Source organism: Anastrepha ludens, chromosome 6, assembly GCF_028408465.1.
Source record: "Anastrepha ludens isolate Willacy chromosome 6, idAnaLude1.1, whole genome shotgun sequence".
NCBI lineage: Eukaryota > Metazoa > Arthropoda > Insecta > Diptera > Tephritidae > Anastrepha > Anastrepha ludens.
In genome coordinates this window covers 3,569,875-3,641,963 of record NC_071502.1, presented here as the reverse complement: position 1 = coordinate 3,641,963, position 72,089 = coordinate 3,569,875, and the positions used below count along the sequence as shown (strand labels likewise).

General features: G+C 39.5%; 2 protein-coding genes across 2 annotated transcripts in view; one reads left to right on the top strand and one right to left on the bottom strand.

The window, feature by feature from the left end:
* LOC128866509 (alpha-tubulin N-acetyltransferase 1-like) overlaps window positions 1-726 on the top strand; it is a 1,522-nt gene extending 796 nt beyond the window's left edge. Inside the window, exon 1 of the mRNA XM_054107313.1 lies at window positions 1-726. This exon is cut by the window's left edge and continues 796 nt beyond it. Within this exon, the coding sequence (XP_053963288.1) occupies window positions 1-144 (144 nt within the window). The 3' untranslated portion in view covers window positions 145-726.
* A 41,324-nt stretch (window positions 727-42,050) lies between these two features.
* Window positions 42,051-64,931, bottom strand: LOC128868761 (uncharacterized). Its single transcript, XM_054111235.1, has 3 exons — window positions 60,794-64,931; window positions 59,735-60,445; window positions 42,051-42,268 (listed from the first exon to the last, which is right to left on the bottom strand). Exons 1-3 carry the CDS (start codon window positions 64,929-64,931, stop codon window positions 42,051-42,053), a joined length of 5,067 nt encoding a protein of 1,688 aa, XP_053967210.1.
* Window positions 64,932-72,089: the final 7,158 nt, after the last annotated feature.

Here is a 72,089-nt window from a genome sequence, read left to right as displayed (position 1 = left end):
AAACACTACGGCTTGGAACGCATTATACCACAGGCCAATCACTTTGTGCTCTATGATGGCTTCTTCGAGCACGAGAAAGGCAATGGAAAACCAAATGAAATGGCAAGGTCACACAAAATGCTCATGGCCAATAGATATCTATGAAGTTGGCTGAAAGTGTTTGTGTGAAATGCGTAGGTGAAATCGAAAAGCAAAATTGAAAAAAAATCGCTTCTGTGCGACGGACATAAAAAAACTAACTAACCAATCGTATACAATCTACATATATTTAGAGTAAAATTTTTCACAATGCTGGCTATTGTAAGATTTTGTACAACAAATTTTGAAGAGAACCAATAACGAAGTGATCTGCAAAATGAAACAAATGTGAATAGAAGAATTGATTTTTGATGAGGCTCGAAGTGTAAATGCATGCACACATACATACATACATACATCTCCCATTTTTTGATCTTTTAGCACTTGTGTATATTTATATGTAGATTTAGTCAATATTTAAAATTGTGCGAACACCTGATATGTATGTGTGCGTGTATGTGTGCTTGTATGTCCATACGTATTTAACTAGCCACATACATGCGAATATGTACAAACAATAATTAAAAAACAATGTGAGAGTTTACAGCGTCTGTGCTTTCTTTTTCTATAAAAGACTCTTTGTTTTGTTAGTCGTTTGACTGAATTCGAGCGAAAAAGTTCAATAAAAAATGTTCTATTCCAACTTTCCTTAAAAACTTTTTACGTAGCCGGGAAAAGTGTTAACAACATTTTTAGTAAAGTCAGAGCGAAACAATAGTCAATAACAATAAAGACATAAAAATTTATTGAGCTGTTGAAACAAGGAAGCAAAAAATAGAAAAGAAAACTTAACAAAACTCAATTGTATTTACCTTTTGCCAGCCCAACCAGTCTAACATTGACCGGTGCTAGCCTCATAGTTTCATTGCTAAAGAGTGCTCCCAAGATACCAAGAGATCAATCTCGACTTCCGAAAGAGAGCACAACACAGTCGAAAGAGTCCAATGCACAGTTTCAACACACACATACATATGCACACACACAACCTGTGCTTTTACTCGCATTGACTCGACTGTGGCGGCTACTAGCTGTGTTTTTTGTTTAATAATAATTTGTCACAGATTGAAATTGTCCGTTGGAACAAGTTTTTGTACAAGCAAATATGAGTTTGCTTGCAACAATCCTGTCTTGCACTGAGCAGCGGCTGAGCGGCGTTTGTGCTTTACAAATATGAACGCTTTGGTTGGGAAGTCACGTGGTGAGTTATGTAAAACGAAGAGGGAGGTTTGTATGGATGTATGTATGTATGTAAGTTAGGTTGCAAGTTATTTTAGCCAGTCGCAGTGAGTGCAGTCAATTAGTGGGATAAGTAAATTTGGCTTTAATTTGTTAGTACAAAAAAAATTGTTGATTAATGGTAGTTCGTTTACACATTTTTCGAAATAAATATTTGTTCTCCTGGAGGAATGCTTTGGATTAAGCCAGATCCGAACAACAGTTCTTGGCAACAGCAACCCCTCTGACCATCTGAAAGCAGCAAACTCAGATAGTATTAACGCTTTGCTAAACTTTCAAATCTTAGCTAAACTAAATGTACAAATTTATTGTTACCTTTCATCCGACATATCACCAAGTTGTGCATACTTAATGCCGAAGGCCTTAGTAACGAGCGCTCTATTTAAATTTGAGTGTGTCGGTTCTCTATAATTATTACTCTTACAAATAAATAAATAAAATAAAAAATAAATCAATATTTATTACAAAAGGAGGACTCAGTTTTAAAAGTTTGGGTAAGTTGTGAGAAGTTCCATTTTTGGAACAAATCAAGACGCACACCACAAATAAAGGGTTTTTCAATAAGGGCGGGTAGATGTTGAAATGGAATAAAATGGCGTTTGCTGTGTGGCACGTAGCGCCGTCCTGCTGGTCTAGGTCCATATGGTTCAATATGGGCCATAAGAAATTGGAAGGGCCACCACGTCTACCGAAAAATGGGCGCAATGCGCGCAATGTTTGCGTTAATGAACACTCATTTTGATAATAAAGTTTTATCATTTGAACGTGCTGTTCAAACGTGTAACTTGCCATGATGCCTTAAACAACTGAATAATAAACAAAAGATTTGACAGATGTTACCAAAGCAAAATGGCTGCCACAGGGCGCAAAAATCTACCCGCGCCAATTGAAAAACCCTTTAGAAGGAGGAACTCGGCCAAACACTTAACTGAAGTGTATGCGCCAATTGTTTTTTTTATTGAGTAGTGGGTTTTAACACCTTTGAAATGGGTAAAAATGTATTTCTTTTTTCGAAAACGGTATTTAAAAAAATGCAAAATTGGTAAGTGCAAGTTGTTTCGTAGTTCAAAAACTGTTGGTTTGTGGTTATTTTGACTTTGACAGCAAAAACAACATTTATACTATGTCAGAAAATTAGTTTCTGGGAGACATTTAAAAATTTGACCTCTTTTCGGTCGAAAAAAATTGGGGAATTTTACAAACTTTCGAAAATCCTTATTTAAGGTTTGCTAAAAAAACGAAATTATTTTCTTTATACAATGTACATATATTTCTTATACTATAAATCACATTTTTGCTAAATAAAAACAATTTGTTTTGTGAACTTTATTAACTTCTTGAAAACATTTGTGTTTGTTGATCAAAACATATTTGGGGCCACAAAATGGACCTTTGTAAAAGTTTTGATAAAAGTAATCTATTTATGGTAAGGTATTCTTTTTTCTATTCAGTTTCTGCATTTTCAGTAAACTTTCTAGTGAGGGAGAAACCCAGCCAATCACCCAGTGAGTCAAATGTGCGCCAATTACAAACCATATGTATTCGCTGAACAATTATTTGAAACTATTTCTTGATTTTGCATTTTGGTTTTCTAAAAATGCTCAATGTTTTATTATTTTTACAGTACCGAGTGACGATGGAAATATACCGTTTTGATAAGAGAGACAAATGAGTCATCAAATGAAACTGGTGATTATTATTACAGGTATCCCTCGGGCAAAAGTCCAAGGATTAGCGTGCCATGGTAGATTGTCTTAAATAATATGTATTCGAGCTTTAAATAAATAAATAAAGACCTTATTACTTCAAGGTCGAACATCTGAAGCCTTGTAAAAAATGTGCAACCTCCCTCAACATTCTTGTAAGTAAGTTCAAGTAATCTCGAATTGCTGGTGCCGCATCAAATACTCTCAAACAAGGTGCTTTGGGCGCCATTTACGTGACGACGCTTATGGATTACATTTACTATTTGCTCCGAATACTTTAAGGGTCGCATTTTTCGTCGCATTCGAAGCGCGGTGGAGAGACATGCTCGAACCGCTTTTCGCTCTCAGTGAATTTGACAGACTTAGCTGATTTGTTGACGTAATAATTGGGTATCTGTTTTCATTTTTCTCATCAGTAACGAGGGAATTACTTAAATCCAGCATTATGTAAAACCTATAGAGAGTACTAAAGAGGTCTTTAATGTTCAATTGATGGGCTTTCTAAAGCACTTAGGCAGACTTATCCATTGCATTGCAAGGCTGACACGAGGACTTTTTTGCGTCTTTTCTTACGTGTTTTTGACGTTTAAGCGGACAATTTTCTTTGATCATTCACTTGAATATTGGGGTACTTGAATAAAAATACGAAAATAAGAATACAATCAAGGCGAAATGTCACAAAAACCCTCGAGTTCGCTAACCATGCGTTGACTTCTATGCAATTTTTGTCACCAAGCTCGACATGCATGACTTTCCCCCCTGGGTAAAAAGTTATTGTGTAAATTGGCTAATTTGACAGAATCTCTGTGTGTGACGTCACACTTATGCAGTTTATTCGTGTGGTGTTTGTGTAATTTCTTTTTCTTCTTGCATTCTTATTCCCATTTTAAAATTATCTCACCCACTTACGCCAGTGTGATGTCACGCTTCCATGATGGGCGCAATCTGTGCTGATCGCCTTCTCAGATTAGGAATGTCTAATCGAACGGCGGCCGCCGTAGCCAAATGGGTTGGCGCGTAACTGCCATTCGGAATTCGAAGAGAACGTAGATTCGAGATTCGGTGAAACACCAAAATGAAGAAAAAGTCTTTTCCAATAGCGGTCGCCACTCGGCAGGCAATGGCGAACGTCCGAATGTATTTCTGCTATAAAAAAGCTCCTAATAAAAAATATCTGCCGTGCGGAGTCAGCTTAAAACTGTAGGCCCCTCCATTTGTTAAAAACAAACATCAAGACGCACCTCACAAATAGGAGGAGGAGCTCGGCCAAACACACAAAAAGGGTGTAAGCGCCAATTATATATACATATATAATCGATGCTAACTTTGTTAGCCCTAACCCCACTTACTAAAAGTCAGCTCAGTTCATTGGCTGACTCCGTTTTCATTTCCACAATAGAAAATCATACATTTCCTCATTAAAATTCCAAGCTAATTTTACTGTGTTCAAACTATTCCGTTCGCTTACACTTTAAGTACGGCCTGATCAACTTCCGAGAATCCGCGCTATGCTACAGTTGTAAAATACAAATAAATACGTGCATACATACATATGCACTATTAATCTCTGAGCCCGACATAACTCCCACTTACAAAGAGCACCCAATAACTTATCTCTTCACACTCACCGCATGCCATTTAATCGCTCTTTTTAGCCCTTTTCTTTACTCGCATACTCGTAGACTGCATCTCTTACGTATCTCTTCAAAAGTTTAATGTGTCCTCACAATTTGTGTATATTTTTTTATTGCTACCTTAATAAAAATGATTGCCTCCTCTCGCCTCTCGCCTGTCGATGCAACTGCTGATTACTCAAAAGTGTTTTTCGAGGCGTTTATAAATGAGTGCGACTGCTGTGACAATCGAGTGAGCCACAGAGCAAACCGGCAACAAACAAACAAACAAACAGCCGAACAGACAATCAACCAGTCAGCCAACTAACCAACTTCGAACTGTGTCCACTGCATAAGTATATAAAAGGTGTATTTTTTATGATGTCTGATGAGTGTGTATGGGATGTAATAAAATTTTCATTTTTGTCTAATGATGAGGTGTTCCTGTAATCTTGTATGCTATACCCTGGCTGATACTCGTACTAATGAAAGATTATAAATTACAGCAATATTGCCCATCTTCTCAAATGAGATCGCGTACCTACAACCAAATCCACATTCATAACTTTTATTATATGCGCAGTTTTTAAGGTCCATAAAATTTTAGTAATCAGAACCCCAAATTGAGATTTCGAGTTGAACCTTGGACGTGCTGATAACATTTTCAAGATCGAGCTGCTGAGAGAGATAATTAAAGTGAAATAAATAATCTGTGAGTTATTACATTTTAATACGCCCAACATTACTGTCTAAGCCTTTAGGAAAGGTACCGCGCCCTTTACAATGCGAATACAGTATGGAACAATCAAAATAGAATGGTTTATATGTATGTACCGACAGATTTTAATTATGTTTAGTAAATTTTTTATATAAACATGGATCAAATGTGGATAAAGTTTTAAGTCTTCCGAATGTAGACTTAGTTTACTTTAATAACTTTGCTGCTAAATTATTTTATTATTTTCTTTTTCAAGTAGAAATCTAAAATATACACAAACAACCTCCAGGGTCTTGCAACTGTAGTATTGGAAATAAATACCTGAAAACTGTTTCCCATTGCTCTGTTTCTTAGCCCAAATAATGAGAAAGCGCCGTGGATGCTTGTTCGACAATTGACGGCACACTGCACTTCCAATCTCCGAATGAAAAAACGTAATAAACTATATTTTGAAACGTGAATCAATCAGCGCATTTAAAAAATTATGATTTGAAACCATACGCCTATAATGTCTGGCTCATTTAATGGGGAAGATGTCTCTATCTAACTGAGTGATGTCTTCGTAAAGAGCACCGCCACCCAGCCGGCGCGATGTAAGGCAAAGTACGAAGATCATCGAATTTTGGTATGCCTAGAGCAGCTGATATGTAAAAAGCGCAAGTTCTGCGCCAAGTTTGCTCTCGGCGTTCACTCTGCTAGACGATTTTCTTACATGAGCAAATCATCGCCTGACATCGAGCAAATTCTTTTTATGGAAGGAAAGGCGTGACGCGACACTTCTGCAAAAATCATCGCTATTTTGAAGTCGCTTGAAACTTGGAAAAATTGAATTTTTATAGAGAAATCAGTGGGCTATAAAACTGTAAGCCCAGAAAATGCATACTCCGAATTCCGGTTAACAAGGGGACCGTTACGTCGCTGAAGAAGTGATGTTGGGATGCCCTTAATCTCGCGAACGATATTTTCTTTTAGTGCTGAGACTACTTTTGAGGTACCCCCGCAGAAAAACGTCCACACAAGAAAGATCGGGCGCCCTGAGTGACCAGGATATGCCACCGAAACTGTTTATCAGTTTGTAGGGAAGAATTTAAGTAGCAACGCTATCGTCTCTTTGGTGCGGCGTGGCGCTACCTTGAGAAACCACGGGTGTGTACTGTAGGAATGATGTTTTCTCTCTTTCATTATTGGCAAAACATAATCGATCAGCATGCGTTGATAAAGACATCGTCCACCGAAATTGCTTGGCCTCGACGATTTAAAAAAAAATATGGTACAATTATTCCACTGCTTGGACGCAAGAGATCTTTGAGGTTGAAATGTCAGTCATTGGGCACACTAATAAAACTAAAACTCCAAAGCTTGACACACCGAACCATCTCTTTGGAACTGTGAAGTCGCTGAAGTTCCATTTAAATTAAAATAGGGTTCAGCACTCCAAAAATTAGTGTTTACCGCACGAAATCGCACCAACATTGTCTCGCAAAAATTTGTATGCAAATTGTAAACGTTAGTCTTAAGCTCTTGCGTGATTTGAATTTTGAAGAGGTGAAGTCTAAGATGCCTACTCAATATTTCATGCACAATAGTTTTTGGGCACGGACTGACGCGGATTATCGTGCGAACTTGTAGCGACGAGTTCAATATTTTCATTTGTTCTCGTTGTTCGGCTGGACCTCGGCCGTGGGTTGTTGTTGCCCGGAACCTTCGCACCCATCAACGAATCAAATCTTTACTTCACGTCAACTTCGAATATTGTAATGTGAACTAAATTTACGACGAGCAGTTGCACACAAATGAAGGGAGATGGCGGAAGTGTTGTGTGAGTGACTCAGTCCAAACCCAATTAGCATAAAAGATGAAATTTTGATACACTACTTTAGAACCACTACTTTTTATTAGTCTAACCATCTTGATTTGTCTATGAATCTGCCTATGCCCTCTATTTTCTCTTCTGCAATTTCTTTCAAGTTAACCACCAAGAATTCCGCCAGCATTCTATGTCGCAGAGCACCCATACTTTGGCACTCACACAGATAGTGAAAGACTGCTTCCTTAGGCTTCTCTTGATTGGAGCTTCTGCATCTACTGGTGTACAGCCACTCCATTTTCCAAAGGTCACTGGCCGGTTAACAACTCGTACAATTCTGGATTTGTTGAAATTGGGCCACGTTTGTTCAGTTAATTTGCAAGTATTTGAGTTAGTTCATCTATCCATGATCTGCTTTTGAAATAGCGAGAAGATCTCCCTTTTGCGTACAGGAGAGGACGGCCTATTTCTATCGCTTCGGGTGCTCTCTGTCTTGCCAGTTATGAATGTCCTTGAAATACGCTTCGATTGCGAAAGCACGTTGTTCACTCGTCCACTGCGACATCGTAATTAAATAACCCGCAATGAAGAAGCTAACGGCGTCCCTCACGTGCTAAGCGGTTAGGGAGAAACTTCAAATTTAAAATCTAATTCTGCCCCCAGGCATGCAAGACATTACGCCGTAACCAATCAAAACAGCGGTTGCTGCTCGGCAATCAAATGTAAAAAGCTTTTTGCCATCGTAAACATCTGCAAGTCGAATATGATAAAAATAGCCAAACTCTCCATTTTTATAGAGAAATTATCTGAGCTTGACCCTTTGTACAAACCTCAATAAACTAATGCTGCTGGGTCACACAATAGTTTCTGAAAAGTTTGTGTTTATTTTACAAAATAGTTTAATTTGTGATTTAACGAAAGCGATGTGATTTGCCTGCGAGCAACGGAAATTGACGATTAAAAAAAATAGTGGTAATAATATGACTTTTACCATATTACACGGATGAAGATGCTACACAAAAATAAAAACCTAATAATAATAATTTTACTAAACTTCAATTTCGTTCAATGCAGTAGCGATTAGTGCCAAGATATTGTATAAAATATAGTCTGAGCGAGTGACATATGTACATACAGGGTTCATATATGTATGTGTGAATATTGGACGAATATGTGTAATTTGATTTAATAACAACTTATTACGAAAGAAGTGCACATATACACACATACAGTACTGAGCACAAACTATGCAACTCTTTTCTATAGGAACCCATTTGCTTTTAACTTTGTTTCCATCCACATATTATATTTAGGTAATTTTTTTTTTTGCTCTGGTAATATTGAGTACTCTATTCTGATAATCTACTGTAGTTAATTTTACATTGGCGCCTTATTTCAAGGGCTTTTTAAAGGGCCTAAACAAATTTAATAAATTATTTGCAAAATTTATATTGTAAATCTTCCGATAGTGTGATTAATTTTGCGCAGAGATAGCTAGACCCGTGAGAATTGTCCAGATTCTTTGACAAATCTGAAAATATCCTCTAGTTTGAGAGAACGAATTTTACTAATTCTCATGGTATCGGAACCCTAAATTCATAGCCGCCTTGCTCTAGCAAAGGCAGGACACTCACAGGGCAAATGCTCAGTGTCAAAGTGAGCTACAATTTACTGCATATTTCAGGCAGCTTACGGATTCCTCTGACGAAAAATTCGAGTTCGTTTGACTTGATCCATTCATTGAGCCAGTTTGCGCTGTTCTCATAAGAAGTAAATCTCTCTCCAATAAGGGCTGATTGCACTAATCGGTGCAATGTCTGGGGAATACGGCAGATGAGGCATGATTTCCCAATTCAGAACCTCTAAATATTTCTGTACCAATTTAGCAACGTGTGGCCTGGCGTCGTCCTGCAGCAAAATCAGTTTGTCATGTCTGGGACGGTAGCCCGGCCACTTTTCTTTGAGAGCTCGATTCAAGCGCATTAGCTGCAGTCGATAACGATCGCCAGTGATGGTTTCAGATGGTTTAAGGAGTTCATAATAGATGACACTCTTCTGATCTCTGCAGTTGCACAACACAACCATTGAATCATGAAGATTTTTTTCGCTGCCGATGGACCACCAAGCACGATAGGCAAATCGGGTGCTTAATAATTCCAATGGTGGTCATATGTTGACCCCATGGGTTGTGTAATGTAATAATACAAACCATCAACCGAACGTCTTTCCTTTCAAGTTTTAGTAGAAAGTTTGACAGTTTTCTGTTCGGACTTGTCACAAAGCACTTAGCAGTTCTGCAGCGCTCTAGACTGGTCCATCGCTCTTTATGTAAATTACGTAGATAATCACTGAGCCAATTCATGATTCCTGTAGAATTGATTCCGATTATTGAGTCTGGTCTCTGTGGGCTAACCGCTGATCCAAAGGTGGCCAACTCATCGGCAATTTTATTTCTTTGAGCACCGCGGTGTCCTGGGACCCATATAAGTACAAGTTTATTCAGCTTCTTCTTACATTCTTTAGCAATCGTCGAGGTTTGAGTTACGTTCTTCAGGGCCTTCAGTGCAGCTTGACTATCACTAAAGACTCCAATCTGTTTCCCTCTCCATTTTCTCTCGTTTATCCATTCGGCTACTTTCAGAATGGCAAAATGTCCGCTTGGAAAACAGTTGCCATTCCTCTCAAAGCGTAATCCTATTTATTACTATCGTTTAAATAAATACCATCCGGCTCCAGAAGCTATTTCATTCTTGGACCCATCGGTAAAGAAAATATCCGTCAACTTTCTTTGAATGCGCCCTGGATAACTCCATTGCGTGGCATAATATTGTCCTTAGGTGCCAAAAACAGTGGACACTTTTTTATTAATATATTTTTACACCATCTTGTGTGTATGTTGCAGAGGCACATACATTGGATATTTTAGAAAAAATTTGCATCTATAGCACAGCTGAAACAAATTATTTACGCTTTGCACAATACTGTACTTACATACGTACGAAATACGCTAAGCTCATCCATTCAACTCATCAGTTTGGCCCATACCAACTACTCAAATTCAAATCCTCAAACTCTAAACCCAAACAGTAGGTGGTTGGCTTTCCGAAGGTACCTAATTAATGTTTGCTAATGAAACTAATATAAGCCAGATTAATTAATATCTTGTTTACAAGAAATGAATGTCTAAAAATGATAAATTAAAACACATTCGTGTAGCAAGAATAATTACTGCTGGTGTTGTTGTTGCAGCCTGCTGTTGCTCTAAGTGTTGTTGAGCAGAAAAAGGCAAGCAGAGGCCAGCAATGAAAAATACCGAAAGATTTGAGAGTTGTGTGGTACGAGCAGAACCTGCTGTACAGTAAGTAATAGTATTCCATCATCCGTCACATTTTCACATACGACGTCCGATTGTGTGGCTGTGCATAGACACATATGTACGCATGGGAAATCTGTATGTATGTATGATACAAAAACAAAACTATTAAAGCAGCAAAACATAAGAAATGGAATGAATGGTGCAGCACAGAAAAAAATTAAATAAAATAAAAACAAGAAAACCAAAAACCAACTACAAAACTTTAAGTATGTTAACTTAAATTGCTTAGCTTGTGCTGCCCAGTTTCTTTGGCCATTGGCCATTTGCTCGTTCAATAAACTGGGATCTACTGCATTCAGCTCCATTCCGTTCTGGTCGGTTCAGCTCCGTTCCAGCCATGCCTTCAAGGTTAATCAAACGTAGCAAAAAGCCATAATGCGCCCATTTCATTCTTCGCTCACTTTCTTTCGTTCATGCTTTCGTTCGACGCCTTTCAAGTCAATTCTATTTCTAACTAACTGTGGCTGTCAGTGCGTTGGCTCTTCTTCTTCTACTTTCTGCCACTCATCAGCCATATGGAAGGGATATTTAAAAAGGCATGCTTGTTCTTACTGATTTGATGATGATTATGAAAAATGGTGTTTGCTTCGAATTTTGACAGCATTTCTTTTTACTATTACTTAGTATGTAGAACTGTAACGAAAGTACTCATTATGGCCACTTACTGAATTCACTCTCACTACAACAACTAAGTGCATACATGGAAAATGGTGCGCATTCGTACAAGTGGTTTCTCGCCACATGAATAACGGGTTTTATCCGAATGCAGCCATTTAAAGAAGACATTAGCAATTAGTTCCACCCGAAATTGCAGAATTTAAGATAATTTTCTCTGTTAATCACAGATTTTCTAAAAATTTTCGGTCCCTGAAAAGCGATAATTATTAAACATTAGGAGTATATCAAATCATTATTGATTGCTTATTGGAGAACCGAAGTGTTCTAATTGCTTCCCAGAGAAAATTGTTGGAGAAAATACAAAAACGGTTCTTGCTCAAATTTATATATGTAAGCTATATTCATATGTATATGTATGTAAGTGTTGGTTACTCGGAGACCTCAAATGTCCAAAATGACTGAAAATTAGTACTCAACTCAAACCAAATGTATTTATTTAGTTATAAATGAAATAAAACTATAAATAACTAATAGGACTATGAATAAGTTCGTGCGGTTTTTTTCGAAATTTGAAACTTTATTGACGTAAAATGGTTACAAATTTAATATTCAAAATATTGTCCATCGCTTACTACTACTTTTTCCCATCTTTCTGGCAATTCACGGATTCCCTTTGTGAAAAATTCGGTCGGTTTTGCCGCAATCCACGAATCGATCCATTTTTTGACTTCATCGTAATTACGGAAGTGCTGGTCAGCCAGGCCATGTTGCATCGATCGGAAGAGATAGTAATCGGATGGCGCAAGGTCTGGACTATACGGCGGGTGGGGTAGGACATCCCATTTGAGCGTTTCTAAGTATGTTTTGACCACTTGTGCAACATGTGGCCGAGCATTGTCATGTTGCAAAATAACTTTGTCGTGTCTATCGGCGTATTGCGGCCGTTTTTCTCGCAGTGCTCGGCTCAAACGCATCAATTGTCGTCGGTAGACATCCCCCGTAATCGTTTCATTCGGTTTCAGTAGCTCATAATACACAACACCCAGCTGGTCCCACCAGATACACAGCATAACCTTCAGGCCATGAATATTCTGCGCCGACGTCGATGTTGAAGCATGGCCAGGGTATCCATACGTTGCCCGACGTTTTGGATTGTCGTAATGGACCCACTTTTCATCGCCAGTCACAATTCGATGCAAAAAACCCTTTCTTTTGTGCCGTTGAAGCAGTTGTTCGCATGCCATAAAACGGCGTTCAACGTCTCTTGGCTTCAATTCATACGGCACCCAATGGCCTACCTTTCGGATCATTCCCATGGCTTTTAAACGTTTGGAAATGGTTGATTGATCAACTCCCAAAGTTTTTGCAACCTCTTCTTGCGTTTGAGCCGGATCTTGATCGAGCAATTCCTCCAATTCGGTATCCATGAACTTTGGCGGCGCACCCTCGCGTTCTTCGTCTTCCAAGCCAAAATCACCACTTTTAAAGCGTGCAAACCACTTCTGGCACGTTCGCTCAGATAGAGCATGCTCACCATAAACTTCCACCAAGATACGATGACTTTCGGCTGCTTTTTTCTTCATATTAAAATAATGAAGAAGAATTCCCCGCAAAAACACATTATTTGGCACGAAATTCGACATTTTCAAGTGTGGTAAAAATATTGTTGTTTACGCTTCAAATAAAAAACTTATACTGACGTTTGTGCCTTACGACAGTAGCTCTCCAATGAATGTTTGGAAATGTGGATCGATGGAATAATAATCAAGTTACGCCATCTGTTGTAAAACCGCACGAACTTATTCATAGTCCTATTATATTACGAGCGGCCGCCGTAGCCGAATGGAATTGCGTAGGTTCGAATCTCACGGCATGAAATACCAAAATGATAGAAAAGTTTTTTCTAATCGCGGACCTACACTTTTAAGCCGACTTCGAACTGCAGATATTTTTTTATGAGGAGCTTTTTAATGGCAGAAATACACTCGGGGGCTTGCCATTGGCTGCCCAGGAGCGACCGCTATTAGAAAAAACTTTTCCTTCATTTTAGTGTTTCACGGATATTCGAACCTACGTTCTCCAAATGATAGTCACGTGCAACATCAAGACGCCCACCACAAGTAGAGGAGAAACATGGTCAAATACCTAACAGAAGTGTACGCGCCAATTATTTATTTGTTATTTCTTTAACTAGAAAATATTGTAGAAGATCGATTTTGTCGCTGTTTTTTGTCGTTTGTTTAATGGTATCAAGGGGGAAATTGATCGTTCCTCTCTTTTAGAAAATATTAACTTTTCGGTCCCTACTAGGTTTTTACGTATCTGTTCCAAATTATGCCTGAAATGCCCCCATTGCTCGCTCTCTTCACGAACTCAGTGCAATCTCAAATTCTATTGCACTTAATTTTTCCGTATCTAAACTATGCTTTTCTGCTAAATTAAACTTAGACAGCTTGTAATTTAAATAAACTTTTTGATAAAGGTATTTTTGTAGTAAGTAGTCAGTAAGAATAATTATTTATTGGTTTCAGAATAAATATATAAATAAAGATATGTTGAGATGTCTTCTCGTCCTTCAAACGTAGTCCGCATTCTGTCTCAGTAGCAAACCCATAACCCATCCGGTGTGTAAAGAAGTCGATTATTTCTAGATATTTCTTTCCAAAGCAGCTATTGAGTCGGAAAATCGGTATCTTAGCCGTATCGTATAGCCGTAGCTGGCTAAGAAAGCTGCTTTTCAACAGTTGTGAAGTGGCTTTAGTTACAGCTGGTCAAGTTCACATTGATCTTATCATTGAAAGATTGGATAAAACACTGTGAGAATATTAATAAGTTTAAAGAAAAAATATTTTTATACTGTAAAACACTGAAAATGTAATATTCATTTGACATTAAATTCACTCTGAATTAGGTCTTAAAGAACGTTATAATAACAAAAAACAAAGACAAATTGACCTCTGCAGTTTACATAGTCGAAGCATAACGGTCAGACAACCGTACTATTAAGCCACCATATCAATTTTGACTTCAGACCCTCTCTTCTGCCTTTGCAGGACTTCCTGCCTCATATGGCTTTACTCAGATTTCTGATGAAATGGGAATGCCAACTGAGTGTCTTATATTCAAGCACTCGAGATTAGTCAGATGATGGTCCAGTTCATATCTCCTAATACCAGTGATATTAGATATTCAGGAATGTTTAAAATCAGTGCCGATATGAAATAGTAAAAACAAAGGTGGGAACAAAGCACGATGAGGTCGAAGAGAAAAACTCAAATAAATCGATTTTAAATCAGCACTATCGCCTGACCTACGTTTTTTCCAGTTGCTTGCTTGCCACAACTCTGTGAATTTCAACCAGGATAATGAAATTAGGAAACTGAAAACCATAGCCGCATGCACGAAATTGATAGTCTGATATCTGGCTACTCTATCTCAAGTATGGTATGTACATGTGTGTGAACATAGTTCCACAATTCACCTATATGTAGGTATGTACTTATGCATGCACCTATATGAGTGTGTGTATGTATGTGTGTAGTAGACAAATCACTTCGGCCGTCCCTCAAATAATAACAAGTCCTCTTTGACTATTTTTAACTGCAAAGGAGTTCTTTATAATTACACATATTAAAATAGTATCAATTATGACATACTCACGTATACATACACACATCCTCATGTATGTATTTAGCGCAACTGCAAATAGCTCTTCGGGAAAAAAAACGAAATATTTCTTAACTATGCTGCTATCGCTGCCATATGGACAGATATTGCGAGTAGATCGATTTCAAAGAAATAATCACATATTCCGATATGAATGCACACACACACACACACACACATATGCGCATGCATACGTGCAAATACCATACATGCAGCACTCATGCATTCAAACACATAGACAAATGCATGTAAGCGCAAGCCAAATTTGGATGCATACAGACGGTTTAGAACGCTCTCCCATGTAGCAAATTATAAATAAGATTTTATATAATTTTTACTTGCCGTCAAGTTCATATGAATACATTTATGTACATATGTATGAATAAATAGCGCAAATAGTGTACGCAGCTCCCTTGAAGACATCTCCAGTTATTTATTTTTAGTTTTTTTGGTTTTTGTTTTTTGTTTTTTTAGCAATACATTTTTAATTATGTTTGTTTAGTTGTCTGTCTGTCTCATTTCGTCTGCCGCTCTCTGCCAAATAAATAAACGAATACCATTCATCTGGGCGCACGCAGCTTTATTGTGCTGTGGGTCTAAGCGCGTTCATATTCGTGAGTAAAGTCAGCCTCATGCGATTTGTGTTGAACGTTTGACTCTGCTGCCGTTTCTTCTCAAGAAAAACAAAACCCAAAAAATTCCACCTTAAGTGCTTTTAATTATCCAAAAGAATCCAGGTATCTGAGTTTGGAATCCTTGTTTGTCATCATCGTCATACTTGGGTGAATGTGAAACATTGCAGGGTACTCGCTGTCATAAGACGCCTAGTGTTGTTGTACATATGTCGCTGTCTCCGTTTCTGTTTCTCTTTCTGTTTTTATTTCTGTTTCTGCCACTGCTGTTGTTTATGTTTTTTGTTGTAGTTGTTTGTGTACATCCACCAAACATTGTTAGCGTATGTGTAATATGTCGCGTCTGCGTGTGCGAAATTGTTGACTGTCATGGCTATTCTCCAGCTCACATCAGTGGCCGCCAGCCGGCAGCCGCCAATCGCCAAATCGTCAAGCGTCGAACACTGAACGCCGACGCGCGCCTTGGCTCTACCACTTGCCACTTGCCTCTTGCAGGCTGCTCCCAGCCGCATAGCAAAACGTGCTCATACTATTCATAAAACATACATAAAATCATATGTTCACTTGTGTGAGTGAGCACATGTGAATGTGTGTGTGCTACTGCTGCTTACAAAAATGGTGCATATAAAAATGGTTGGGCGAATGAGTGTTTGCGGCAAAGTCCACATCTGCCCTTTTGCCACCGGGTGGAACTGATGACGTATTGTGGCGCGAGACCCTTTACCCTTGCCACAATTGCTACGAAGGCGGATTTCTTTCATCTTATTACCATTTTTGCCACATTTTCATTGCTGTTTGTTCAATATCTTCTGGTGCTGTTTGCTTGTATAGGTGCAATGTGTAAAAGTAGCAAACTTTGTTAAAATACGTTGAAGTGTCTTTAAAGGTTAAAGTGCAAGGGAAAAGGTCGGAAAAGTCTGCAACTGATGGGTGATTATCGAAGACTTTTGTTGCTCTTAGTTTTAATCTTCTTTTTCTCGGTGCTGATTTGGATCACTCATACCTAGTTTTAGCATTTCACAAAGCTCTCACAATAATCCATTCAATACTGCAACTCCTTAATGCATTTGATTGCTCAAATTTTGGGAGTGACCTTGTTAGTGTTTTCAAGAGTTGTGAAGAAGTGCGGTCGAAGATTTGTCCTCAGAAATTAACCATCTACCGTCCAAACGTATGACGCAGAAGCTTTGACGATGACAACACCTGAGGAGGCGCCCCTTGGGGTGTTTGAGAGAAAGATTCTGCGGAAGGTTTTTGAATCTTTATACGTTGGTGACAGCGATTATCGCAGGTGATGGAACAATGATCGGTATGAGTTTTGAAGAAACAAGGACATAGTGTAGCGAATAAAGATCTCCGTCCGAATGGATGCAAACACTCTGTCTCTGAAGGTATTCGATGAAGTACCAGCTGATATTAGCAGAGGAAGAAGAAGATCGCCTTTGCTTTGGAAAGATCAGGAGGAGAAGGATTTGGCTTCACTTGGTGTGTTCAAGAGGAAGAAGAAGTTAGAGTGGTTGGAGTTATTAACGAAACTCTGTTTTTTTGTTTGGCATTAGGTATGGAATACAATGAACCGAGTCGTATGGAGCGCGATTGTGAAAAATGCACCCACCCCGAGCTGTAATTGCTATGATGATAACAAATTATGGTTTTTTAGCACCATTGACGTTATACAGTCAAATTTGGCAAGCATCGACCCATTCCGTTGTAAAAGTTTGCTTGAAAGAATAAACTCTACACTTTGTTCCTCTGCTTCACAGTCATCGCTGCTATTGGTTAACTTTAGCTGGCAGGCCGAGGCATTGACTCACATGGACCGGCGTATTACTACCAGAAACATTTACAAGGGTTAAACTCTAATTTCATTACCCAGGAAGAATGTCAAAGACCTTTGGCGAGCTGGAGCATTTTCGGTTCTTTTTGATAGCCGAATTCAAGCTTTGAAGCAGTCACTCACCGACTAGCCTGAATATAAGTCAACCGAACGCTGAACACAATTTCAGCGCGCTCTTTCGATATTTATTGGCTCATAGGCTGGTACTGGATATTGCTTCAGAGTAGTGCACATTTTCCAAAATCGGCTAAAAAGTTTCTGAGCTAGTCAATATTAAAAACTGGATATCTTCCTTTATGTAATATTTGCTGCACTAATTATCCCCCGTGAAGCCCAGTTTGAGTGCGTGTGCTTTCAAGAGACAGTGTCCCGTCCGCAGTCTTGCTAGGCGCAGTGGACCCTCTTTGTAAAAGATAGCAGGCATTTATTGGATTTATTGCTCGTCTGCTAGTGGGCCGATAAAGCGTTCATTTGATCACTCTATTACTTGTACGGGGATAGGCTGCTTTAAAAGCCGTTTAAAGCCTTAAAGCCAACTAACTACAAAAGCGTTAAAGTCATTTAGGGCGCTCATATTCGCGGCCGCCGTAGCTACCACTGCTGCGTAACTACTATTCGAAATCTCGAGCATGAAACACCAAATGATAGAAAACGTTTTTTCCAATAGCGGCCACCCCACGGCAGACAATGGAAAACCTCCGGGCGTATTTCTGCCATGACAAAGCTCTCCATAAAACCCCATTTGCAGTACGGAGGCGGTATAAAACTGGAGGACCCTCCATTTGACAAAATCCATTAAGACGCACACTATACATTAGAAGAGGAGCTCGACGAAACATTCAACAAAGGATGTTCGCACCAATTATGTTTATAACTATAAAGGCGATTAGCCTTTTCGTTTGCTTTCGAGACATTTTCTGCCCTCTGGTTGGGTCATGATTTTCGCCTTTCAGCCTTATAAGAACTAAAATAGTTGGATAGTTGGATCGGATTGGAAGTAACAGCAACAAGATCACTGATCACATTCCGCTTTCATGGATTAACAGCTGCAAAAGCTTCTTGTAAATAGCCCGCCCATAAACAAAATATACCAGTGTTACACTTTTGACGCTTTCGGTGAAACGGTGGTGGATACGAGAGCGGGCGCTATTGATAAAATCACCGGATTCCTTTTATTAAATCATCCACACAAATCTTCAATATGCAAATGAAGTGGTGCACTTATATACGACAAGGAGCAGCAGTTGCCGTTGCTTTTGCAACCATTTGTTATTGTTGCAGCCAGTGATCGGCCAACGTGGAAGATAAAGAGTACAACGCGTACGGTTAGAACGCTTGTCTTACAAGCTTTTCAAGGCGAAGCAGTTGTAGTAGAAAGCCTTAAAAATCCGCCTGCCTGCTTGCCAACCTGCCGCTTTTGCAAAGCGCCTCCAGCAGCAATGACCAACTATGACGAAGACGACAAACGACAAACGATGAGCGACGAAGGTAAATAGTGTGCATACCGGAGGATGTTACTTGTACGAGATGATTCACAGGGCATCGATGTGATGGCTTCAGCGGTGCTGTTGGTGGCGGCATCGGCTCGTTTAACTGACCGATCGCACTCGTTTACCACCGTAACTGATGCGACCACAACGCGCAAAATGCTGCGCAAGCGCATCGAAACGTATCGGCAACGTTTGGGTACGCGTGCAAGCGCATGTAAGAGCGTGCGTTTGTGTATGTGTGAATAATGTTGCAATGCGCCTTACAATGCTCGAGCGTCGATATCAATGGAGCTTATACTGTTCGTAATACACCTGTACCGGGTAAACTGCAGCAACTGCAGCCGTGTAGTGGTCTTGCATGGATGTATGTGTGGCTCGCCGTTGAATGCGTTGAAGCGCTTCCAAGGCGATACGACCTCGACAGTGGACACAAATTCTTAGAAACTTATCACGAATGTTGTCGGCTTGTTGCCAGCGGTCAATTATGACATATTTTGATGGTAGCCAATACATTGCGGTGCGGCAGGAATTTCTCAACAACAAATACGCCAGCCAGCCAACCAACTGAGCAGACGATCATTGGACCGTGCAACTAGTAAAGCGAAACCTTACACTAAGTGCAACAGCAACAGCAGCAGCAGAAGCAGCAGTTGGACAGCGACACATCAAAGTGAACAACCAGTCAGCGATTCAAGCAGCCGCGTTCTCGCCAGATTTGTCAGCCATTGCCACCGATGATTAACTATACATCATAAAGCAGTTGGTTCGTTCGTTTGTGCGATCGCCCGCACGATCGTTTTAATCGTATGTGGGCATCAAAAATATTTTTATGAATATGCCTATACATTCATATTTTAAACAACACTAAGACAAGTAAACAAGTTGAGCAGCAACCAGAAATTAGCCAAACGACATGTTTTCCCAAATCGGCTTTACTCATTTACAACTGATCTTCAAGAGATCAATGTTGCTCACTTGTGCTAGGAACTTGTAAGTCAATATCAGAAAATCAGATTTACACTGAAAATCAACAACGAATGCTTTGTTGGGCCATATGCATAATTTTTGTGTGGATTTTCAGCTCCGATTTCACAGCAACTTCCAATTATTTTGTAAATATTTTATGTTTTTAATCTTCGAAACTTGTAACTTTTGCGGGGCCAATTAATTGGATTACCAAATAAATAGTTTGCCTTGCTCTTTTGAATTTTTATTGTAACCCTGTTAATTTTTAAACGGTAAACTTTGTATTGTGTATTTATTAACCCTTTGTTGCCCAAAGAAGATTTAAATGCCAATAAGCTGAGGTGCCATCGCCACGATTCAATCCCTACTTTTACCTATTTTACAACAATATTTCACTTCATTTTTTTACCTATTCTATTTCTATGAATGCAACTTAGACGTACACATCCTGTTCGTCGATTTCAAACAAGTCTTTGATAGTATCCTCCGAGACAAAATCCCAGAAGCGCTCTCCAACTTGGGTATCAGCGATAAACTTATTCAGCTTGTCATGGCAACACTAACTAACACCACTGGAAAAGTAGTTGTACAACAAGCAGTGTCAAAGCCCTTCGAAATCTCCTATGGCGTAAAACAAGGCGACGCGCTTTCCACATCTTTATTTAATCTCCTTCTTCACTATGCGATAAAAAACGAAGTGAAGTTTGGAAACCTTTTAGTCGCTCAGGAATAACAATCGCGTACGCGGATGATATCGCAATAGTGGCAAGGAACAAAAGATATATCATTGAAACCTTCTGTAATATTGAATTTCGTGCAAAATCAGTAGGCCTTAGAATAAATGAAGGCAAAACTAAATATCTGAAGGTCTCCCGCAGCGAAGAAAGACGAAGTCCTGAAAACATCCAAATCGGGGCATTAACCTTTGAAGGTGGTCAACACTTCAAATATTTGGGAGTGTTAATAAAAAATGATAACAGTAGTTACGACACAATATATATTTATATAATTGGCGTGTATACCCTTTTTGGATGTTTGGCCGAGCTCCTCCTCGTATTTGTGGTGTGCGCCTAGATGTTGTTCCACAAATGGAGGGATCTATAGTTTCAAGCCGACTCCGAACAGCAGATATTTTTATGAGGAGCTTTTTCATGACAGAAATACACTCGGAGGTTTGCCATTGCCTGCCATTGGGGCGACCGCTATTAGAAAAATGTTTTTCTTAATTTGGTGTTTTCACCGAGATTCGAACCGACGTTCTCTCTGTGAATTCTGAATGGTAGTCGCGACACAAACAAGACAGAATAATGGCAGCAAACAAAGCATATTACGCCCACACAAAATTGCTGAAGTCCAAACTGCACACACGTGAATGTAAACTCCGCCTCTACCAGTCAATAATACTAGCGGTGCTGTCCTACGGGCGCGAGTGCTGGACATTAGGGCACACTGTGCGCATGGAAGACAGCCGCCCACAAAAATCTTTTTTATCAACGAATTGTCTAATGACCCCAGCTCGAGGACGTCCAAGGTTAACCTGGCTTGGCTTGGCCGACCTGAAAAAGCTACGAATTAGGAGCTGGAGATCTGTTGCTATGAACCGTGCAGATTGGAAGAGGATTGTGGATGAAGCTAAAGCTCACCCTGAGCTGTAATCGCTACTTGATGTTGATGATGATTCTATTTCCACTTCTCACTTTATTTCCACCTATTCTACACAATAATTGAACTTCACTGAGTGAATGCTCCTTTTAGGTGGACGCTAGCTCCATTTAATGATTATTCTTCTTTCTTAGGCATTGCTTTTCTTACTCTAAGTTTACTCTTAAGAAGTCAAGACTCTCGTCATAAGGTCTTTTTTTTTTTCTATGTATCTTTAGTCTATAAGCATCCTGTTTGTTGATTAATACGATAATAAATAAATAAATATTAGACTTCAAGATGCGTTTTCGTGCAACACTTCAAGTAATTGGTTTTTGAAAAATTGTGGATCAACATTTTGGATTCAATATTGGTATGAAATATAATAACTTTTTCCTGATTTATGCTAAAAGTATCTCAGCGCGCTCACTTTGTGCCTGCTGATACAAAAACGTGCGGCATATAAAAAATAATGTCCATAGTCATAAACTTCAAAATAAGCAAGAGAGCAGGTGAGTTACAACGATAAGAAATAAGTATTGTATATATTTATACAATTTCCACACAATTTTCCAACAAAGCACTTTATTGACCTCTGGCAACTGTGCTTGTCAACACGGCTTGACGCTCAATGTGTTAATACTATGAATGAAATGCACTTTTCGGATGAGAAGAACAGCACTTCGTATGTAACTACATTTTTTGTTTGCCAGCTGTTTGTCAGCCGACTGAATCGGTATTGTTGAAAAGCTTAAAACCGATTTCAGTCTCCCGGTCTCAGCAATTCGGTTTTCTGTGAGACTGTACCAACAAGGTAACCAGCTTAAAGCTAAATCGGCATACTCGACTCTCTCATCTCATTCAAAGCAAAGTTATAACTTCGGGAGTAGTCAAAAAGTTCGCTGTATAGAGAAGTGGTGTAGGTAAATGCGAAATTAATTTTCCTTTTCGATATTTTCACCTCTAAGCCCCATACACTTTGCAGATCTTTCAAAAAGGGCTAAAAAAGTTTTTCTAAGCCTTTATAATAAACAGAAATAGCCGATTTTAACCATCATTAGCAGTAAATTTTTTCTCTTGAAGTTTTTTTATTTAAAAAAATAAGTAATAATTTAAACGGGTACTCGTAAAATGTTTCAAGGCTACACGCGGTTTCATGTGTCGTTCAAAATGACACAAAATTACTCTTGAGAATGAATAATGCGACCAATGTCAATGCAAATTCACAACCGCTGTTCATTTTTTAGTGCTTTCGTTTTTAACGGTTCTTTTAGTCTTTCTAGAAGTATAGCAAAGCATTCTTCTAGAACACTGACACTTTTCTTCATAATCGCCTAATAAGATGCCTTCTGCCGATTATGACAATTGAATTTCTCATATGGTATTGAATCCGTTTTGTGGCTCTGCATATACCTTCTCATCGACTCAGCTTCATAGTGAAGAGCCCAAGCTTTGCCTCCAGGAACATTACAGTTCATAGACTTAATTCTTTTAACCCTACTCAGATTGAAAAATTCGTGTGAAGACTCGACGCACTGTTGCTTTTGAAGTCGTTCGAAAACTCTCGGCGCCCATCTTGGGCTGATCTTAAATATATCAAGCTGGTAATTTGCAAATTTCTTCACTAACATATGAGAATGGCGCCTCCTCGCTGATAGTCTTCAATTGATTCTCTATTTCACTTTAGTAGACTATATTCCATGCCACTTACAGTATAAATTATTTGTTGTTCTGCGATAAAAATGGAGTAAGCAGATGACACCTTCTCCATCATTAACTGCATGAAACTTATTTTTCTCCACGGTTGATGTTTCCTCATCGATTGGCTTTTTGGGAGCCGATTTAACTGAGGCTTTTAAGTTAAAAAAATATAATTTCTCCTTCAATCCTTCAATTTCGTACCTCGACAACTACACATCGCATATCTTCTCTGGAATACCAACCGAGCTTCTCAAGTAATTTTTTTGTTTCTTTTTTCTAATGCATCCAGTTGCGAAGTTGCGGCTTTTCGAAGCCGACGTAAAACCGATGGTTCTATATGGTTGTGAGTCATAGAACCTGAGCACGTGCGACTTGCATACGTTCAACAATTTTTTTCGCTGTCTACGCAAAATCATGCATATATTTTGGGGTAAACTATAATATAATTATCACCACCAACCTAGGGGATATTACTAAAAAAATACCCCTCCTCCTGGAAGTACGATCGAATAGAAGTGGATCGTCCATACACTGCGTAAACCTCTGGATTTCGATTGGAATCCCCACGGGAATCACAGAGGCGGGAAACCAGCCAACACACGGGGGCGACAGGTGGGTGCAGATGCGTAGAAAGCAAGCAGTCTCCACGAAGAACAAATACAATTTCTAACTTCAAATAAGTAAATCAAATTATAATCTGTTTGTCAATGTTTGTCTGTTGGCCAATGCTTCACCTAGAAATCACAGAAAACTACATACAACTCTTTTCTAACGAAATCTTTAAATAGTCTACAGATACGAGTATACACATATGTAGTCAAACGAGCCTACCGATAAGTCCTCTTTTTAACTCATCCCATATTTTCCTGCCTACTACATAAACACATAAACAGTTTCTGTTTCAATAGAACTCATAATTTTTCTAAACTAATCCATATAATTTCTTCAAAAATATGCCGTAGAATTTATCTGCTGACTAGTCCTAGAAGGCTTGTCTGCATCCCCCACTACTATAGATCCATCCAGCCATTTATTTCCATTTATGGTCCTGTGACTAGGAGTGACGCTGAGAAAAGACAAGAGCATTGATTGAAGCACTGCACACACTGCTTGTGTTAGTTGCTGGTTATGAAATTACTAAAAACGCCGTCTGATTGTCAGAAAATATTGTCGGCCCAATATTACTAAGTTTCCTATTTCTAAGGTCTTCTGGAGAATCAAATAAGTTTACTGCTAAATAAATCAAAAGGCATTTTGAATAGCCTTTCCATATGGGACCACATTACTACCCACGCATATACACACATATGTACGTATACAGGGTCCGGCACTCGAAGTGTAACCAATTAAAAAGGAAAATGAGTTTGGAAAATCACTTTTATTCAGTTGAAAGTAAAAAATTTGTGAAAACAATACAAAATTAAGAATCAATTTAATGGCCCTAAGACGATCCAGAAACGAATCGCAAGTTGTCCAAATGTGACTTACAGGTACAGGCCCCCTCGCGGACAATGGCTTTTTTGAGCACCTCGAGACTGGTGAATCTTTTAATTCCGAGTCCTGCTGAAACGACCATGGTCTGCCATCGAAATTGTATCTGCCCACGACGCCATATTTTGCATTTACCTTGACTTCAGGCTAGATGAAAGCGATTTGAGAGCGTCTATCTACGGTTACAGCGGCCCAAACCATTACCGGTGGCGGGTGCTGTCTCTTGGTGGCCAATCAGTGACGGTCGGTCAAATAAACCCTATCGTTTTAGGAATTTACGAATTACTCAATTTGAAAAATATTCTCGTCAGAAAACACAATGTTCGGAAATTGACCGCTTTCGGCCAAGCGAAGCAACTCCTTCACTTTCTCAAGTCTGACTTATTGCTACTTCAGTGTGAGATCATGCGTCTTTTGGATCTTTTAAGGCTTGACTTTGAGATCATTTTTCAGTATGCGGAGAATGCTATGGTCAAATATCTTGAGTTCTTTCGCCATTTGATTGGCACTTCGTTGGGGATTTCGCTCAAGTCGCTTCTTCAAACAAAAACTTTATTTACTTTAAGGAGCTCGAGCTCACGAACAGCCAAATATTGGGTAGTCGAAAAAGTCTTTTCGTATTTTATCAATAGATGTCGTTGGAGTCATCTATCTCCAGAAGTTGAAAAAAAGTTATAGCTGTTCAAAAATGAGTGAAAATAATGAAGAAATTCGCAATATTTTGAAATTTTTGTATAAAAAAGGGAAGAATGCCACGCAAGCCACCAATGAAATTTGTGAAGTTTACGGATACGATGCTGTATCAGTTCGTGTAGCACGACAATGGTTCGCTCGCTTCCGTTCTGGAAATTTCGATGTGAAAGATGCACCTCGCTCCGGTCGACCTATCGTTGAAAAAGTCGATGAAATTATGGAAAAGATTGACCAGGACCGTCACATAAGCTACCATGACATCGCCAAGGCACTAAACATTCATCTTCAAACGGTTTTGAACCATTTAAAAAAGGCTGGTTAGAAAAAGAAGCTCGATGTTTGGGTACCACATGAATTGTCTGTGAAAAATTTTATGTACCGAATTAACATCTGCGATTCTTTGCCGAAACGAAATGAAATCGAACCATTTCTGAAGCGAATGGTAACAGGAGACGAAAAGTGGATCAAATACGACTATAATGTGCGGAAAAGATCATGGTTCAAGGGTGGTGAAGCTCAACAAATGGTCGCAAAGCCAGGTTTGACGCCTCGAAATGTTATGCTGTGTGTTTGGTGGGATTGGAAAGGAATCATCCACTATGAGCTGCTCCAGCCTGCTCGAACGATTGATTCTACACTTTACTGTCAACAACTGATGAGATTGAAGCAAGCAATCGAAAAAAACGGCCAGAACTGATCAGCAGAAAGGGAGTAAAGTTGGCTTCAAGAGAAGCATGTGAAAATTACTTGTCGCAGTTTTTCGCCGAGAAACCACAAAAGTTTTAGACTGATGGAATAATGTCTCTAGAATAAAAATTGCAAAAGGTGGTCGACCAAAATGTGACATATTTGGTTTAATAAAGTTCATTATAAATATAAAAAAAATGAGTTGAAGTTTGATTAGAAATACGAAAAGACTTTTTCGACTACCAATATAATGCAATCACACTATTACGTTTGAAACCCATTACTGATTTTCTTTTTCCGCGTTTACTCTCGGGAAAACGCTTCCGCGCGCTTGTAAACAATATTCTGGACTGTCATTGAGCCAACTAACAGACAGCTGATGCCCGTGCATCAGCTGAACGAGCGGTCTGAAATTGGTTGCACTTCGATTGCCGGACCCTGTATATATGTACATATTATTTATAAAAGCTTTTCACCTTGCATATCTTTGGAGAAAAAACATCATTAAAAAGCAACGCATAATTTAACGATTTAACGCAATTACGACGAGTATTTCGGCCTTAATAAGGAAACAATAACATACGTAGAAAAATATAATTATAAATACTACGTAGGTATGTATGTACATATGTATGTATGTACACGTACAGACATTCGCGTATTGTCCAGCACTTCATTCACAATAAGCCACCATCAGCGAATGGTGGACGCTTGGGCGATCGAAAGCTACTTCAATCTAAAGTGATTTCGAACCGAAATTTTTTAGGAAAGAAATACATTTTTTCACAATTTACTCTATTTATTTGTTTGTTAGCGAAATGTAAACAACGCAATCATGGCAACAAGTACATACTTACCGCGTACGCATAGATGAAGAAGAAGTAGGAGCAGAAGAACTCGCCTGCAAGCCCAAATACGTATGGATGTATGTCCGTACAAATGGATGTGCGTAGACCCATATATGTCCATATGCACATATTTTTTCAGCACCGTTTGCTTTGGGTATGTGTGTATATGTATGTGCATACTCATATTTAAACAATATTGACACAAGTCACAAGTGCCTAGTCAGCGTGATTTGCGGGAAATACTTTACTGGTCTGGTTTAATGAATTTGTTTAACCCCGGTCAATTTCACGTGAAAAGAGTTACAACAAATCAGTGAAGTACAGTGAACAGTGCTTGCAGACAATTCATAGGCAAAACAACAAAAAAGAAAGAAATATTGTAACACCTATAAATTGGCTCAAAAAATCGTTGGTTTTTCTTACCATATAAATTTGTAAAGATAGAACCCATTGAATATTGGTGCAAATCCACTACATATATACATATATACATATATACATATATATATACAATATAAATTTTAAAAATATTTCAACAAATCTGTTTTCTAAACAATACCTGCACTGTAAACTGTAGAGCTGTATTCCTCGATATGTCTCTAGCACTCAACCGAGTATGGCAGAATGGCTTACTTTATAAAGTAAAGAATATTTTCCCGATTAACTATTATATTTTAATTAAATCATGCCTCAAAAACCAATTCTTCTTTGTTAATCAAAGAGAAGAACAGTCTGTACATAAAAATTTCAAACTGTGCCACAGTTAGGCAGCTTCAAAAATAAAATTAATTAATTTAATTTATTTTCAACTGAAACGACGCTAAATTTGTTAGTTGCTTGAAACTAGTGATTACTGTATGCCGCAAATGCAGTTAAGAGGAAATAAAACCGCAGACAAACAATTTGAACTTCTTTCATTCTTTCATGCAAAGACAGTACAAGACGCTACAGATTTCGTGAGCTCTGTGACGGTTAGTCGCTAAAACACTCGCTTGCACACATTTGTTTTGACTAAGGCAAGCTACCCTGTGGGGAAATGGCTGGACTCTCACCTGCTGCCCTATAACCGAATTTTGCTACAAACAAAAAATTAAGCAGTCCAAATTTTGTTTGTGTTGCAGTTATTGCATAAAAATTAATTTATAAAAAAGCCTTTTTGGTTTTCATTAAAAATTGGTACTTATAGAGGCTGTATGAGCACATATGATGATGAGATGGTGAGAAACTATAGAGAAAGTGCAAATAAATTCATCTTTGAGAGCTTGCGACATGTTTTTAAATATTATTTTTTGGTCATACTGATAGCGCTCGTTTATTCAATCGATTTCCGTATAATAGTGCACTATTTGAACAATAATTTCCTAAGTTTTGATTGCAAAATTTTGAAAACTGAGAAAACTCGAAAAAAAAATTATTTTGCTGTGCACTTCAGAACTCGCAACAGAATCGCCTGAAATAAAAAAAATCAAAGTGCATTTGTAAAGGCCGGATGTAGCCTTGTGAGGAAATTTTTTTTTTTTTCGATCTCCTATTTTTCGTAGCACTTGGAAACCAAAAAACCGATTTTTGCTAAAAAAAATTGTTATTGTTACTATAAGATTAATAACACAAAAGCTCCTGAGAACACCTGCCGAACTATATGAAGAAGTAATGCACACAATTTCAACACGATTGGTCCTGTACACTGACTTCAAACAAAAAAAGTTTAAGCAGGACGCTTTAAAGACGTGTAGGTATGGAAATCTAGACGGACGCTCAAATAATCATAACTTCGTTAACTTCGCTACGATCGACTTGTAATTTGACACAACATTCCCGAGATATTATCCCTTGATTAAAGTAAAGTGTGGTATTGGTGTCCTAAAGGACACATCATTTAAGCGGGCACTTTCTAAGTACATACCACCAATCCTTAAGAATTTTTTTTCTCTTGAGCGGACAACCCGCGCATAACATTTTAACCCTCCCATTAATTTGGGGAAAAATAAAAATATTATTTTTGCCAACAATTTTTGCGTAAATGGTTTAAAACTGTTTTATGGTGGATCTTTAGCTCCTGGGTAATGCTACGACTACTAAAACGCCGCCCAACTTCGATTATTTCTGTGAATTTATCGACATTTTCGACGACGGGCCTGTCTGTGCGAGGTGCATCTTTAACGTCAAAAATCCCTGAACAGAATCGTCAAAACCAAAATTTCACATAATTAGCTGTTACTACAGCGCCATAAACACCATTCACAATTTCAACGGCCTGGCTTGCGTTTGCGCCTTTACCCAAGAGAAGCTGTAAAATATACCGAATTTTCTCTTTGTTGACTTCCATTGTTAACACCCTGTAACTCACAACTGAATATATATACACAAGGTATAGTTCAAAATAAACAAGACTGAGCTAAAATAGAAACGAAAGGAGATTTGTTCTAACAACTTCGAGTTTATTTATTCAAAATAGTCCCCTCTGGCCTCGATACACTGTTGCGCGATCTAAAAGCATCAGGTCATTGACCGGAATGTCCTTCAGGATGTCGGTGCAAGCCTTTTGGATGGCCTCTACGGACGCAAAACATTTTTCTTTCATGGCCAAATGCACCCCTTTTGGGTGTTTGGCCGAGCTCCTCCTCCTACAGGTATTTGCCTACAGTTTCAAGCCGACTCCGAACGCCAGATATTTTCTATGAAGAGCTTTTTCATGGCAGAAATACTCTCGGAGGGTTGCCATTACCTGCCGAGGGGCTACCGCTATTAGAAAAAACTTTTTCTTCATATTGATCTTTCAACGAAACTCGAACCTACGTTCTTTCTGAATTCCGAATGGTAGTCACGCACCAACCCATTCGACTACGGCGGTTCCTCAACTGAATGGATCAAACAAAAATCAGCAAAAAAATTTTTTAGTGTGAAATCGTCCCCTTAGTATTAAAATAGCCTATAAATTTTTTGATGTTTTGAGAAAATGAATTTCAAACTTTTTGTCGAAAGTAGCTCTCACTCAAATCTCGTTATGTCTGTAAATATTTATTATTTTTTGACTGACGTTTTGACCCACTTTGTGGAAATACAATTTGATAAAATTTTGACCACATATAAAATCGACGATGGAGAATCCAAAAATTCAATAAAAAAATAATAGCCTATGAGCACATAGGCTATTGTTATACTAAGGGGACGAAATGTCACCTTAACAATGAGCATAAACTTTAATTGATACTTTACGAGATATCGTAAAGCCAACTACCGAGATTTCCTTTTTCCCAAGCTAATATTTGACCATGATTCAATTATACAAGGTTAAGTAAAGTTTGACAACTGATTTCGGATGCTACTTAATCCATTGATGCAATTTGGAAGTAAGGGGAAAAAGGGCATAAGTTTATCCCCTTTCTGAAAATGTAGTAAAAAATTGAAAAAGGTCGTTGTAAGCCATAGAATAATTTTATGTTATTTTATAAGTGGTACTTAATTATTTATATTTTTAACTTAACTATTCCCATGGATTTTTGTCATATGTAGGTATATATATTTTGACCATGCATCGGATTGGAATCTATATGTGCCACTTGAAAACCTACACTGAAGTAATAAATAAAACAACTTGAGAATAGTGGAAACTCTTAACGAGGAAAAACCACTTTTATTTCGTCACGTCCGCTAATCATAGATTTAATTTTTAATGAGATTACCTGCAAAGTTACAAGTATAAAATCTGTGTTAAAAAAAGATAAATTTATATACTCGCAGAAACACAAGTAGACGCCCAAAGCATTGCATACTTTACTTATAATTATCTTATCGAATGCTCATTGTTCTCTTCTTTTGTTTATTGCACCGGTTAAGATGCTTTATTCGATACTTATTCATATTTCGATCACACATGGTTTGCCCACCCAGCGACAGACGGAAAGGTTTTCGTGTTCGCAGATGTTCCACATTTGCTGAAACTGTTAAGAAATCATTTCATCGACACCGGGTATTTATACAAAGGCACGCTCTTAACGGCAAGACCTATCGCTCAGATTCTTGCGTATACGTCATTGTCCGATGCTCGAATAACGCACAAGCTGACGGAGCTGCATCTAACCGTGCCTCATTCAGGCCGCCAGAAGGTGAAGTTAGCAGCACAGTTGTTTTCGCACACCACAGCAAGTGCAATCCGAAGGTGTTATGCGTTGGGGCTCGATATGTATCAGCCCATGGAAACAGCAGAGTTCATTGATACGGTGAATGATTGGTTCGATATTTTCAATACAAAGTTTTCGAATTTTCAAACTGCTGCTGCAAGCCCTATGGGATGGACTTGGGCCAGCAGGATGAAATTATAAGTAAGATGGACGCCTTGAACGATGAAACACGCGCTTATGGACGAATTTCAATGTTGCCTTTTCAAAGAGGCATAGAACTAAGCAACAAGTCCCTCAAGGACTTATATCGTCATGTTCAGGAAAAGTACTGCTTTCAGTACATTCTGACTTTTCGATTAAATCAGGATGTACTGGAGCATATTTTCGGGGCGATGCGTGCGGGTTGTATGACAATCCTAGTCCTATGGAATTTAAATATAGATTACGAAGATATTTATTAGGTGAATGAATGCATATATTACTCATTTCTGAATAACTTAACGCTTTCTATTAACAGCACGAAATACTTCAATATTAGTTGATCGTGGTAATGTTGAGGGCGACGAAACTAACTGGGTCCGTTTCTTTTACAGTAACTAGGAATTTATTTTATTATTTTGCTATCTTATGAAAAAAGCATTTACAATTGCCGACTCAATTTATGGATCTACGTATTTCAGTGCACAATTTGCTAGTATAGGTACATATATTGTGAGTGCTGCTAAGGGATAAAATACCCTTTTATACTTAATGATACACTGTTGGTCTGAAATATATCTATTAGGGAGTACCACCTGGAACTCCGATGCTAGGATACACTCGTTGCATGTGAATACTACATTTATCATAGCGAATATTTTTTTTATTGTATCACAGCAATGTTCCAAACAGTCCATATTGTCCCATGATCCCTAAAGTCTCTGAAGCTCAAGCAGGTGGACCATCGCATAAATACAGCGAGTAATGTTCTTAGGGCTGAACTCGATAGGACCACCTTCACAGCAATGTTCCAAACAGTCCATATTGTCCCATGATCCCTAAAGTCTCTGAAGCTCAAGCAGGTGGACCATCGCATAAATACAGCGAGTAATGTTCTTAGGGCTGAACTCGATAGGACCACCTTCATGAAGATTGTCTTACCGAAGCATAATTGTTCAAAGGAATGGATCGTGTGAGTATATCAACAATAGCCCCAAATGCCCCCCAGCTTAAGTTCCACTTCAGCTTTTAGGATCTAGAGAGCAACTGTTAAAACAGTTCGTCAATAGTAAAAAGAAATTTGAAGTTTGGTCTAAGTGGGACGTCAATGAACATTTTAGACTGCCGAAGATTTTCAAATGAATGAGTTTCTTCACCAAAGTACTTCTTTTTAATATTTCTTTATTTTTTACGTTCTTTCATGGCACCCACATAATTGGAATATTGTAGTGGTTGTACTCGCCAGCTCGTTCAGTCTGTATATGTCCTCGCACTTTATTTTGAAGGTTTCCCATATATCCGAGATGACCTTGATAACTGCTGTCTATCCGACTATTTCAGAAGCACGACCACCATCGACCCAAATAATTAAAAACGTTATTAATTTGAAAATTAATTCAATTTTATCGTAATATGATACTTACTCAAATGTTTACAGTTTGAATGTTTACGATTTTCAACGAATAATGAATAAGGCGAAGCGTCAAAATGGAAACGGTGTTGCCGACATAATAATTTGCACCAAAAGTTTAATTTTTACTACAATTTAAAAGTTTTTTCATAAGTCATGTACGTATATTTGTAAAGAAGCAACATGTTTTCAAATAAGGGAGCCGATTTGTCAAGAGAAAGCGAGAAAGCTGCTTACTTACCTAACCTTGTATAATTGAATCATGATATTTGACAGTAAAAATCTTCAGTGACAATTGGAAAATACAATATAATTAATATTTATTTGCTTTTTGTAATACCAATTTGATTAATATCAGTTTAATACAAATATTTCTTTCCTCTCGCGCAGAGGAAGGAAGCGGTGTGTTGTATTTTAAAAACATTTTTTTTTACAATAGGAAAGCAGTTCAAACCACCAATGCTCCATTATCGTCTTTTAAGTACAAAATTACTGCGGCTGCTAAAGGTCCGCCATGAGAGTCTACATATAATATTAATTTCCATCTAAAAAACGAAGTTATTAACCAAAGTTTCACAGATTGATTTCGTTCAATCGAAAACCTCCTCGAGTTCGAGAAATAATATATAAATTTTAAGTTTTCGTAAGCTAAACGTCGCATTTTCGTCTTAATGGACACTAAAGCGGGAATAAAATAACCAAAGAACATCTTTTATTCTCTTTGAAGGAAGTGGGTGGGTTCTGCGATACGTTGCATCACTCTTGCATATTCTTCCAAATATTCAATTTATTCCTCATGAAAAGTAGAAATTGCCAGCTTGTAGCAAGTTTACCTAACCTTTTATGACTTATACAGGGTGGGCCATATAGCGTTTGCTTTTTGAACCACCTATTTTTTTGAGAATGGTAACACAAATGACATGTCAAATGTGTTCATAATTTACTTAAAGGTTTGACTTTTACGAAATGGGACGCTATACGCTTGAACAAACAGTGGTGAGACTTCTTCTTCTTCCGCGGTTACAGTAAATGGCGAGCGTTAATTGGCCGCCTCGGAGCTGTGATTTAAGCCCGTTGGACTATTTTTTGTGGGGAGTTGTTAAGGGCAGATGCTATGCGAACGATCCAGAAACGATTGATTCTTTAAAACACGAAATCTAAGTTGCCATTCATGAAATTGGAGCCCAAGCAATCGAAAATGTGCTTAAAAATTGGGTTGATCGAATGGCCTACTGTAAAGCCAGTCATGGCAGTCATTTGAACGATATTATTTTTCATTCATAAATGACAGTGTTCAATCTTCAAAATAAAAAAAAAGTTTGAAAAAATATTGATTAATTTTTTTTTATAGCCGATTCAAAAAGCAAATTTTACATGGTCCACCCTATAGAATTCGGAGAGCGCCAAATAAATGTGTCTGCTGTTAACACCAAGCAGCACCATCGTAATTTATTTCGCTAGATTGGCTTAAAAGCGAGTCATAAGGTACATATAAGTACACCGCATTTGCTACAACAATGAAATCGAAGGAATTCTGCAAAGACAAACTGTAATACGTTTTATCAAAGCCCAAAAGCTTTTATTTTAACACCCATTGGGGGAAGAAGAAGAGGACGCCCACGAAAAAGATGGCTAGATGACTTCGAATTAGATCTAAGGAAATGAACGTACGAAACTGGAGAGATCGAGCCATAGGTAGAATAAAGTGGAGAAGAATTATTGATGAAGCTATGGCCCACCACGTGCTGTGAAGCTACGAAGCAGAAGAAGAAGAGTGGCATGGCATTGTTTAATTACACCGTCTATACACCAACAAGCATTTTTATAAACAAAGTGGTCGACTAATACGAGTATACCTATACATATATATATAATTGACGTGTACACCCTTTTTGGGTGTTTCGCCTCCTATGTGTGGCGTGCGTCTTGATGTTGTTCCACAAATGGAGGGGCCTACAGTTTCAAGCCGAACGGCAGATACTTTTTACGAGGAGCTTTTTCATGGCAGAAATACACTCGGAGGTTTGCCATTGCCTATCGACTAATATCGGGCATTAAATATAAATTCAAATGTATTTAGTTAAAGATCATATTTCACTGAAAATGTATTGATAGTGAAAAAAAGTTGCATTTTCACTAATATTTAGTAATACCTAATTTTTTCTCACTATCACTAAAAGTTAAAACTGAATAGACAATGGTAGTGAAATTTAGTGGTGGTGCAAAAATGTGCAACCCTGGTATTTAGTACCATTTTCTTACAACCAAAGCTGGTCGAAGTTCCAAACTTACTGGGAGCGCATCAGTTGACAAGCAATTGATTTCCTACTGGGTATTTACATACTTTTATGTACCTACAAGTAGGACCAACATTGCAGTCAGTCTCCGCCACACTTTTACGACTGTTGGCTGCATTTCTTTCTCTATATTTTATTTTTTGCATCATCATCAACATAAACAACAATACTAGATACAGTATACACCTTCCTATCAGCGACTTTAATGTGTTCAAGTGTTTCAAATGTACATTTATAGGTATGTTGGTGTGCTGGTATGTCGGGGTAGATTTCGTTTTGAAATATGAAAGAAAAAGAGAACAACACAAGGAAGTGTTGCAACTTGGTTGTCGGGGCATATTGGTCCAACTATAACTTGAGTGGTCTAATGAAATATGCGCTTGGGTGGTACAGGCGGAAGAATAAATGCAAGCCGCTGGAGAAACGCATGTGTGCAGTTAAAGGCTAGTATTGGCGCGCTTGGTGTACCAACACAAGTCGGAGGGTCTAGCATTTCCTTGCGGTTTCGAATTTGGCTGTGGATGAATGAGAAAATGACTGTGGTGCCGCTTTTAGAGTGCCAATTGAGTATGGCCGCGTTACAAATTAACAAATTCATCTCATTAGAATTGATGACAAAATCCAACATCTGCTGTGATTCATCTCTTCGACTTCCACAGTGCGCGATCAGCCGGCCGGTTCATTTGCCAGCGCTACATCACCAAGGTTATGGGGTTTTAGCAATTGGAAACAAATCCGCAACGTTTCCGTCATTAATCAGCGATAAAAGCTTCTAATGCATTTCGAGCTGTCAATGTTTTGTGTTTTACTATGCGGCGAAAGACTACGCTCGGCTTAGCTGTGCCGCTGAGGACGGCTTGCTTAGCTTTTGCTTAGTTGGGTCTGGGTCTGGCATTTTTTATCGTTATTTGATTCCGAGAATTTACGACACTCAAGCGGCATTCGCGTTTCGCCAATCCTAAAAAAGTTATTAAAATTCAGAATATGGCTAAGGTGATAAAATGACAGCACAACACCCACATACGGACAGACAAACAGACAAACAGCCAAACATACATATACGAGGACGCATACAAGGTAGAGGACGCAGCGTCATACAAGCCGACACAAGAGAGCCAAGTATGTGGCATAGCGACGCACGCATGCGCGAATTTCTCAAAACGCTGCACTAGGAAAATAACAAAAACAACAGAAACACAAGCAAGTAGAGTGGCAATAATAACAACAACAAACATGCATAACAAACCACTAAGCAAGGCTTAAAGCAGATTAAAAGAATTGGCAATTTTTACGACGACATTCGCGCGATACTCGTTGAATGAACGGAACAGCTTCGCAAGCAAAAAAAAAAAAAACAAACATCAACAACATTATACAACAAAAAATACAACACAAGCATACATAAAATCAGAATGAAAGCAAAAAACGCATGCAAATGCAAACAAGTCTAAAAGAATTCTGTCGCTCGCCACCCGCCGCTCGTCCCAACTTGTGTGTGCAGCCATAGCCCCAAAGCCCCAATGTGGTTATGAAGTGATTGAGGTTTGGCGTCGTCGTCGGATATGTGGCCGGTCGGTCGGTTGGTCGGTAGCAGGCAGCCTTGCCTGTTTGCCAATCGAAACGATTTCAGAGTGGGAAATACTTTATTTTGATATAAATTAATGGATTAAGTCGCATCAAGATGCATCGAATGGGGCACAGCTTGGCGAAGCATTCCCAAAAACTAAAACTAAAAAACAGCGACCGAGAGAAAATTAACAAGACGACGCAAATCAGGTCCCGCCAGCGACATCACTACTGTGGAATTTATATTATGAGTTTCTTTTTTTAGTTTTTTGCTTAGTTGTTTTGGTGCTTTCGAAAAAATCAAAAACATTTACGGTTGAATTAAGCAATAAATGGATTGTGAATGAGAAAAAATGACAATATCCAGTGGCGCGCCAGCCAAAGACTAGTGTGAATCATCGTCGGCTATATTGGCTTTTGTTAATTTGTTCATTCCTTTTTCATTTTATGGCGAAGTTTCATTAATAAACATCATATTAATCCGTTTAAGTGATATGAAAATTTTTTATTTCAAAAATTTCTTAATAAACATCTTAAATTGTATCTGGATGATATGACCTTGTGTTTATAAGTCAAGGGCAAGGACACTCTGATATCAAAATAGGAGAGATGTGAACTTTATGGAGTCATGCACAAATTTAACTGATTTTGAAGTAATATTAATTTCCATAATTTCCACAGCGTCAATGTTCTCTATTTGGAGATACCAACTCTCTGGGATATATTATTAATTATTAAAACCCAGTGAAGCTATCACAAGGGATCAGTATCGAATACAATTAATGCGTTTGTACCGAGCACTGAAGGAAAATTGCTACAGTATCAAAATAGACCCGTCAAAGTTATTCCCCAGCATGATAACACTCGATCTCATGCTGCAAAAGGTGTGAAGTCGTACTTAAAAACATTGAAGTAGGAGGTCTTACCTTACACGCAAAGTTATTAGCACCTACATCCTTTGTTGAGAATTTCCTCAGATTTTTGGTATGCATCTTGATGTTTTTCGACAAATGGAGGGACCACCTCCGAAGGGCAGATGGTGCTTTTATTTGAGCTTTTTCATGGCAGAAATATGAGTACACTCGGAGTTTTGCCATTGCATGCTGAGGGGTGATCGCTATTAGCAGAAACATCTTCTATCATTTGTCATTTCATACACATAATAAGTTTCAAACCTAGGCCCTACCGAATAATAGTGACGCAGAAGCCATTCGGCTACATACAAGGTGTGTTCAAAAAGTATCGCGAATTTTGTGTTTTTTTTCAAAAATTATTTATTTATTCATTAATATCTATTTTGTCCCCTTCAAAGTAATCCTCATGAGATGTTATGCACGTGTGTCAATGTTTTCTCCAATCTTCGAAGCTCTTCAAAAAAACATTTTTTTTATCTTGTTCAGCTCCTCCTTCGATGCCGTCTTTATCTCGTCAATCGTACCGTAGCGTCGTCCTTTCATGGGCCTCTTCAGTTTCGGGAACAAGAAAAAGTCACGGGGGCCAGATATGGGGAATACGGTGGCTGTGGCATCATTAGTGTGTTGTTTTTGGCGAAAAAGTCGCGCACAAGCAACGACGTGTGAGCAGGGGCGTTATCGTGATGCAAGAGCCAATTTTTGTTCTTTCACAAATCCGGGCCTTTCTGGCGCATAACTTGCAGGTAATATTCCTTATTGACCGTTTTACCTTGTGGCAAGAACTCATGATGCACAACGCCCCTGCAATCGAAAAAAACCGAAAGCAAAACTTTTACATGCGACCGAACTTGGCGCGCTTTTTTCGGTCTTGGTTCGTGCGGCAGCTTCCATTGAGTCGATTGAGCTTTGATTTCCACGTCATAACCATAAACTCACGATTCGCCACCAGTTATGACCCTGTGAAGCAAATTTGGGTCGTCGCGAACAGAGTCCAACATCTCATTAGCAATGTTCAAGCGATGCTGCTTTTGGTCGAAATTAAGCAGTTTTGGTACGACTTTTGCGGCGACCCGTCTCGTGCCGAAATCCTTGAAAAAAATCGAATGGCACGAGCCAATCGGTAAGTCTAGATCCTCAGCAGCTTCTCTAACGGTGATTCGGCGATTGGTCACTACCATTTTCATCACTTCATCAATTTTTTCGTCGTTGCCTTCTGAGAACATTTTGTAACACCGATAAACGTTGCTTTGGTCCAAAGTAGCTTCTCCGTATGACACAGTCAACATTCGTAATGCATCCGTGCACTTAATTTCGTTTTTCACACAAAATTTGATAAAGGTTCTTTGATCCATCTTTTTGAATAGGTAAAAATCGAAGACGAGCCGAAACACGTGCAAGCAAAGCAACTGTCAACAATTAACTGAACATTCAAAATGGCCGAACTCGTCGGCATGAGTGAGAGACATAAGTACCAACATCTCGCCACAAAAAAATCGAAATTTGAATATACGTAAAGTGCGAAAATTCAAAATTCGCGATACTTTTTGAACACACCTCGTATGCAGTAAAAAATTCGCAGTGACTCCTTATAAATCTCGACGAAATCACCACGGTCCTGGTTTTGTTTTAATTTGTAGTTAATAGTAAAACCAACGATTATTCTGCTCCGTTCCATTGGTTCCGTTTTGTTTTTGTCCCACTCCATGGCAGCAAGAAAAGTAAAAATATTCAGCAATAGAAAGAATTTATAATGCAAGAACCAAAATTATTTCTTAACGGCTGAAATGAGAGATAAATTTTGGCTTATGCACCCATATGTTTCCTTTAATTCAGAATTTGTTTTACATGGTTTCAAAACCAGAAAGTACTTCAGGCTACTCGAGATGGAACATTAAGGTCAACCCGCCAGACGAAATTGGTAAGCCATAAATAATATTTCCAGTATCTTGCCGCTACCAACAAGAGTGGAGAGATTAATGAGTTTTAAATGGCTGTTATGAGAAGATGGGTAGAGGCGCTCTATTCTATAGAGAACCCCAACAAGAATTGCTTAAGTCAAAAAGTGGAAAAAGTCTTTGAATAGATACCATCCTAGCTACGTACAATTGAAAAGTCAGGCTCTAGACAATGGAACCGTATTCCAGAATCGATCTTATTAATGTTGTAAAAAACGTTTTAGAGGTCCACTGCATTATTCAGGCAATCGCTTTACAAATGCCAGATCAGCTCGAGTTATGTTAACTGTAACGATAGCTGAATATTAAATTTAACTTTGACTTTCATTAGAATGCCCAAGCTGCATACTTTTTCCAAGCGTGTTTTCTACGAAGCCAGGTTCCTACTCATCGAATATTTTATGGCAGTAGAAATAACGTTTTTATAAAGCGAAAACAGAATTGGCTCAAGATGTCTGCTCTGGGGAAGCACTTAACATCAATTATGTTGGAGCAATAGTTTTTAAAAGCAATTCGTTGTGTGAGACCAGACTGGAAGCCAAGAAGATCTAGTTGACGAACTTATGCAATGCGTCATTGAGGTCGGTAACAGGTGGGCACATTGTCTAATGTGAGTTGTTGATGTTTATTTATTTTACATTCGCTTATTAACTTTGGATAAATAAAATATTCCCAAAAAAATACTCTGTCTATGTTATCTTCGGTTGATTTAAAGAGTTTGTTTTAAAAAATCACACGCGAGTAGAGGACGTTACCTTAATCTGGGTCCAGTGACACTGGAACGTTGAAGGAAACGATAAAGCAGGCGAAGGCATACAACTGTAAATCCAGTTATTTTATAATGCAACATCAAGACGTAGAGCACAAATTGGAGGAGAAGCTTAGGCAAACATCTAACAAAGGATGTGTAATATATGATATATAAAAATACGTATACCTATAAATTTATATTCAAACTATTGTACTTGAAAGGAGCTATGCGCTTAGTAAAAATCTCCTCAATGCTTTTGTCAACTCCTGACACAAAATCAAGCAAACATCCTCTAAATATACTGGATGCTTCCTATTCATTGTATTGTCGCGGCGAATTCCCACTACAGTCCGAAAGGATGCAGTGTAATCGATACTCAGCACAAACGGAAAGCTGGTCTTTTGTTTGCAATTTCCGAGAGAGCGCATCGAAGGCGTCAAAGTTGAAGGATGTGCACATTGTTAATGGTGTGAAATTAAAGTAAATTGTTTTTAACACCACGCTGGAAGGCAAGCGCACGAACGAACACAAGGGTACGAATGCAAATAAATATTTATTTGCACGTAAGCACACATACACACACTTGATGGTAAAAGGAATACTGCGGCCATTTAAATGAGGTGTTAATAGGAAATTTTGTAATTTTTATTTTCGTGTACTAAATGTCCCTTTATGGCGCTTTGATTTGAAGGTGCGACACTTAGCACAACGATACACTCATGCGTACATAATAGACATAAATATGCATAAGTATACCCGTAGATGCGTTTGTGAGTATGTAAATATTTGTAAATATGTGTGTGTGAGTAGTTGTATGCGTCTCCTCGAACATATGACGCATTTGCATTCTCCACGCTTCAAAAGCAAACAGCCTCAACGTCACAATGCCGAACCCCAGAAATAAAAAATTGCTGGGAAGAAGAATGAAGGCATGGTAAAATATGAGAATGCATCAGCGCTAATGGAAGCCGGCAATAGCTGTGAGGCGTCTGAAGAGAACGAAGATGAAACTCAAGCATCAAATGCGAAATGCGAGTGTGTGAAGGTACTCGTACTCGTATGGGTACGACGCAGAGGAAGGAAGGTAAAATTGAAATTTAAAAAACCAACGCCTTTCGCAAACACAGCATGTCGTCCGCGTCAGAGCAAAAAATTAAATAAAACAAAAACAACAACAACAAAGCTACCAAAAAAATACTAATAAAATAAAAGAAATAACAAAAGGAAGGAATCTTAAGGATACGGTGGCAAAAGCAAACCACCTCAAGCGTGTATAGAACCAACTGATGTGACCGAAGCGTTCGGCAGGAGGCAGTGGAAGTATTCAACTAAAAAGCGCCGAGACCGTTGCAAGAAACAAGCCAAAAAAGAATTAAGCAATGAAAAGAAAAAACTTAAATAATATAAGAAATAAGCTACAACAGTAACAACAGCAGCAACCATCACAACGACAGCAACAACAACTATAACAACAGTCAAACAAAGACAACAGGAGTTCTTTCTAGCTGTTACAAAAATTATGAACAATTCATTTAACACCCCAGCAATGCTGGCAGCAGCGACGCAGGGGGAACAGCCCCTGTCACAGTCACAGCCACAGCCACAGCGACAACTATAGCGGAAAAGGTAGCAAGCGGTAGGTTTCTTTTTTTTCTTGCTTCGCAAAATGTGGCGTGCCTCAATATTGTGCGGGTGCGCGGGAGCACTTGCAGCATATTTGCCAGCTTGCGCGAACGACCGATTATAAGTACTTCAATGAAGCCAGGAACGCCAAGAACTACTTTGTTCGAAAATTTGTTGAATATTTAAAAATTGCCATCAACAGATCCAACGCTTAGCTGTGCTGCCCTGTTCTTGCATGTTAAGCTAAATGTTTTTGTAAAGTGCCTTTTTTTGCCTTTTTTTCCTACTTTCTATCTCAGCGCGGCAATAAGGGGAGCAAAAACAGAAAAATGACCGACCTCGGCGTAAATGAAGTGAACTCATATCCAGTTTAAACTTCACACCTTCTGAAATTTCGCTTCGTTTGTCGCTCACTTGCTGTGCTGAGCTGGTGCTGGAGCCGGTGCCGGTGCTGTACTGGTGTTGTATTGCATTTGGGGCTGTGCAGCGGTGCAGTGATGTATGCGCCAGTGATCGAAGTTTGCGCAGGCGCAATCGCAGGTGGTGGTGGCGGCGGCGGCAACGGTAACCCTGGTGCTGGTGTTGGTGGTGGCGATTGCACGGAGTGGCGGGCAAACACGCTCTGACGCTGGTATAGAATTTCAAAACCGAAACGCACTTGCCTCCAGCGGCTGACCGACCATTCTAGCAGACGCAGACAGCGAAAGCAGCAGCAGCCGCATGGGGTTTGTGTGGCTGGTGTAGTTGACCGCTGTCGTGGGAGCTCTCATATTTAAAACAATGAATATTTGTACTTTCACACTTGGAGTGGGAATTGTTTTATGTTGGTGGCTGGTCTGCGCGTAGTAGGTATTTTTAATTTAGCTAAAAAATGTCACATATTCTTTATTTGTATGTATGTTTATACGCTGGAAATTTTTGGTTGTAGACTGCCGCTGAGTTTGACATAACTTACAACCATTGAAATGGGGAAAGCACACGAATCTGACTGAATCCGCTTATGTCTAGTAATTTTAAATTCCAACTAGGTAGGTATTTTCCACATCAAGAATTTAGTTTAAGGAAATAGTTGGCCGAAATAATTCATAGATTTCGACTTTTTGTATAACCCCAAGCTAGAATTTATCCTTTGACACGGAAGAAAGCTACTGATCTCTGAAGTTTGAGAAAAAGTTCTCCCTCCACACAAGCAAGTGGAGTATTGGCGGTCAATATTTATCCCAGAAGTCTTGAAGAAGTAGCTCTTTATCTCATTCACTCTCTCTCTGGGATCAGTAAAAGTGCACTTGAAATTAGTCAAGGAAAATCTGACTATAGGTACCAAGACACTGTAACTCTGCAGGAAGCTGAAGGCTAATGAGTTGACTAAGTTGGACACAATTGTGGTAGTTTCAAGGAGCAAATAGATTTTAAGAGATTTCCTTAGCTGCTTGCGACCATAGTGAAAAAAATTCAAAAGGTGTGACTAATATCAGACCGTTAATCGGCTATCAGCGAATTCGAAAGAATCGGATAATTGGTTGACGTCACCTAGATCATGATAACGGTCTGTTTACGAAAAATCTGAGATTGCGTTAATGATATACGAAAAAATCTACACAGCCCACGCCCATATGGCTTCGTTACCGTCGGAACAATCGGACTGATTGGACGAGTGTGTCAAAACGAGTGAAATGAATGGGCAGAATGCCAAGTAGCCGATGACGCGGCAGTTCAAGTTGCAGATGGGCCAAACCTGGTTATTTTTCGTCCTTGGCTTGCAATATATTTCTGGCAAGAGAAGCCATTAGTCAGCTCAAACATCTAGTTTAACATTGAAAAAACGGTTGCAAGATCCTTCCGTCGATGGTCATATCGAAGGCGGCCAACGACGCATCTTGGTGCACGTTTTAACCGGACAAGGGAATTCATAAAGATGAATGATTGAAGTGGCATCATTCCAACATGATTGCATTTCGCATACATCCGCTTAGTCCAATTTTGGCATACTCTTTCCAATGTTTCGTCCGGTATCTCACATATAAAATCCTTTAATGTTGTCCTCCAATGCGTTAATTGAAGCAGGCTTGTCTGAATATACATGAGCTTTAACATAGCCCCACAAAAATAGTCTAAAGGCGTTATATCGCACGATCTGGATGGCCAATTGACAGGTCCCGAACGTGAAATAAAATGTTCACCAACTTCACCTCTCAACAAGTCCATAGTTACGCGTGCTGTGTGACATGTGGCATCGTCTTGCTGAACCCACATGTCATGCAAGTCAAGCTCTTGCATTTTGGGCAAAAAAAAGTTGGATATCATTTCCCGGTAGCCCTCACCATTCACAATCCACTGATACCTCCAGCCCATAAACCGCACCAAACTGTGACCCTTTCTGGATACATTGGCTGATCTTCACTCCAAAATCGACAATTCTGCTTATTTACGTACCCATTGATGCAAAAATGAGCTTCGTCGCTGAACACAATTTTTCGATAAAAAAGTGGATCATCGGCCAACTTTCCAAGAGCCCATTCACCAAAAATTCTGCTTTGCGGTAGGTCGTTCGGCTTCAATTCTTGCACCAGCTGTATTTTGAAAGGCTTCACACCTAAATCCTTTCTCAAAATTTTCCACGTTGTTGAGTAACAGAGGCCCAATTGCTGCGAACGGCGACGAATCGATAATTGATGGTCATCATTAACACTGGCCGATACAGCTGCGATATTTTCTTCAGTTCGCACTCTACGTAAGCGAGTTGGTGGTTTGATGTCCAATAATGTAAATTTGGTTCTAAATTTAGTCACAATAGCTCGAATAGCCGCTTCAGTGGGTCGATTAAACTGACCATAAAAAGGAGGAAGCGCGCGATAAACTTTCTTAACAGAACACGCATTTTTATAATAAAATTCAAGACGATTCATGGTTAAATTATAGACCAAACTGAAGAAGTTTATCAGTGAAACAAAAACAAAACGTGCATCAGCTGTTTAAACCAAAAATCACCCATTAGCTTTTATAGTATCAGCTCATTTCTATCTTTAGGTCCAACAGGTAGGATCTCATCTAGATTTGATAATTTTAAGTTAACAAATGAATACATAAAAACCTAACGGCATTATCACACCAATTCTAACAACAAATCGGTCTTACCTAGCAACTTAAATTTTTTCTTATTACCGGACTAACCTTCTTGAGATTAGCAGGCGCTTCCAGAGTTTCACAGGGACTCTTTTAGCACCTACGTCACTTACTTTTCACACTCACTCTCCGGTTTTTGCTTTTTCTCCCATACAACAAAATGGTGTCACTCTTACATCGAAGCAATCTTATTTAAAGAATGAAATTTTTAGGTATCTTCTTATTCGACTGATCTTTAATAGCTTCCAAATTTAGTGAGTTTAGTGGGTTAGGTAAAATCACATGAGGGAGAAAAACTTGCTCGATCTCGGTAGTTAGTGGACGAAAAAAATATCAAACTTGAGAAACTTTCAAGGCATCAGTTTGCAAATGGCCTCTTTTTCCTTGTGGGCTTCATTCAAAGGCTATTTTGGCTATTGATCTCCAGATTAGTGGATGTAGGTATTGCTGATGGTGAGAGCGAGAAGATTTTCGTTTAAGATGGTAACTGACAAGGGACATGGTAGAATTTTTGAACAGTTAACACCGTTAACTTCCGACAGATCTCTCTATGCGCAAGCTGGAGTTTGAGGGTCAACCCAGGGCATATTTCCAAATAAGCAGGATTGAGATGAGGGGAAAATCTGCACCAAAGCTGGTACCTCTGTCTTTACTGACGACTGCAAGATGGAATCGGGAGTCGGTGCAGGGGTTTTTATTTAAATCAGCCAATTTATTTATTCCATTAAAATTGCCGAATACTGCTGCAACATGCTTAGGGAGCTTGAGAGCGAGGAAGATATTCACTTTTTTTCTGATAGTCAAGCCACGATCAAGGCTCTGACGACGCCACGGTGCTGATCCAAATTAGTCAACTTATATATGTAAAGAGGAGATCAAATATCTTAGGTGCGCAGGTAACATTTCTCTGATCTGGGTTCCAGGACATAGGCACATAGAAGGAAATTAAATTGCTGATGAGCTTGCCAGGAAGGGGTCTCAGAGACCTGCCCGATACCCTTGACTGTTGTTAAAGGGGAATTAAACAACTTATTTCTCAGGAAAGAGCAGAAAAGATGGAGCTCTATTTCGTCATTTACTAATTCGAAAACCCTTTTGCCTCAGTACAATAAAAGGACTCAGAGGACTCCACGTCATTCAATTTCCAAACTCGTAGCTGTGTTTACGGGCCATTGGACGATCGGTACACACGAGGAAAAACTAGGTTTACCATATAACCCCCATTGCAGAAGCTGTGAATATCCGGGCTTGGCAGCTATACAATTTAGTTCACTGGGTGCTCCATTCTTCGACAGCCTGGAACAGTGCACCAACATAAACCCCATCAATCTTCTCCATTACATCAATAGCTCTGTCTGCTAATTGGGGCGTGCCAAAGTGGTAGTTGAACCAGTTCACCTACCTACCTGCTAACTGGCCAGAAAATAATGTAGATTATTCGAAAGCAATTATAATAATAATTGCAGAAGCCTGAAGTTTGGTATAGATCGCGTCGTCGCTTTCCATGTTTCGATTACATACAGAAGGACTGGCTTGATGCTCAATTCTTATGTACAATATAAAAAAGGATGCGCGCGCTTCTGGATAATAATCGACCATAAAACTATTTTAAACCATTTGCACAACAATTTTAGGCAAAAATAATGGATTTCTTTTTTCCCCAAACTAAAATTAAGATTTACCTGAGCCGGACACATTTGAAAGAATTTGTTTTTCATTTAAAAATTTGTTTTTACATTTTACACATTTTAAGAATTTGGTTTCCAATGAATCACCGCACTTGATAGAAAAGTTTAAGCTCAAGCGGCCTGCATAAAAATATTCAAAAATTTTAATAATAGTTAGATAGGTTAGATTGCTAAGAAATAAGAAAGGCCGAAAGCTACTTTCCCATATTACCATAGAAGTCTAAATCGCTTAAGATTTGACTGGGTTATTCAAGTTTTACGTAAACCTATCTTCCCAAAAGGTTCAAGATTGACTTCAATGAAAATTAAATTGAAAATCTTTTCGGAATGTACTTAGCAACTTCTAACAGACTTGCCACAGCTGGAAAACAAAGGTGTTCTGCGCATACTTTGAAACGCATATCTCTGTGTACAAGCACGAAATACTAGCTAAGTAATCTCCAACCTGCCTTTGCACGCCTCTGCGCCACTGTCCAAGTCAATTCAATGGCATAAATCATTTTAATGTAAGTAGCGCTTAATCGCACTAACATACACACATACATACGTATGTGAATATGCAAGAGCACACCAACACATATCCGTAAATAGGTTTACATTAATTTATGCCATCCAATAAACCAAGTGCAAGCCAAACGTCATATGTTGACACAGCAGCCGTGACCAAAGTAACACCTTATTTGAGCAACAAGCTATCCAAACATGTGTCCGTCCATATGTACATATGTATGTGCTCATGTATGTTGGTAATTTACCTGTGTGAGTATTTATTGCCATTTTGGTGCAACTTGCCCACCACATACCGGCACCACATGTGCACACATTCATATGAACAGAAGTATGTGGTGTCGACGCCGCGTCATTCAAGGCTGTTGTTGGCGCCTTTGACGGCTGTTAAATTCGTTGTTTAATTAAATGTTGAATGAAGTGTTTTTGCTGCAATTAGATAACAAAATCCGTGGTGGTAAAGTGGAATGTGTAAATAATATTTGCAGCTACTGTGCACCGATCACTCAAATATGCTTACATAAATACGAGTAATGTGAGCTATAAAAGCACGGGAAATTTTTGTTTTAAAGTTACATACCAGGGTGTTTAATAAGTTCTGTGGTTCGGTAAGAAAAGCAAAGCTTTATGGTTTGCAATTCACTTCATTATTCAGTAAGTCTCCCTGGACATCAATACACTTATTCCACGTAGAATGAATTCCAACCCTGAAGTGAGAATATAGAAGGCCTGCAAAATGCACTCCACAGCTGTTATGACCTCATTATGCGATTAAAAACGCTTTCCCCGCATTAATGTTTTTAGGTCTGGAGGCAGATGGAACTCACTAGGAGCCAAATCGGGCCAATTCGCATTTTAATTCATAGATTTTAGCTATTGTCAAAATGCTCTTGTGACACAACGCATTGTCCTGAAGAAAAATAATATTTTTCTTTTGCAAACTTCGTCTTTTTTCACGACATTTTTCCTTCAGCTGGTCTAAAATGTTGCAATAATATTCAGAATTTATTGTTTTACCAGTTCGCAAGTAATCCACAAACAAAATTCCTTTCGTATACCAAAAAACTGATGCTAACACCTTCTCGGCCGATTTCTGGACACGAACTCGTTTCGGAGCTGAAAAACCAAGTTCACACCGCTTCTTAGCCTCTTATATTGATTTAAGATCATCGTGATTGACCCAAGTCTCATCCATAGTGACGAATTGACGCACAAAATCCACTTTATCCTTTCGAAATCCCTCTAAATGCTGCTAAGAAAGTCGCATTTGAATGTGGTTTTGTTCCATTGCGGTGCCCATTGTGTACACAGCTGAAACCCAATACTTCAGTCAACTTATTGCTTACACCTAGGATACCTAGGGCTTCTACTAGATCTCTTTCAGTCACTTGACAATTTTCCAATACAATATTCTGTATTTTGCCAACGATTTCTGGTATTGTCCCTACTTTTTTATCGTCCTTGACGTGGATCGTCTTCAAGACTTGTACAACCGCGTTGAAATTCAGCAACCCGTCTTTCGACTGTACTAATTGATGGTGAAAAGCCCTTATACACTTTCAACATTCGTTCATAAAATTTCTTTGCTTTTAAACCTTCCAAAAATAAAAGTTTAATCACTGCACGATACTTGATTTTTTCCATTGTAGAAAATACTGCGACATGTCGATACTAAATGGCATGTAAACAAAGAATAAATTGACAGAATGAAATCAAGCTTCACACACATTCATATGAAGAGTGTACCAACATAATAAAAGAAATGTAGGCCAGTAGGCCAAGGTCCTCTCTTATCGAATCGCAAAACTTATTGAACAACCTAGTATGTGTACCTATATCTGGTTTATAAAATTGTTCATTAAAGAATCATAAAAATAAAACCGTATGCGTGTGCTTACAGAAATCATTATATTGTGTTGTGTGATTTTTGGGCAATGTATTAGGACCAATAGAGGCGTGGAGTGCATATTTAGATTTGCATACATATAAGTGCATATGTGCTTGTATGACCTTGTGCAACAATATTTGCTTTTTTTTGCTATCTTTCAAGGTAACTTTTTGCTCTCTTGAAGAAAGAAATGCATAAGCATAAAATTTTTTATTGGGACAACAGTAACAACAAATAATGTAACTTTTTGGATGAAAAATGGTTAAATGGTTTTTTTGACGCGTGTACATAAGTGAAAACATACACACACATATATATTTATGTATATAGATACATATATGAATTTTTTTATCTCCATTTGTTAAATGCAGTCATACATAACATTAAGATGACAAATGTAAGAATTCCCAATTGAGTCCATTACTTAAAGTCTACATTTTAAATCTTTGTGGCAGATCTGCGTGGGATGTTGGTTTGGTGTGATAGGTTGGCCGCTCGAAGATTTGGTTGTTACGTCTTATGCTGATGTCGCCAATTTCTTCATGTAATGATACCACTGCAACATCACGTCGAATTATATCGTTGCAGAAACGCCATCTGGAACCTCTGAATGATGGTATGATTTGATTTTGAAGCTGAGCCCGAGATTTGCACTCCGCTCTGATTTATGGACAAGTAGCTAATAAAGGGAGGATGGTTCCATGTGTAGAAGTCCACGCAAGTGGGGAAAGTTACTGATCGCCATTCACTTGGGAGTGGCCAGGACGATTCTTCTACATATGGTTCAAGCAGCTCACAACGGCCGGGATTAGCCCACGTATCCTCTGGGTAGCTCCCGAACACCCGTTCCGGAGTGAGCTAACGTGAGAAGGCGAAGCATTCCAGGATAGCTGGTTGTGCGCTGGGTTTGGGACCCGCCACTTAAAAATCCCCCCCAATGAAAAGAATTACAAAGCCTCGGATGAGAACTGCCTTTACTGATGACGACCCCTGCAAACGAAATAAGGAATATGATTTGAGGGCATGCACCTGGAATGTCCGGTCCCTTAATGGGGAAGGTGCCTCTGCCCGGCTGGTTGATGTCCTCGTGAGAGTAAAGGCTGACATCACTGCCATCCAAGAGATGCGATGGACGGGGCAAGGTAAGAAAACCATAGGACCTTGCGACGTCTACTACAGCTGCCATGTAAAGGAGCGCAAATTCGGTGTCGGATTTGTTGTGGGAGAGAGACTTCGTCGCCAAGTACTGTCGTTCACTCCGGTGGACGAGCGTCTCGCAATAATCCGCATCAAAGCGCGATTTTTTAACATCTCGCTAATTTGCGCCCACGCCCCGACGGAAGAGAAGGACGATGCGACCAAAGATTCCTTCTATGAGAGCTTGGAACGTTCCTATGAGCGCTGCCCCCGCCACGACATAAAAATCGTGCTTGGCGACTTCAACGCCAGGGTGGGCAAGGAGGGAATTTTTGGTCCCACAGTCGGAAAATTCAGCCTGCACAACGAAACATCCGGTAACGGACAGAGGCTGATCGACTTCGCCGGGGCCCGAAACATGGTAGTCTGCAGCACCAGATTCCAGCATAAAAAGATACACCAAGCTACCTGGCTGTCTCCTGATCGAAAAACGCGAAACCAGATCGATCATGTTGTGATAGATGGAAGACACGCTTCTAGTGTATTAGATGTACGTACGATCCGAGGGCCCAACATCGACTCGGATCATTACCTTGTTGCAGCCAAGCTGCGCACCCGCCTCTGTGCAGCAAAAAACGTACATCTACCTACGCAAAGAATGTTCGACATCGAAAAGCTGCAATCACAACAGACAGCCAGAAGATTCGCCACTCGACTCTCACTCCTGCTCTCGGAGAGCACTGCCCAACAAACCGGCATGCGCGAGCAATGAAGCAACATTTCTCGTTCACTACGTACCGCCGCCGAAGAAGAAATCGGATTCCGGCGAGCCAGAAAAAACAATTGGTACGACGAGGAATGTCATGCTGCCGCAGAAAGAAAGGATGCCGCCTATAGAGCCACGCTGCGATCGGGCGCAACGCGAGCCATGTGGGATCGCTACAGAGAGCTGAAAAAGGAAGAGAGACGTATTATCCGACAGAAGAAACGAGAGGCCGAAATACGTGAGTGCGAGGAGCTTGAGATGCTGGCCAACAGGAACAACTCCCGAAAATTTTACCAGAAAGTTCGGCGGCTTACAGAAGGTTTCAAGACCGGGGCGTTTTCCTGTAAGAACAAAGACGGCGATCTGGTGACTGACGTACAGAGCAATCTTAAATTATGGAGGGAACACTTCTCGAACCTGTTAAACGGTGACAGCTGCGCATGTCATAGAGAATGTGAAGATCCCGATACCCCAATCGTTGACGACGGAATTGTCGTTCCGTTACCCGACCATGACGAGGTGAGAATAGCAATATCACGGCTAAAAAACAACAAAGCCGCGGGCGCCGACGGACTGCCGGCTGAGCTATTCAAACAGGGCGGCGAGGAGCTGGTAAGGTGCATGCATCAGCTCCTATGCAAAATATGGTCGGATGAAAGCATGCCTGCCGATTGGAATTTAAGTGTGCTCTGCCCAATCCATAAGAAGGGCGATCCTGCAATTTGTGCCAATTACCGCGGGATTAGTCTTCTAAATATCGCCTATAAGGTTCTAGCGAGCGTATTGTGTGAAAGGCTGAAGCCCACCGTCAACCAACTGATTGGACCTTATCAGTGTGGCTTCAGACCTGGAAAGTCCACCATTGACCAAATATTCTCAATACGCCAAATCCTGGAAAAGACCCATGAAAGGAGAATCGACACACACCATCTTTTCGTCGACTTCAAAGCTGCATTCGACAGTACCGAAAGGAGTTACCTGTATGCCGCGATGTCTGAATTTGGTATCCCCGCAAAACTAATACGGCTATGTAAGATGACGTTGCTCAACACCAGCAGCGCCGTCAGAATTGGGAAGGACCTCTCCGAGCCGTTTGATACCAAACGAGGTTTCAGACAGGGTGACTCGCTGTCGTGTGACTTCTTTAACCTGATGTTGGAGAGCATCGTACGAGCCGCAGAACTTAATCGCTCAGGCACAATTTTTTATAAGAGCGTACAATTGCTGGCGTATGCCGATGATATTGACATCATCGGCCTTAACAACCGCGCTGTTAGTTCTGCCTTCTCCAAACTGGATAAAGAGGCAAAGCGAATGGGTTTGGTGGTGAACGAGGACAAAACGAAGTACCTCCTGTCTTCAAACAAACAGTCGGCGCACTCGCGTATCGGCACCCACGTCACTGTTGACAGTTATAATTTTGAGGTTGTAAAAGACTTCGTGTATTTAGGAACCAGCATTAACACCGATAACAATGTCAGCCTTGAAATCCAACGTAGAATCTCTCTTGCCAACAAGTGCTACTTTGGACTAAGTAGGCAATTGAGCAGTAAAGTCCTCTCTCGACGAACAAAATTAACACTCTACAAGACTCTCATCATGCCCGTCCTAACGTATGGCGCAGAAGCTTGGACGATGACAACATCCGATGAAGCGACGCTTGGAGTGTTCGAGAGAAAGATTCTGCGTAAGATTTTTGGACCTTTGCACGTTGGCAATGGCGAATATCGTAGACGATGGAACGATGAGCTGTATGAGCTTTACGACGACATAGACATAGCGCAGCGAATTAAGATCCAGCGGCTTCGTTGGCTGGATCATGTCGTCCGAATGGATACAAACGCTCCGGCTTTGAAAGTATTCGATGCGGTACCAGCTGGTGGTAGCAGAGGAAGAGGAAGGCCTCCTCTGCGTTGGAAAGATCAGGTGGAGAAGGACTTGGCTTCACTTGGTGTGTCCAATTGGCGTCGGTTAGCACGAGAGAGAAACGACTGGCGCGCTTTGTTAATCTCGGCCAAAATCGCGTAAGCGGTTATCGCGCCAATCAAGAAGAGAAGAGAAGAAGCTAATAAAGGGAACGAAGTTTTATTCCAAGCTGCTCCGCTTTGAAAATATATGATATCGCCTCTTAAGACGTCAATCAAAATGAATGCCTAAGTATAGTATTTAGCGTGGTCAGTTTGGGGTGAGGTGTTGTTAAGATGCACTGTGAAGGAAGTGAAAACTGTATAAAGTACTGGACATTTCCCTGCGGCACACCTGCGTTGATTTCATAGAGATTGGTAATTCTTCGTTTATTCTAACTCGAATATGTCTGCTTTGTAAGTTTGATTTCAACAGCAGAAAAAAATTGTGAGGAAGATTTATTTTTAGTTTATACAACAAACCTTCATGACATACCTTATGAAATGCTTGTTCTACGGTTAGGAAGACGGCAACACATTCTTCTCTATTTCCGAATGCTTCCCTGGCGAAATTGTATACAGAGTTGACCTGCTCGATGGTGGAATGATGTTTCCTGAATCCAAACTGATGAGTAGGGATAAGATTTCTTTGTGAAATTATAGGATTGAAGCAATATAAATACAAGGTGGCGCAAAAGTAACCTTGCGATGTTTTTTGGCTGTAATTTAAAAAAAAAATGAAAAACTTTGATTCTTCTTGTGGATTATTTTTATTTGGTCTTTTAATTTTTTTTACATCAAGTCGAGAATATGATGTCATGTAAATGGCCGCCGCCACAGTTGATTGCCATTTGAGCCTTTTTATGGCATTTTCCATCACTTTGGCCAAAACTTCCGGCGATAGGCCCTCACATTCTTGGAACCACATGTTTTCCAATCCCAATTCATCAAGTTGCGGCAAAAAGAACTCGTTGATCATTGCTCTGTAGGGCTCACCATTCACAGTAACCGTTTGGCCCGCGACGTCTTCGAAGAAAAAAGGTCCGATGACTCCTCCAGCGAAAACAGCACACCATACAGTGACTTTGAGCGGGTGTAATGGCTCTTCGTCGGTTACGCGCGGATTTCCAGTGCCCCAGAAGCGTAAATTTTGCTTATTTACGTACCCGCTAAGATGGAAATGGGCCTCATCACTCATGATTATTTTTGATGAAAAATCGTCTTCCTCTTGGTGGTGATTGAGGATGGCTTGAGCGTATGTTAGACGCGATTGGCGGTCAGCAGCTAACAGCTGATGCTCCGTCTGAACTTTGTACGGAAACATCTTCAAATCTTGTACCAAAATTCGCTGTAAAGACCGTCGACTGATACCCATTTGCGTGGCACGTCATCTGGTCGATGTCGACATCGCTTCCATGACATCCTCGGCTACAGCAGCAATATTCTCTGCAGAACGGCTACTCCGGGGTCTGCCACGCCTGGCAGCATCTCGTGTTGTGCCAGTCTCTTCGAGGCGAGCGGCTAAACGTCGCAGTGTTTCACCAGTAGGCGTTCGACGGCGAGGAAATCTGCGACGAAATTCACGTTGTGCCAAAGTCACCGACCGATTATTGGTCAAATAAATAGTCAGCAATATTCCGCGTTCTGGAGCAGTGTAGCGTAACATTGTTTATTAACGTGTATTTCGCATGTGTTTACTACACAATTGTCAAAACAGAACTGAAATTAGTGGCCAATCGCAAAATTTATAGCATTTTCTGATGGGAGGATTACTTTAGCGCCACCTGTTAGTAAACGTTTTTTTAACATACTTATTGTCTCTAAGAGATTTTTTTTAATTTTCTAAGATTGACAACAAGCCTCCGCTCCTCAACCGTGCAATGCTTTCGTCTTAGAAGAAACCTACTGAAATTTCCAGAGGAATTTTTTGTGGAACATTTCAACCCTTTATAGACTCTACAACTTTAATATTTTTCTAAATTAAAAAAATAACTGTCAAAATGATCTACACCCGTGAGAAATATTGGGTTGAAATGATCTACACATTTTTATTATCGACTTATAAAGAAAATCATAATGTTAAATGCAGTTTTACACGAGTTTTTCTAATTAATTTCGATCAAATTAGGAAAAATCCAATACATTAAAAAAATTGTGACGTTTAGGGACATTTGCTCGTGCAGTGTTATTTAATTTAGCAATGCAGCAATGCTTCGTACGAGCTTTCATACAAAATATTTTCAGTACAGCAGGAGCGAGCATAGGGGGTGTTTTCTTGGAATTGTGGAAGTTTTAATTTTGTTAGTATCTATTAATAAAATATGTGTATAAGTATATATCAATGCCGTTCACATTTTCCGTGTTGACTTATTTCTGGTGTAAAGGTTGAATTTTGAGTTTTGAGTTATGAGTATTTCTTTGCTTCTCCTGCTCTTCTCTGCTCGCTCACGAAAAATTTGCATGTTAAAGCAATAACAAAGTTATCGAGCAAGATTTGCCGCTAGCGAATAAAACTGGTATAACTAATTATTTTCAATGCTACCAGCTCTCCTTCAAGATCTCGTTCATAAAGGGAGATTTTTGTTGCTTCCTTGCTCCTTGATATTGTTAGTTTTTAGTCTACAATCGATAATAACATCGAGAAGAACGAGAACACAAAGGGTATTGGCACAGTACGATCATCAGAAGTAAAGAATTAAAGTAAAAAATGTTTACCTGTCTGAACGCGGTCTTACTAACACTCATTAAGTGCTTCCAAACAAATGTAACTTTTGACAGCTCTTTTCAAGTGCTACCAATAAATGTTTATTTATACCAGTTGCTTATTCTAGGCGCCAGTTGCTAACACTTGGCAAATCGAAGGCGACTATAAAATACTCATTTATATTGCATTAAACTGGCATAATACCTCAGAGATGCTTAGCCTACGTTCGATCTGCTGCTCAAAGAAAAGAATAAACATTAACATGTGTACCTTTGTTCCCTTCAAAGCTCTTCATCGCCCGGGTGAACACGAATCATCCAGATGTGACTCCATCTCATTATCTTTTGCTACGGTGGTTGAAGACTGTAACCTTCGAGCAGGAGTGTCTTGCCAGTACTAGACGGCAAGAGGTACCCTACGTAAATCACACCATAAGTATGCGACGCTAGATGCCATTGGACGATATTAGGAAGAAAAGAGGAACGTGATAAGAGACTATCGATGTTCTCGTATTTTTGACTGAAGAATGAAGAGCTACAGAAAGAGCCTGAGATGTTGAGACGTAGGTAAGTAGACCAAAAATTCTACTGCAAAAAATTAGTCTGCAAAGGTGTGTATAGCAATAAGGCAACTGCAAAACCATATCAGCTGAAACCTCGCCTAAGAGTAGTGGAATTTAAGTTTACTCCGCGGTTGATCCAAGATTTGCATCAAATACCGCAGCATTAGATTTCGCGATATGCTAAATGACTTGTGCTTGTGTAAATGTAAGGAAATAACCTTACGAAATTATTAAAAAAAAACACTGAGAATAAAGGTACAAAAATAAATGTTGATCCTGAATGTGATGTGCATCCTAATAAAATTTTAAATTCTGTTGTGTGAAATGCTGAAGTTGCCTGTGGAACGCCTCGCTCAGCTCAATAGAGAGCCAAATTGCAACATTCCTTGACCTCAACCCAAATAAATATACGAGTGTGGAAGTTTTACTCTAGAATAAAAAAATTCTAGTGCTCTATTTTCAAACCAAGAAAACTCACAAACTATGCCCCAAAATTTATTTCCACCTTCTTCAACTTCCTGTTTTATAAAAATAAATCAATAAATAATGAGGAAAATATTCCCCTTCTGAATACATGCACACATGCACACATACAAGCACACACATTTGACACTTGGTAGTAACTATTGTGTCCCATAATAAAGCGGTAATGGCCAGAGCAGCTCACCAAATAATAACCAATACCCAATCGTAGCTAAGGCGGAAAATCACAGCTTCAATTGCAGCAGCACTCACCTTCTCTTGCCTTTACTTCTTCTTCTTATTCTTCTAAGTCCCTAAGCTGCTTTGTAGCTTTTGTTAAATCACCCTAATTAATTACCAACTCATTTGACAGCGATTTGAATGAGCAATAAATAATAAAATGATTCTATAAATCATCTTCATTCGCCCAGCTATTGCAGAGTAAACGCATCTAAGGCAATCGGCTAGCCAAAGTTGAAGTTGAAGCGTTTGCGCTTGCGCTTGCGCAAAATATTGGCGCGGCGTGACGCTGCCACTGACAACAATACCCGTACTTAGGCATATGAGAAAGTGTAATGCACATCCACGAATGTGAATGTGTGTGTGTGTGTATATACGTTGAATATTTGCAAGCTGAATTTTACGAGTATATGAAAGGCATTTTATGACCGGCTCCTGATCTACCACCGCGCAGCTGTGCGAATAATCGCTTCTGCATTAAGGCCCAACACAAAATAGTCGAAGTACAAGAATATCTGCGTATGTAAATACTTATGCATAAAGAAAGCCAATAGAAGATATTTTCACGCTGTACTGCACTAAATGTGCGCCGTTCAATATTTATAAGCCAAAGAGCCAAAGGCCTTTTAGGGTAAAAATAAATATACCTAAGTGGACACACATAGTCGGGCCCGGTATGTGGAAGTGATTGTCCGTATGTTTAGCATTTTTCCAACTTTTACGAATTGATCTCAATGAAATTGCCTAACAAGACAGCCAACATACATGCATACATACATACATACAAACATACATACATACATGCATAACTACATAGGAATGTATGTAGTTGGTCAGTTGCCGATGCGGCATGCCAACGACCCAGTAAACGACGTGTGGCGAAACGAGAAAACAACAATAAATACTACAGCCGCCACACCATGAACTTGGTCGATGGACAAGAGTTCTAACTAGTCAACCATTCAATCGCTTCTCATATGATTTAACGCACTAGCCGCAGTTTCAGCGGCAGCGACAGCAGCAGCACTAATGCTGACAGAATTAAGTACATCCATACACATCCATACATATGTACCTGTACATATAAATATGTTCAAAGCAACAGCATCAAGGAAATATTCAGCGGCAACAACAATCAACAATTTGTTGTCGCTGGCTTCTTGGTTTGGATGCCAGAATCTTTACACGTGATCTAGCAGCTTGTATGCACATGCGTAGTTATGTAAGTACATGTGTATGCATGTGTATGTGCATGTGTACGCATTTGTATACATACATACATACATAGCCATCCAAAACAAACTTTGGCATCCCCATATGGATCTTTTCACAGTTTTGCGAACAATTAACATTTTTTCTAATTATTTCATCTTAGACACTGGCACTACAGAGTGTTTAAATGTAATTAGGAAGCTTCAAGTTTGTGCGCAGGCACCAGAAGAGTTGTAATTATTATAAATAAGTTGCGGTCAATATTTGAAAGGGATTATCTCTAAAAAATAAATGCCAAGAATGGTTCTATACAAAAATAATAAAGATTACCCGATCAGTTTGAATTTTCATTGTTTTATTTCCGTTTAAAATCCGATACCTCTAAATTGATCACCCTTTATATAGTATATATTTTTGATTTTTAGTTTTGTATAATTTTTTAATTTTCTATAATATGCGCAAACCGCCTTTGTTGGGTGTTAGGCCAAGCTACTGCTCTTATTTGTGGTGTGCGTGTTGAAACAGTTCAACTGCTAAATTTGTAACCAGAATTTCTCAACTTTTCTGGGTACGCAATTTTATAGCCCATTGAATTTTAGTATAACAAATCGCAAGTTTCAAGTGACTACCAAATACCGTTGATTTTTGACACTTTCTTTTCGGTTAGGTGTCACGCCTTTCCTTCCTCACAAAGTATGTGGGGTGTACAAATGAGTGTTTGCACTCCATATACTTCCAAGTGCATAACAATAACAACAATAAAGCAATTCGCAATTTTTTTTTTCCAATTTGATTTTTTATTTATTAATAAATAATAACACAAAACAAAAAATAACAAATTCTAGGAAGTAGAAGCGAATAAAACAAAAGCAACTTCTATGTACTCAATTTTGCACCTTACAGCAATGGTACGGACGGAGTATGTATTGGCTGGGCCTCTTTGATAATGCCCCAACCGTCTTTGCACGGATGACCACAAGTTCTTAATCGAATTGAGGTCAGGACTTTGAGCGGCCCACTGCATCATCTCGAAATTTTGCCCAGCTAGCCATTCTTTGACGATTTTGGTCGTACGCTTGGGGTCGCTATCCTGTTCAAATACTACTTCTTTTCAGGATAGGCGGCATTGTCAACAAAATCGAGTTTTTTAGATAGAAAAAAATTTAAAGTTTTGACGAAATTTTGAAAAATTTTCTACAAAATTGGAAAATTTGCATTATATGATTTTTTTGTAATATGAGCTACATTTTAATAAAAAAAATAATGGCCTGCTTGTCACGGGGTGTATAGGAGTTGAAAGCGTGGAGATACGAATTGATAGTAGAAGTAGTTTCAACAAATTGAAGTACACACGAGGGTTGCCTTCTACATTTTACCTCTGTTGAGCTTCCAATATTTTTTGGCAGCTGTATCGCGAAATAAAAAACTAGGTTTTTTTTAACACGTTATAATTTGTCTTTTAATTTATTGCGTGGCCGTGTTTATAACAAGTTCAACTGCTAATGCTATTTGCGAATATTTGCACGTATATATATATGTGCATGTGTAACTGTATTAGGCAAGCGAAAGGAGAAGTAACGTTATGTATACATATCTTATGCTAAGTAAATGCCTGCGTATGCTTTGTATTTTTGTATGCCGTTAAGCGAAAAGGAATATTGTAAGGAATGTATAAAAACTGATAAATAATATAACATGACATTTTAAGGTGACCAGCTAACATAATATTTTAAGGTGACCAGCTTATATAAATTATAAATATTGGCTATAGTTAAGAAATTACTTTGTAGGTTGTGGAACGGGATTAGCTGCTGCTCCGAACATCCTCCCCCCCGTTGAAAGGTCAGGGCTTTCAACAGAAGCATTTACAGGAAGGACGCACAGCTTATTGATAGCTCTACGTGTAATGCCGGTAGGTGTACGCAAGACGGCTACTCGTGCAACATCGTCAGCTCCAGTGATGAGTTCAACTACCCGTGCCAAAGGCCATTTTAGTGGAGCCGTGTTTTCCTCTTTGATGCACACAATGTCGTTGACCTGGATGCTAGGCTGAGGCGTCCGCCATTTAACTCGCTGCTGGAGAATAGTCAGATATTCTTGACTCCAACGCTTCCAGAAAATTTGTTGAATGTAGGATACGCGTTGCCATTGGTTGAGCCGGTTATAATTCAGCGACGTAAGATTAGGTTCAGGAAAAGCGGTTGGTGGGCCACCAATCAAGAAGTGACCTGGCGTAAGCACATCAAGATCTTCTGGATTCTCTGAAAGTGGAACAAGAGGTCGCGAATTTATTATAGCTGTTATTTGACATACCAAAGTACGCAATTCGTCAAATCCAAGAATTGAGGACCCAACTGAACGATATAGATGCTGCTTGGCTGTTTTAACCGCTGCCTCCCATAGGCCCCCAAAATGCGGCGAACGAGGCGGTATGAAGCGCCAATCAAATCCATTGCTAATGCAGTAGTTATTAACTGCGCTACGATGATTTTCATTGAGGACTAAATTTCGTAAGTCGTTTAACTCGTTTCTAGCGCCTACAAAGTTTGTGGCGTTGTCTGACCAGATGCAGCTAGGTATGCCGCGCGTAGCGACGAAGCGTTTGAGAGCGCCTAAAAAGGCGTCAGTAGAAAGGTCTTTTACTAGTTCTATCCAAATTGCCTTTGTTGAAAAGCAGATGAAGACACTCAAGTAACATTTTTGTGGAGATTTGTTGCGAATTTCAGACTTATAATAAAATGGGCCACAATAATCTACCCCAGTTATCATAAAAGCCCGTGTAGTCTGAATGCGCTCTTTAGGTAAGTCAGCCATGATATGCTCGAGAAGACGCGGTTTTGATCTACAACATATGATACACCTTCGTATGGCTCGCGCAGTAGTTTTCCTTCCTCCTATGGGCCAAAACTGCATGCGAAGAGAAGCAAGCAAGGACTGCGGACCTGCATGGTGGTACTTACGGTGATAATGTGTTATTATGGCGAATGTCAGTGGGTGATCCCTTGGAAGGATGCATGGATGACGTGCTTCAAAGCTGAGCGTTGAATGTCTTAGTCTGCCACCTACACGAATAAGGCCAAAATCATCTAAAAATGGCGACAGCGAAGCGATGGGGCTTGAGGCGTGAACAAACTTATTGTTTTTCAAGGCCACATACTCGGACCACAACTGCGCCCTTTGAACGATGCGAATCAACAATTGAGTACCGCGATGAATATCCTCAAACGTGAGTTGCGAAGTTCTTGGTGAGAATCTGCTTGTTATAAACTTGTTTACATATCCAAAAATACGTTGCATCTTGCCAAACGAATTTATGTACTTAAAGGATAGTGTTAAGTCGGTTCGATCATTTGACAAGAGCAACACCTTTTGTCGAAGTTCTATAATTTTAGTTTTAGGTGCGCAAAATTGGGGCCAATTGTTGTCAACTTCTCGCAAGAACGAAGGCCCGTGCATCCAAAGTGGAGATTGTGAAAGTGTCGTTGGTGAGGCTCCCTTCGACAAAATGTCAGCAGGGTTTAATTCTGTAGGAATGTAATGCCATTGCATACCCTCTGTAAGTTGCTGTATCGCGCTTACCCGGTTAGCAACAAACACATTAAATTTAGATGGCTCTTCACGCAGCCATGAAAGCACAATCGATGAATCCGACCAACAGTGAAAGCGGCCGGCGAAAAGTTTCATTTTGAATATCCCATTTACTAATTCCGCAAGCAAGGCAGCAGCGCAGAGTTCCAGTTTGGGTATCGTAAGTATCTTCAATGGAGCGACGCGAGCTTTGGAACACAGTAGATGCACTTGCGCGCGGTCATCCATTATCGAACGAATGTAGATACAGGCACCGTACGCTTCGATACTTGCATCACAAAATGCATGAATTTCGACGGTGGCTCCAGGCTGCAGTGCGTACCGAGGGAATGATAAATGCTGCACTTCGACGAACTCGTTGCGAAATGTAGACCAAGCAGTGTTCAGTGAGTGCGGTAAGCTTTCATCCCACTCCAGCTTATCCCTCCACATGCGCTGTAAAAGAATTTTTCCTCTGGTCAAAGTGGGGCCAATGAGTCCAAGCGGATCATAACAACGAGCTAACGTAGATAACGCCGATCGCTTGGAGTTCTTGCAAAATTCAGGTTGCGACGTAAACGAAAATAGCAGATTGTCATCAAACGGCTTCCAGATCAAACCCAATGCCTTGGTGATGTCGCTGCCGTCATTAAACTTAAGCAAGTCTTGTTTATCAGTATCAGGAATAATACGAAGAACATCTGGACTATTGGAACACCATTTTCTTAGCTGGAAGTTACCTCGAGCGAGAATATTCGTTGTTTGTCGTTTGATTTCTTCTACTTCTTCCAAAGTATCGCCACCACTTATTAAGTCGTCCACGTAAAAGTCTCGAATGATGGTTTGCGAACCAAGTGGATAAACTGAGGATTCATCCGACGCAAGTTGGTGCATTGAACGAATCGCTAGGAATGCTGCAGATTTAGTTCCATATGTTACAGTGTCTAATTTATATATATTTAAGTCATCTTCAGGAGAATCACGCCACAATATACACTGGAGCATGCTATCCGGTGGGTAGATCCGGACGCATCTATACATTTTGCAGATGTCTCCAGTGAGTGCAATCGGAAACGTACGAAAACGAATTAAAATATTGAAAAGTTTGGGCTGAATTGTTGGTCCAGTCATGAGTAAATCATTAAGTGATAAACCCGAGGTTGTAGCTGCAGAACCGTCAAAAACAACTCTTAATTTTGTTGTAGTACTTTCGTCTTTAATGACGCAATGATGCGGCAGAAAATATTTGCACTCATGGATAGCAGAGTTTGGAACTAACGACATGTGATTGAGGTCACGATACTCTTTCATGAATGCACAATATTTTGCCTTGAGCTCAGGATTACGTACGAGTTTTCTTTCTAGGTTTTGAAATCGGCGTCGAGCTTGTGAGTACGACTCACCTAACGAATCTAAATTTAGCTTTGTTGGCAGGCGAACCGAATATGCGCCTGAGGCTAAACGAATGAAATTTTGCTTGAAATGCAACTCACAGTCAAGCTCCTCCTTAGAATTTTTAGAAATCGGTTCAACGACATGATCGATCTCCCAAAACTGCCGGACTAAATCATCCAGCCGATCATCAATACTGATATCTGTAGTTGAGCTGTGACTTGCTACGAGTGTTGAAAGTTTGGGGGCCTGTTGCTTACCGCCAGACAGAACCCAGCCAAGGCGAGTTTTTTGAAGTAATGGTATTTCAGGTGCTAATTGAATCTGTCCTACGCAAAGTAGCTCATAGAAAAGTGCTGCTCCGATGAGCAGATCAATACGCTGGGGCACGTTAAAACCAGGATCAGCTAGTTGAATGTTTGAGGGTATGTTCCAATTAGCGATGTTTATTGAAGCGACTGGTTGACTATCGGTAATTGTTTTCACCACAACAGCAGTCATATTTGTACAAAAATCTGAAGTCCGCGACTTCAGAACTATATCAACGGAGCACCCATCAGTCGAAAAGCTTGCATCTCCAATGCCGGAGACTGCGACCAATGATTTCGTCCTAGTAAGTTGTAGCTGGTTAGCGAAACGAGTTGTAACGAAGTGAAGCTGCGAGCCCGAATCTAGGAGGGCGCGGCAAGGTACGAAGGTTCCAGCACGATTTTTAATTAGAACAATTGCAGTGGCGAGAAGCACAACATCAGGAGAAGGAGTATGAGCATGGGACGTGACAGATAATGATGCAGTCCTAGCATTCGATTCAGAAGTAGTGCAAGGTGCTTGGCACTGCGTAGTTGGTGGAATGGATAACCGATCAAAATGTAACAGTGTATGATGCTTCGCTTGACAGCTGCGACAGGGTCCCGATTTGCAGTCACGAATCTGATGACCTTTCTTCAAACAATTAAGACATAGGTTGAGCCTTTTAGCTTCTTTCTGGCGTAGATTTGGCGACAAATTGACGTAGCGTTGACAACGGTAAATTAGATGTTCGGGGGATTCGCAAAATACGCAACTACCTACTGAGCTATTCGAAGCAACAAAAGATTTTCTTGGATTTGTACTCACGCTTTTGATGACTTTTACTGGAATGCTAGCTTGTGTCTGCAATGCATATTCGACGTTTTCGAGTGTACGACAGCGTTTTTCTAAAAATCCAGCTAGTTGGTTCCAAGAGGGTAGGTCGTTGCTTGTCGAATTCTCCTCCCATTTGGCTTGAGTCACCTTGTCTAACCTTTGCACTATCAACTGAATCAGGATGCTATCGGATATTTGTTCTTTTGAGCCGATTGATTGTAGAGCGCGCATGTGCGCGATTGCCTTGTCTGTCAATGCCCGCAACGTGTGTACGGACGAATCCACCTTGTCCAACTCAAATATTCCCCTGATGTGTGCCTGAAAGATAAGACGTTTATTATCAAATCGTTTTTGTAAAAGTTCTAATGCAATTTTGTAGTTAGTGTCGTTTATCTCGAGTGATCCCATGGTGTCCAAAGCAGCACCACTAAGGCAAGACCGCAAATGTTGAAGCTTGTCCACTTGTGTCAGTTCACTGTCTTTGTCGATTACAGATGTGAACATTGCGTAAAAATTTGTCCACTCCGTGTAAGCCCCACTAAATTTGGGCAACGTTAGTAGTGGCACACGCGAACGATTTGCGTTTACAATTATAGACTGTGTGTCCGCGGTGTTCATCCGAAAAGTTGAGCAATGTTGTGAAGTACTGCGCTTCCCGATCTCCCGTTGCAGAGTGGCTCTGAGATTGACTAGCGTGGTATCGAATTTGGCAGGTAGGTCACTGGTAATCGACTCGAAGTCCAGTTCCTCCAAACTTGTGTGGGTGACCGAAAAACTGGATTTCAGCTCCACCAATAATTCCAGTATTGCGTTGAGAGCATATTCATCCTTACTGTGCAGATTATCAGGATCCAAGTCGGTGGCTATACTTTCAAGGCGATTAAGTATAGCTTTCGATTTCATCTTCAGAAATGTCACTCGGCCCATAGGCGGACCCATAGTCGGCCCATTGGTTGGACCAACATCACACATATCGTCTCTTGCTGGTGTACCAGTAGCCGGGCTGAATGGCATGGCGAACAAATAGGTTAACTATAACGCTGCGCGACACGTATAAAAAAAAATAGGTGCGTTATACTCGACGACAATGTTATACGGTAAAAATAAATGCACCGTATCTAACTGGCCGGAACAACTGTTTTAATAAATTTCGCCACCGGTTAATAAGTTTATTGCACTATTTTACAGGTCCTATTTAATGTCTTATGTACTCCGCACTAAGTACACAACAAAAACAATGCTCGAAACCGCAACGGGAAAATATGCAACTTTAAATTATTTAATTTAAATTATTAAATTAACGCGAAAAAACACGGCGATCACGTCGGGGTCACCAAATGTTGAGCTTCCAATATTTTTTGGCAGCTGTATCGCGAAATAAAAAACTAGGTTTTTTTTAACACGTTATAATTTGTCTTTTAATTTATTGCGTGGCCGTGTTTATAACAAGTTCAACTGCTAATGCTATTTGCGAATATTTGCACGTATATATATATGTGCATGTGTAACTGTATTAGGCAAGCGAAAGGAGAAGTAACGTTATGTATACATATCTTATGCTAAGTAAATGCCTGCGTATGCTTTGTATTTTTGTATGCCGTTAAGCGAAAAGGAATATTGTAAGGAATGTATAAAAACTGATAAATAATATAACATGACATTTTAAGGTGACCAGCTAACATAATATTTTAAGGTGACCAGCTTATATAAATTATAAATATTGGCTATAGTTAAGAAGTTACTTTGTAGGTTGTGGAACGGGATTAGCTGCTGCTCCGAACAACCTCCAATAATGAATACACAGTAAAATAATAACAGAAATAGCTTTATTGTTTTCCGAAATATTATCCTGGGAAGTCAATACACTTCTGTATTCGTTTGAACAAATTTTCAAGCACTTTTGCTACTCAGATATGCATACCTCAAAAATGAGTTGAGGCATCAACAACTTTTTCAGGTGTTGAAAAACGTTGACTCGCATTTTATTTTTGATTTACGGGAGCAAGGCTGGTGGTGTCAAGGTTGTAAGACGGCCCTCGGAGTGCTCAAAAACTCTCCTGTGTGAGTCGAGTGAGAGCCCACATTGCCTTGGTGAAGAATGAGCTTTACGACGACATAGACATAGCGCAGCGAATAAAGATCTAGCGACTCCGTTCGGGTATGTCGTCCAAATGGATACAAGCGCTCCAGCTCTGAAAGTATTCGATGCGGTACCAGCAGAGATAGAGGAAGGCCTTCACTGCGTTGGAAAGATCAGGTGGAGAAGGACTTGGCTTCAATTACTGTGTCCAACTGGCGTCGGTTAGCACGAGAAATAAACGACTGGCGCACTTTATTAAACTCGACCAAAATCGCTTAAGCGGTTATCGCACAATCAAGAAGAAGAAACCCTTTATAACAAAGAATTTAACACTGCAGAATATTCTCGGTTCCTTCAATTGCAAAATAATGCATTGGCACATCAACTTCAAATTCAAATCTAATTCAAATTTTAGTTTTAATCATACCGGTAAGGGATGATTCGACACAAATTGGCGACTGTATTTTAGAGCATTCCAAGGACGTAGTCTTATACCTAGAATATTGATACCTCATTATACAAATTAATTTAACAGAGTATCGTCATTTCCTTTTAAGCTTTCGTTGTGATATTTTCCAGTAAAAATTTTTTGCAATTTAGACTTTTCTGTTACTTTAAAACTCAAAGTCTATTGTGACTTGAAATTCATTTAAATAAAGGGTTTTTCAATAAGGGCGGGTAGATGTTGAAATGGAATAAAATGGCGTTTGCCATGATTGGCCATGATTTTGCCATGTGTCTAACTCTTGCTTCCATAAAGTTAATTCTTGACTTCATAAATGGAACACACGCATTTAGCCGTCAGCGTCACCTTTACAAGTTCACCATCACTACAGGGCGTTAAAAAGAATGGAAGAAAGTGAGTGACCTGTGTACAATTGCCTATTGTTAAGCTTAACGATTCCGTTATGATTTGTATGTATGTATGTATATAGATTTTAACACCTGACTACCCTCCATTTTACAAATGCATATCTTTCTTTTAATTCAATAAACACATTTTCCTTTTGAATCAAAGAATTTCTTTTTGTCTACCACTTGAAAAATTGATTATCATAAAATTTTTCAGTTATGTTTTCTTTTCGAAATTAATCAAACTCATAAGTTCTTTAGTGCATGCAAACATACGTACACACATACTCGTATGTAGATATGTGCATACGTAGCGCCACATGAAGCGTCCAAGTCCAAATACAATATAAAATTGAAACCAAACCAAAAGCACAACCGCAATGTATGTAATTGAAGATTAATTGACATCCAGCTGTGCAGTTTGCTGCACAACAGTGTAATTCAAAAGTCAAACAAAAAGAAAGAAATATTTTACCCTGCTTATGGTGGTTATAAGTCCACGCACTCGTATGCACACTCTTCATATGGAAATAGTACCATTTTGGACTTCAGAGCGAGAGAGAAAGAGAGAGAAAAACACATTGATCATCAAATATGTACTTGACATTAGTTTTGAGACTTCTCAGTCTTGCATATGTAGGTGCGGAAGATTGAATATCAAGTTCGTTTTTAAATCGAAACAAATTTTAATTTTATATTATGCAAATTTTACGAGCATTCCTGTAAGAGTAAATATTTCAAATCAGCTATTCCTAATCCCCCTTTAGAAAGCTCAATTTTCGAATTATGGGAATAACTTGTAAATATCCGGCTTGCGCTACTTTGTTGTCAACGGAAAGTTATTTCTCCTAACGCCTGGAAAATCAGAAATAATCGTTTGGATTTGCCATACGATCGTAGTCGGATTTTGATAAAGGAAGTGCGCTAAAGAAATATTCTCCATGAAATTTTTGACTTTCATGTACGCAAAAATTACTGCATTTCCATTTATCTAGCATTATTTTTATAGATTGAATCTCGAGGGCGATATTGGCTCTGTTTTGAACCGTAAATATTTATTTCAATAAGCATCCCAATTCCACTCAGCTTTCCAACTCAATTAAATCAAACCATAAATCAAATGGGGCCATAAAAACCAAAAAAGAGTTAAGAGCCAATTGAAAATAAAGGAAATGAACCAAAAACAATGTAGAAATAGTAACAAGGTTTTTTGGATTACTGGATGATGACCAACAGTGGCTAATTACGTGCATATTAACCGCTTCAAGCTACTGATGAATTTCACCAGATGTGCGATAATGAAGCCTGCCATATCCGCAGGTGTAGCAAACAAGTGAAAGCCAAGATGTCTAAATATTTACCCTACGAATACAGGGCAGCTGGGAAGAAGGTGCTGAGATGATTCCACCTCGTCCTACAAACCGCTTTTGCTGAAATGACTTGAAACAATCCCAAGTCTTACTGCATGGGTACCTAGACGACAATTTTCGGTAAGGACACCCACCAAATTCGAGAGCTGCGCCTTTGTTAACCCTAAACGTTCCCTCGAGCGCACTCGATCTACACGTGGCCAAAAGTATCTCGCGACCTTTCACGCCTACGCACTAACTCAGCGCTCACTGAGTTGATGCGAGGCCCATCTTTCCAGGACTAGACCACAGGACTTCATCCTCCAGGGCCACCTATCGAGTCAGCTCATCAGCCTAGCAGTTTCCCTTTATGCCGCTATAACCGAGAACCCAAATCAGCCTCATATCGAAGTATTCGCAAACAGTCAAGAGAGAAGTCAAACATTCTTCGACTGATGCCGAACGCACAAATAACGAGCCCAAAGCCCTAATTAACGCCTGGCTGGCAGTTTAGATATTTAGGTCCATTACAGTAATTACAGAAGTACGCAACCAATTCAATGCTTCTTTAATTACGGCTACCTCTGCTTGCAAAAAATTACATTGGTCGGGAAGCCTAAAAAATTATTGCAACTAATGGAGATTTTATTGAGTTATTTTATAGACATATAATATTATAAGTTAATGGTGTGTACAAATTTCGTGAAGTTACAATAGTTAAATTTTGTTCAAAATAAAAGCAAATTAGTGTTACTCTCAAGCATGACCCGAATAGCCCGGTTGAATTGAAATGGAAAGCATCTATACGGAACTCCATTATTGCATATTAGCGCCCAAATCAAAACTAAGGGACCCGTCTATGCTCCTATTGACAAAGATGTGGCATCATATCATATCGGCAGGTATTTTTATACCCGCGCTTTTGTGCCCAAGGGTGTCATAATTTTGTTCGATTGTGTAAATATATCACAGCGCAACTGGGGGCGAATGATCGTCATTACTTACACGAGCGATTTCATGTAGAAACAATATTTTTTTTCAAAATAAAAAATTTGCAACTACTTTTTTGAATTGTTTCTACATGAAATCGCTCGTGTAAGTAATGACGATCATTTTGAATCTAAAATTATTAAAATCGGTTCATTTTTGACTAAGTTATGAGCATTTAAAAACAAAATTTTCTTATATTATTAAAAAAAAATCGATTTTGAGCCGAAAAACAAAATTGCCGATAAAGCTTGAAAAAAAATTTTTTCGGGCGAAAAAAAAAATACGTGTCTCATTATTTTGACCAGAGAGCAACATATTTGAGTTACATCGAAATCGAAGAACATGTCCCGAATAGTCCTTTTGAATTGAAATGGAAAGCATCTATAGACAAATGGTGGATTACAAAGATATCGATAAAACAGCAATACACCATTGCGCTATGGCCAATGATAGTCATCCAAGTGTGACGGTTCCTTTTATTCTTTAGTTGAGTTTTAATTTATCAAATTTCATTTTAGAAAATAAGAACACAAGTGTAAATAAGCAGCATTCGAAGTTTCAATATTTTCAAATAAAATATTGCAAACTAGGGCCTGTTTCGATAATACTTACGTTTGTGTGCATATATATTCCTACATAATAATATATTATATACATATAATTGGCACTTACACCCTTTTTAGGTGTTTGACCGAGCTCCTCCTTCTATTTGTGGTGTGCGTCTGGATGTTGTTCCACAAAGGGAGGGACCTACAGTTTTAAGCGGAGCTTTTCCATGGCAGAGAAATACACTCGGAGGCTTGTCATTGCCTGCCAAGGGCCGACCGCTATTAGGAAAAAATGTTTTTTCATTTAACTGTTTCACGGAGATTCGAACCTACGCACTCCAAATTCCGAATGGTAGTGACGCACCAACCCATTCAGCTATGGCGGCCGCCTACATAATGCACCTACATAAAACACATGGCTAAAATAGATATTTTTCAGTAGTAGACAGAAGCCGTAATACTTCCGAGGAATCCGTACGTATCTCATAAAAAGGCGTTTTCTTCAGCAGCCACTCACAAGTGTCTGTATTTTAGGAAAATAAAAACAAATATCAAACAGAAATGCCTTCACTTCGCAAAAGGGCGCTTCATAATTATGGTATTTAATCCATAACGCGCCTTAAATATACTAAAGAACGCAGAATAGAGTAGTTAAATTGAATGTTGTCATGGGTGAGACTTCTGCCACACACAGCAACAGCAACAGCAGCAGCAACAGCAACGACCCATTTGGTCTGGCTTGGCTTCGCTGAATGCGGATTTCAATGCAAACACAACAATTTCTCAATAATCCGGCAAGTTGGCCGATATGGGCGCATGTTGATCAGTCATTTAATCCAACACCACATCATGCGGCCCCTCACCCCACCAGCATGCCGCCGCATGACTCTTCCGCTCGGCATTTGCCGCACGCAAAGCACTGCAAATCAAAAGCAATGAATAAAAATAAAAATAAAAATAAGAACAGCAACAACTACAACAGCAGCAACAAGTTGATGGCAGCAAGGTAAAGCGAGTGGTTGAATGCTCAAAAAGCGCTTACAGTAACATCCACCCATTTGCTGTAGTTATTTATCGAGCATTAATAAAAGATCAGCGTTTAGATAAATTCTCTCGAGCGCAGTTGTGGCCATATGGAGACATCTACATATTCGAAAACTTGTGTCTACACACTCAAGCATACACACATACGCGTCGCGCTTACCAAAAGTGCCACACCAGGAACGGCCGAAAGCACCGGCAGCACGTGTTACCTACACGACCAGACCCAGGTTAACAATTGCAATTGCAACAACAACAACAGCAAGTCAATGCGCCGTGTGGCACTGCAAGGAAATACTCAGGCCATTCCTTTTGCATCTGAAACTTGTCGTCTTCCTGTTCGGTCGATGGGTCGGTCGTCCGTTCGTTCGGTTGGTGCGCGCGAAATTTACGATTTTTTAAGAAGTGTCAAAAGGATACTGTGTACCGTCAATATCCGCCACTTCATGTCGCCGCGACCCCACCCATCCTCTTCTCCACTGCTGTATGCAGGCGTAATATATAAACATTTATATATAGTAAATAGTGTTCCAATTGATTTGCACTGTCTGTTGTTCGGTCGCTGATGAGATTACATGTGTTATTATTGCTGTTGTTGTTGTGGTTGTTGTAGTTGTCATTGCTGTTGGTGTTTGTAATGCCGGCGGTGGCGGTGGCGGTGACGGTGGCGATGACGATAGTCAAGGCGATGACCAAGGCAACGGATAAGCTGATGGCAATAGCGTAGCTTATGTTACCGCCGCAGCCTTTAATTCCGAGTCAAGGTGATTGCTGATTATCAAACTATGTCCATCGCGAGCGTCATTGGTGCTAAACGGGCTGGTCAGCCGAACGCCGAACTTAACTTCTTCGAATATGCGGCTAAACATATGTTCCATAGACACCCAACTCTGCATAAATGCATATATTAATAGAGCAGCCTAGTAAGGGTGAGTGTGCATGTGTGAGTATGAATGTTGCATGCGTGTGTTGCATGTTGGATGTATCAATTGGAAATTGATATCAAATAAAATTGCTACATTACAGCTTAATATGAGTTTCGTTAGATTGAAAAATTTACGAGCTGTTTGTGGTAAGAAAAATTGTGAGTAATGGCGGGAGGATGTGTAGACGCACACGCAGATGAAATGAACGTGTGTGGCAGCGGTGGCTCCTAGGTGGTTCAAAGGAAAAACAAATAAAGTTGCGAGAGTATAAAAAATGAATAGAAAAAACAAATTAATTAAATTGAATAAGAATGAGATGTCGTAGTGTATTTGCTGATTCATTACTGCGACTTCTACGTCCATGCGCTCATGCATTACGGCAGTAA

What these genes read in the sequence shown, in the direction of transcription:
- LOC128868761 (XM_054111235.1), bottom strand. Translation starts at nt 64,931, where the DNA reads ATGCCATTCAGCCCGGCTACTGGTACACCAGCAAGAGACGATATGTGT. An exon ending in CATAATAACACATTATCACC is followed by an intron (nt 60,446 to 60,793) that starts GTAAGTACCACC and finishes ACGCCTTTTTAG; the next exon opens with GCGCTCTCAAACGCTTCGTC. An exon ending in TACACCTACCGGCATTACAC is followed by an intron (nt 42,269 to 59,734) that starts GTAGAGCTATCA and finishes ATTCTATACCAG; the next exon opens with CGTCAGAGCGTGTTTGCCCG.